The sequence below is a fragment of the Lonchura striata genome, chromosome 23 (assembly GCF_050655825.1).
Source record: "Lonchura striata isolate lonStrDom1 chromosome 23, ASM5065582v1, whole genome shotgun sequence".
NCBI classification, from domain to species: domain Eukaryota; kingdom Metazoa; phylum Chordata; class Aves; order Passeriformes; family Estrildidae; genus Lonchura; species Lonchura striata.
This window is the reverse complement of record NC_140725.1, coordinates 5,536,104-5,606,309: the sequence shown is the minus strand read 5'-3', so window position 1 is coordinate 5,606,309 and position 70,206 is coordinate 5,536,104. Positions and strand designations below refer to the sequence as shown.

The following is a 70,206-nucleotide window of genomic DNA, read 5'->3' as shown; positions in this document are numbered from 1 at the left end:
CTCACTGGGTACCTCATCCTTCATTCTGGTACCTCATCCTGCATCCTGCCCTCACTGGGTACCTCATCCTGCATCCTGTACTCATTTGGTACCTCATCCTGCATGCTGGTGCTCACTGGCTGCATCATCCTGCATCGTGGAGCTTTACTGGTACATGCTCCCGTGTCCTGGTACTCCCCTGCTACATCATCCTGGTGCTCCACATGGATGTTCAGCATCACCTGAGGCTGGGCAGGAGAGTGCTGGGACAATGTCTGAAGGACAGCACGTCCCAGGAGCCAGCACAGCCTCATCCTCCCTGGCTCTTCCCTCCCTCTGCCTTCTGCAAGGCCCAGCTTGTGCCTAGACATGTCCAAAAGCACAGTGACACCATCTCCTCATTTCTCTGCATCCCCTGGCATAGAACATCTGTCCCTCTGCCTCCCCAAAGCCAGCAGAGGAAGGGGTGATCCCTGCTTCCCTCACCCCAGAGGCAGACGGGGCCGGGCTGTGCTGCACCCCGTGCCCGGTTCCCTGCCAGGCTGCAGGACGGGCACCGAGCTCAGCTCAGCTGCATGGGCTCTGCAACACTGCAGACTAGTGGCACAGGAGGAGAGAGAGCAGCTGGGGCTGGGCAAACCTGAGGCAAACACCTGATCCGTTCCCTCTGAAGAAACGCCATTAGAGGTTATGGTCAGCCGTTCTCCAGCAGGTGAATGGAATTCTTTATTGTGCCTATTTGATTAGATCTTGGAGAGCAATAAGGATTAGCCTCGGATTTTTGTGTCTCGCTCGGAGCCCCCAGCACGTGTTTATAATTTTCTTCTTCCTTTCAGGCAATGCCAGCAATCTCCTGAAGTTCTTAAACTGAACCTGTGAAATTTAATGGTTGGACAGTGTATCTGACATATTCCTCTAAAATTCAAATGTTCTTCTCACACTGATTTATGATCTTTTTTCTCCAGCTGTATTTTATCTCTAGTATTTCTCATGTGATTCTGTGTCACGAAGGAAGGTCAGGCACAACACTGCTCTGAATTTCCAAGGAGCAGCAGTAGGTGGCTGGCTTGGATTTCTTTAGTCTGGTTTGTGCTTGTTTGTGCAGCAAAGCCTTCTTCATGGCAGGGACAGTCGGAGCCCTGGGCTGGGCAGGTCCTGCCCTTGGCCCTGGTGCTGCAGACACAGCAGGGGCAGGGAGGGGTCTGGGGCAGAGCTGCTGGCACTGCCCAGGCCCTGCTCCCCTGCTTTGGTGCTGCCCAGGCACTGCTGCAGTGTCCCAGCTCAGCCATCCTGCTCCACTCTTGGCTGCTTTTCCATTATAAGCCAGGAGTTTAAAACTTGAAATAACCACAGATAATTGCTCAAATTGAGGGGGATGATGTTGCTTCTCTTCCTGAGCCAAAAGAAAGACAATTTATCATAGCAATTCCATAGGTTTTTCTACACTCACACACACACACTCTGCTCCTGTGGAGCTGGCTGGGTGATTTGGGGCACTCAGGTGTCCCCATCCCAGACTTTGGTGAACCTTTTGTGTCATGCTGTCTCCCTGGGGTGCACCTAAGGCTGGTGAGGGCAGCCAGCTCGGCTCTGGGGCTGCAGAAGGGTTGGTTACAGATGGGATGATGAGCTCCATGAATCTGTAATTGCAAATGTGGAGTTGTGGTACTGAGGGAATTCAGTGAATCCACAGATTTCATATCTCCACTGATCTTCTATGGCCCATAAATGGTCTAAATACTGGTTCCTCTTGCCTGTGGCCAAGAGCTAGCTCTTGGGTTTTTGAACAAGAACTGGCATGATTTGGCAGTGGATTTGAGGCCATATGGAGTCATCAGCTCTGTTTCTCAAAAGCTTTTTTCAAAAGTAATTTCTTTCCCTGAGCCTTTAAGTGCTGCCCTGGTCCCAGCCCTTCCCTGCTCTTGTTGCATCCGCAGTCATCACGTCCGTGCCTGCTGTGGGGCTGCTCCTCTGCCTCTCAGCAGTGATGCTTTAAGGCAAAGGGGCTCTGCTTCCCCACCCAGACACTGTGCACAGGTCCCAGCTCTCCTCCCTGGGGAACTGGGAAGGGCAGGAGGAGGTGGGAACGCCAAGACAAGGAGCTGCCCCAGGAGGCTGCACAAGCAGAGGCTTTGCAAGGGGGATGCAGCGGCAGCACCATCACCAGCGTGTGCTGGGAGGAGGCTGGCAGAGAAACTTCTTTTCTTTTCAAGTGGTCGTCCCACCCCAGTCCCTGCCGTGGCCAAGTGCTTGCAGCTTTCAGAAGGAAAGGCACCAGGAATTGGAGCTTTCAGAAGGAAAGGCACAAGGCATGGCAGCTTTCAGAAGGAAAGGCACAAGGCAATCTGCTGCTGTCCCCTCCACCGTGCCCTGGGGTGAGCTGTGGTGGCACCAGCACTGCCACTATCCCTGCTCCTGCCACGCCACTTCTGCCCTGCTCATCCCCGTGCCCTCTCCTCCCTCCCAGTGCCCCTGGCAGAGGGTGGCTGCTGCCTGCTGCAGTGCTCACTGCCCAGTGGCCCTGGCACGGCCTCGGTGACCATCGAGCCCAGGACCCACATCCAGGGACAGCCAGGCTCTTTTCCAGCCCAGCAGAAATCCATGGTTTGGCTCTCTGCTTCCTCCCATTCTGCCCAAGTTTATTTTCCTTGTTTTCTGTTTATGAGCTAGGGGAGTATTGAATTTCCCAAAGTCACTGCCATCCATTGCCACAGGTCTCGCACACAAAGACTCCCTCGATGCCAGGATCCAAGTTTTGCAATTGGACCGGTTCCCTTTCCCTTCAACCATTGTGGAAACAGCCTTTGTTTTGCTTCTGGATCTTGTTCCTCAGGCCCAAATCAAGGGCCACTGTCCAAGCCTGGCTTTTTTGAAATCCGATTTCACTGCTTTAATGAAAACAGCACATTTCAGGGGATGGGGCTGAGGTCCTTGAACAGTAGGGTTTTTTTCTGCAGGACTTGTATATCTGCAAATGCTGCGCTGTCCAGCCCTGCCAGTTCCCTGCAAACAGCAGGAACTGGAGGGACAGGGCAAAAATGCTCCTCAGGGACTTGTTAGAAGAGAAAGTTGGCTCAGAATCTCCACTCCAGCTGCAGACTGACAGCCAAGGTTGACCATCCTGTGCCCTCGAAGGGGCTGGGGAGCTCGGCAGGTGTGGGAGTCTCCCCAGTGTGTGTGGGGAGCAGGCTGTGGCTCTGGCTGTGGTCAGTGGAAGCCACTGTCATGCTCTGGCTCCTCCAGGCCCTCTCTGGCCCCCAGGAATGTGGCTCCTTTCACTGGAATCACACGTTGCCTCCAGTGGGAGATGCCTCAGCACCATGTCCTGGCAAAGGGCAGCCGTGCTCCTCTGTTCCATGCATGGAAGTCGCACCAACCTCAGCCTCTCCTGATGAAAACTCCATTTATTCTGGGCCTGTAGGAGAGGAATCCCCTCTAACTGCGTGCTCAGGCATGTGCTGAAACTGCCCTTGTGTGTGTCAGAGCCAGGGAACGGCTCTGTAATCGCCCATTTTTATTTAATTGTAATGCCTCTGTCCCACGAACTGTTCCAGATGCTCTTATGGTTCCTAGCTCTGGGCTCTAAACATGCTGTTCTCCTCACCCTGGTCCCCACCCTTCAAGCACAAACAATGGTTTTGCTGGTTTTTGAGCCTTTTTTGTGCCAACGGGATGTGGGGAGAGAGAGAATCCCCTTCATGCCAAATTCAGTTGATAATACAAAACAGGAAGGGAGCTGGATGCCAGCTTCAGAGGAGCTGGGCAGCCCGGGCTGGGCGGGTGCCACCGTCACCCAGCAGCGTCCCCGGGGTGGGTGCAGGTGAGGGGAGCCCATGGGGCAGAGGGGTTTCAGGGAGGGATGGAAGGGGAGCCCTGCAGCAATGCTCCCAAAGCCCAGCTGCAGCACCCAGTGGGTGCTTCTGGTGAGCACCCGGGATGTGCAGGGGCAAGGGATCCTCCAGGTGCCACGGCAGCGTGGGCAGGGCTCTGTTCTGGGCACAGCCAGTGCTGCCATCGTGCCCCAGGGAGGGGACTGAGGGCTGTGAGGATGCTGCTGGCAGTGCCAGGAGCGCCCTGTGCCACGGCAGTGCCACCTCCTGTATGTCCCAGCCTGCCCAGCCAGCGCCTGTGCCCACGCTGGTGGCACCGCTGCCCTTCCCAGGGCTGTGGCAGGTGGGCCAGAGGGACCCCTGGGCGGCTGCTCCATCCTTCCCTCTGCACAGCCCACAGCCCACAGCCCACAGCCCACTGCCACCTTTGCTGCTCTTTGGGGGATCACTTGTCCTTGTCCCTGAGGGCAGAGGTGGGGAGGTGCAGCTCGAGATGGAGCTGGGAAATTGGTGCCATCAGTGCTGGAGCCAGCGGCCACAGGAAGGGGACCCTTTGCTCCCAGGACAGATTGTTGCTCTGGTCTCTGCAGGTTCCCCCATCTCCTCTTTTATCCCTTCTTTATATATATTTCAGAATGATATAAATTCTCCGCTATGGACCCTGCTGGGTGAGCACAAAAGAGAACTTGCAGGCAGGCCCAAGAGAAAGGGAGGATGAAAAAAACCACAGGAGAAAATTAATAAAGCATTTGAGAAAGGGAGAGGATGCCTCGCTGGGAAAGTGTGTAGCACACAGGGCTCCCCAGAGCACATCAAAGCCTGACTCTGAAATTAGCCCAACTGATGGGAATGTAAAGCAGGGGATTCTCCCACTGAGCTGTGGATTGAGAGTCCCCCCACAGGCTGCGAGGCACTGACATTTGTATTTATCCAGGCTCGAAGCTCCATCGGGGAGCTTTTCAAAGGGCACTGCTGGGACCCAGCAGGCCTCCTCCCCAGCATGGCAAACATGGCACTTTTAATTACTGCTCTGTGCCGGCACATGTGCCCGACCCCCACGCTAATTCTTGTTGCAATTACAGCGATCTAATTGAGTTTATTCACTCTCCGAAGCTTTTGTGTCTTTCTTCCTCGCACTCCCTGCCGGTGAGAGCCGGGGCCCCATTGATGGGGTAGGTAGGGACAGAGGCAGTGCCTGGTGCTGGCCCTGGGGCTTCTTTGTGTCCCCTGAGCTGCTGGGAAATGCCAAATCCCCCCCAGGCAACGCCCCGCTGACCCCGGCGCCGCTTGGAGAAGCACTTTGACATTTTTACAGGAAAATTACGTCCAATTGGCACGAAAACCATGGCACCAATGTGACAAATGGGCACTCCGTGCACAGGGGAGGGATGAGCGTTCAACCTGAGGAAGGTCCAGATGGAGACTCTGGAGAGCTTCTGTCCTCTGTGCCAGCCTCACCCGTTGCTCGAGGCAGGTCTGAGACTTGCCAGCTCTCATTTCCCATGAAAATGCACCCACCCACCAGGGAGGAGACGCTTTTGGAAGGGGGCTCCTGGCTGAGAGGGGTCTGTGCCCAGCGAGCACCAGCCATGCCATCAGCAGGTGCCCAGCAAGTGGCATCAGGGTCTAAACAATGCCCTGTCACAGCCTTGCACCCGTGGCAGGAATTGCAGTGGAGCCAGGACCTGGCAGTGTCAGGGAGTCCCAGGTGAGTCATTGGGAAGAGCCCCTGGGTGCAATCCTTCCAGCTTTTTGATACAAAGGCAAATATTGATGTCTACTGAAAATAAACAAACCCATTCGCAAGTTTATCTTGGCAACAATTTGCCCAGAAAACAAACTAAAATCCACTTAATTTTTTTTTTAATCCCCTTAGCTTTTACATCTCTTGGGAGTGATTTTTGCCTCCTCTTTTCCAGCACTCACCTGGTTTTTTTCCCCCTTGCCATCTTTCTGGGTGGTACCATGGTGGGACGTGACATTCCAGCTCCAGGGGCTGCTGCCACTGTTCATCCCACTGACCTCTTGTTTTTCAAATTTATTTGATTAACAATAAAGAATATAAAACTTTTTGGTGCTTGAAATCAACATTTCCTCATGCAGTATCAGCTGCAGAAATGCTGGACCTTCTACAGGGGAATGAACAAGGCTCCCACCTGAGCCAGAGCCAGGCTGAGCTGGGGCCCTGTGGGAATGCAGGGCTTCCCTCTGGCTGCCCTGGCAGGTCTGGGACCCTGACAGGGCTCAGGAACCCCCCTGGACAGAGCCCCCAGAGACACTGGCTGTGATCTCTGCCCATGGAAAAGAGTTTTCAATCTTACAGGATCAATTACCAGCTCTGAGTGTTTGATATAAGTGATAATTAAGTGTGGCACAGGTGCAAAAGTAAAATTTTAGGATTGTAGATGAGGGGTCCAAAGGGGACAAGATGGAGGAAATTGGGTGTGCCTTGTCCTTTTTCTCCTTCTTCATGCCCTCCATGTCTCACTGTGGTGTTGGTATTTTTCTGTTGGTTCAGGCTGGGGACACACTGTCCAACGGAGGTGACAGATATTGGCACGTTCTTGTAAATGCAGCCCAGGGAGTTTCTGGTATTGAATGTTTGTAACATCCCACTGAGGGCAGAGCCCCACACGCTGCCCTGCAGGACAGAGCTGGGCAGGGCAGCAGAACATGGTAGAGATAAACAGAATAAACAACCTGGAAACCAGCACAGACCAATTATGGCTTCTGCTTTGGCAGCGGGGCAGAAAGACAGAGACTTTCTACAATCCAGGGATCATCAATACCTCAGATTTCCACAAGGCTCCAGGGGCACCTCCATTCCTGGAGGAGAAGCTCTCCTTGGAGAGCCTGATGGGAACATCTGCCGGGGCTTCTGTGGATGCTCTTGAAGAGGCAGAGAAGCAGACACATGGTGACTGGCACCCGGCCCAATGAGGGAGGAGGGGGAGGAATTAACTCTCATTTAAGTCCACTTTTGTTGTAAATAAACTATAATCACTTCAAACCTTTTGCTTAATCAGAAAAAGCTGTTGAACATTAAGTAAACCATCGGCAGACTTGTCTTACTGCTGGATTAGAGATATTAAATGCCAGCAATGCTTGATTTTTTTAATCTGTCCTGCAGCTGCATTATTAAAACAAACACACTTGCAGACCTGCAAAAATCCAGAAATGAAAACAAAAGATGAGATTGAAGCTTTCCCAGAGGCAAGATCAGAAATCTGGATAATTTAAAAATCTACGTTTAGTCTTCATCTTTTGAACCAAATAATGGAGGGAAATGACACATAATAAAATTACCACTGGAATTAGCAGCACATTCCCTAACAAAGCCAGGTTAAAACTTAGGAATCCCTCTGTGCAGAGGCAACAGCTCTGGAGCCCTCTCAGTGCCCTGCTGCCACAGAGGACTCCTCTGCAGCCCCAGGTTTCTGCTGAAGAGAGCAAACACCTCTGGCTGTAAAAATTATGCTGGTTTTTTTCAGGAATTGGTGGGTTTTCTGAAAGCTTCAACTTCTAGACTCCAGAGGCTCTTGCAGTTCATTAAATCTCACCTGTATTTGAAAAAATGACAGTTTCTGATTGCCTTGATAGCAGAGAAAAGCTTGGAAGGGTGATGCCCAGGAGCCCAGCTGGAGCCTGAGAGCAGCCTATACTCATCATTTACTCAAGGCTTGAGCCCTCAGCTGGCCAGGGAGCAGCTGATGGTGCCAGGAGGCCACAGGGAGAGTGACTCAGTGTCTGCTGAGCCACCAAACCCCACTGCTCCAGAAGTGCCCCCCAGACAGGTCCTGGGGCTCCTGAGGATGAGGATGACCAGGAGCAGAGCGAGGAGTGCTGCCCTCGGCCAGGGTGTGTCAGGGGCAGGCCCCTCCTTGCCTCGCCACTGCCACCCTGCCCACAGCTCTGGCATCCTTTTGTTCCTCCCTCCAGCCCTGGGGACAATAAAACCCGATTTTAAGGGAAGCAGAGGAAGATGCCAGCTTGGCAGGGCTGGGCACGCTGGGATGTGCTGCTGTGTCAGGACTGCAGAGTTACAGAGAGTGTCTGTCGCTGGCAGGGATGCCAGCCAACAATTTATTTTCCACATTAGTTTTGATTATGAGTTCTTATATGGTTGCAGAGTCCAATTTTCAAAAGGGAAGTTTCCACCCCCTACACACAGGACAAAAAAATCAGATTGACCTAAAGTTGTTCTTTCCTAAATTTCTTGTGGAATCTTGGCTGGATACAAGTTGTCTCAAATGCAATTACACTGTCATAAATAATTTTCCACCTCTTTTTTCCGTCTCAACCATCCCGCTCCCCTGCGGTCAGTGGAAATTTCCCCCTTTTATTAGGTTAGACTCATTGGCACTGAGAAAAAAACCCTGCTTATGGCATCATTGTGTGCTGCGAGCCAAATCCTCGGAGATTTCCCTCCCACTGACACAAAAGCTGGGGCCAGGGCTGGATAAGGGAGCCGGGAGCCGCCCTTCCACGAGGCTGGGGTGTCCTTGTCGCGATTTAGGAAACACCCGGGGGATGTCACCGCCCGGAGCCCGGCGGGCTCGGGAGCAGCAGCATCTCCCCGCGGCTCGGAGCCGGCGGTGCCTGCAGAAAACACAAAAATTGTTTCTAGAAACACTCGGCCGCAGCGAGGTGCTGGCGAGGGGTCATCGGAGGCGCGGCTCTCCCGGTTTTCGGGGGGTTGGTGCCCGCCCGGCTCCCGGCGCTCTCCTGCATCCTGCATCCTGCATCCTGCATCCTGCAGACACATCTGGCATCCTGCGGGCATCTCCCCCCGCCCCGCTCGCGTTTCCCGAGCTTTTCTTGCGAGCCCCAAACCACTTCACACAGCGAATAATTGCCATCATGGGTGCGGGGAGGAAAAGCTCTTTATGGGGGATCGTGCTCCCTGCCCAGGGACACGTCCCTCTCCGGGCTCTGGCACACCCAGGCCACGGCTGGGCAGATCCCCTTCAAGGGCTGGTAAACAATTTTTAAGGGTCATTAGAAGCATTATTTTATGGATCATGGGATTTAATTTTTTAAAATTATGGTTCCTGGGATGACCAGTGGGAGCACAGAGTGGGATGGCTGTGGGGGACAGAGGAGGCTGTGATGCTCCAGGTTCCTCCCTGACCATTTTCTCAACCCCTCCCTGCTCCAACACCGCCTCTCCTGCCAGGTGAAGTGAGCAGGACAGGGGATCCTGGCCCTCTCTGCTTGGCCCCTAGACCTGCTGGCACTCTGAGGGCATCTCAGGCCACAGAGCCCATTTTGCAATGCTGCAGCAAGCCTCAAACACTTGGATGTATCTGCTGCTGCAAGAAGTTTGTTTCTTGACACTTCAGTGCCTTCCCAGCACCGAGGCCGCCTCGCTGCAGCCTGACAGGGCTCTGCTTTCTGTCTGGATGAGGAGTGCTCATCCTTCTCCTGCTCCTGTGGCTGCGTGTTTTGAATTAAATCGTATGGGAGACATTCAGGAAAGTGTGAAGTGATTTTTATGTAGCGGATGAAAAAGTTTCGGGGGAAATAGAATTTGATGAAATTGCACTGTCCAATATTAGTAACTGGTTCACAGGAAAGCAGAGAGGAGTCTGCAACCCCGAGCCCTGCGAATGCTGCCAGGACTGCGAGCCACATTACTCACTAAGTGGAAAGTCCAGGTAAAGCCCAAGCCCAGGCTCCACATGTGGTAGTGATTTGGGCAGATCCTCTGTCAGAGCAGCTGACATCATGACGAGAGGTATTTACAGCCGACAAGGAGAGCTCTGCGCAGACCTTGCTCCCCCCTCCCCTTTTTTTTTTGTTTTATTCTGAGCTGTTATTATAAAGTATTATTTATGAAGTGGTGAGAGCATGAGCAGCGCAACCCTGCCAAACTTAAAGCACTTTTCATTTAACAGAATGAAAATTATTTTAACATGAGTATCTGAAGGAAAGATCCACAGATTCTGGACAGCTTTATGGAGGCAGGCTATAAATTCTGAGCTCACAAAACTATTTTTCTCACCAATAGACTTCTCTTTACCTCTGAAAGTTTACTTTCAATAAACACAAGCTGACTCCTCGGCAGTCTGCAGAGGGGGATGTTCACAGCTATCACTGTGTGCAGTCCCTGGGATGTGGGGATCATTCCAGGGAGGCACTTGGGGACACGTTTCCACGAGTGCCAGCCCTGCTCCTGCATCAGCCCTGAGCCTGGGGCTCAGCTTTAGACCTGAGCCAAGGCCACCCCAGCCAGCAGGGCTCACCCTGCTGACATCCCTGCACTGTCCATCAGCTGGAACAGACAAATCTCTCTCTGGGTCACCCACTTAACTCTCGTAGCCGAGGTCAAGTTCCAAGCCTTGGGAACTGCCAGAGCAGGGGTGAGCAGAGCCCATGCCCAGCTCAGCAGCACTGGCTGTGCTGGCCAGAGAGACACAAACCTGCCCAAAGAGGGGAGGGACAGGCACCCCTGCCCCTCCGCTGTGTCCCATCGCTGCCGTGTGCTCTGCCAGCAGTGGTGGGCTCTCACCCTGATTCTTAAGATTTTCTAAAACCTTCTGAGTTTACATTCTGTTAGAAAACTTTCTCACACAACTTTCTGTAAACAACCTATTGTTTTACATTCCTTCATAGATGTAGAAAAACTTAATGTACTAATAGTTTATCCAACGTCTTTAGAAAGGTAGCACATTCACTCTCCAATCCACTGTCACTTTTGGAAAACTATAAATGCTGGAGTCAGAAAATACACTCTCTCTCTTTCACCTTGCAATATCAGTGGCTCGTGTCGTGCTTTCACGTGTCCTGTGGTGATCCTGGGCTGCTTGCCCAGGCTGTGGGAGCACCCACACATCCCCCCAGATATGGGGGTGACCTGCCAGGGGCTCTGCTCTGCTGCTCACCTGGCCACACACAGCCAGAGGGGGGTTGTGGTTCTTTCTCACATAGCCCAGAACGCCACTTACCATCATATTCTTTTTATTTGTGATCTCCTGTCAGCTCAGAATGCTACTGTGTCCTCCCCTCAGACGAGGGCTGTAGGGAAACCACAAGCTTTTTGAAATGCAAAACTGGTAAGCAACAAAATTATGAAACCACAGGAAACGAAATGAGCGATTCCTGCAGTTCGTGCTTTTCCCCGAAGCTCCTCCATTGCTCTTAGAAAAATGTGCATTAAATGGGGGGTTAGCAAAGGCTTCCTGTCCTCCAGCAGGATTCCAGCTTCCTGAGTGCTGAGAAGGATGGAGGGGTGAGTTGCAGAGGGTAATGCTGACCCACTGTAACAAACAGAATTAAAAAAACCCATCAGGGCAGAGGCTGACAAGGACCCCACATGACAACAGGCAGGGACATCTGGGACCTGCCAGCACCCTCTGATGGCAGCCTGGCAGCACAGAGCCGTGGCTGCCTTTCTGCTCTGCTCCACGGTTATGGGGTGGTTCTCTGTCTCCCTGTTGGCACCCCAGCAGTGGGACAGCTGCACAGCCCCTGCTCTCTGCTCACACCGGGTGCAGGGCAGCTCCGTGCCACCTTCTCTCTGCCTGCTGCCAGCCTGGCACTGGCCAAGGGGCTTCTTCTCCTGCTCAGAGGGTGCTGATCCTTCCCAGCCTCGTGGGGAGAGAGCTGCACATTTTGGGAACATTAGCAGTGTGGAGTGGTGGAACAGGTAGAGCATGGCCCACAGCACATCCCCCTGCCCAGTGAGCCTTGTGCCAGGCTGCGGAGCCCCAGAGCCCTCCGTCCTCCCTACAATCCTCACTGCAAGTGCAAGTACAGAGGAAGTACAAACAAGTCACTGTGGCCGACTTCAGTGTCGTGTGGTTTGTGTCTCACTGATGACAGGTTTATGGGGTGCCACGCCAGGGCGATGACCCCTGAAGGGAAATGAGAGGCATCAGTGTTCTCCCCTTTTGCAGAGCATGCCTTTGCATGAATGGCCAAAAGCTGGAGGTGGCTGGGCTGTCAAACCCAGTCTTCACGATGCTCAGAGGCATGATCCACACCAAAAATATCATAATAATCATAATATCAGTGACCAGAGCAGCTTCAACCCTTCCATCCCCTCAGCAGGTGCAGCCCTGCTGGCTCTGGAGTAGCAGGCCCACAGCTCACATTCATCACATTCATCAGTCAGAGGGTGATGGTGCTCTGCAGATCCCTCTGAATCCTTCCTCGAGCAGCCCAGCGAGGGCAGCTGCCCTGGGGAAGGCTTTGTACCCTTGGAGGGACTGGCATGGTCCATGGAGAGTGAAGCAGCAGCTCCCAAGCCCTGCAGCAGGGCAGGAGAGCACTGCCTGCACACCACGCTGCTGGCTCCACTGGGGTGTCCTGGTGCCTCCAGTGAGCGACGAGCCTCCAGGATTTCCCCAAGAAATGTCAAGGGACAGTGCACAAAATGATGCTTTTCAATAACAAGGAAATATTCCATGAATGAAACCAGATCTGTTTATTTTGAGTTCACTCTTGCAAATCATTGCACAGAGAGCCCTGTCCTACAGAATAGGTCCAACATGGATGTGAACCACATGAGGTGCAGGTTTGATCCAGCACAGAAACTTTTTGAATTTGCTTTCTTTAAATCTAATTTCTTATTGAAACAATGTGGTTTGCATTAAGGTTTTGATGTTTTGTTTTAAAACCACACATCTAATTTTAAATGTTTAAGACTTATAAATAATACAGTAATTTTGATGCAGCCAAAGAAGATCTCATGCGAGAAACAGATAAATCAGTAAATCAGTACCTCATTTACATGTTTAACATGTGCCACATTTCATTCCCCATCCTCCTTGGATGAGACTCAAAGGGACTTTCCAAAGAATTTGCCCCCACATCCCTGCTTCATCCTGAGATAGAAACAAATTCCCGTTTGGAAAAAAACAGCTTTTATCGCAGATGTCAGCAATTAAATTGTCCATTAAATAAAACATTCACTCACCTTACTTTTCCCTTTTCTCATTTGCTAAGATGAGAAATATTTCCCTCTGTAGCCGCAATCCTCTGGGAAGGTTTTCCAGCACATCCGTGGGGCAGCTCCCTAGGAAATGAGCTCTCCTGAGGGAGCCAGAGCTGCTCCATGGGGCCAGGGCTGCAGAGTGCATCCCCCTGCCACGGGATCTGCCTGGGGTGCCAGCAGCAGTGCCAGGATGAGAAGTGTCCTATGAGTGGTGTTGGGACACCCTGAGGGACAACACTTCCTCCAGAGCCACCTTTGCCCACCCAGATGCTCCCTGGACATCAGGCACGGCACACACAAAGCCTTCAGTGAAATCAAGAATGAGCTGAGGATGCTCAGAGTGCCCCACACCCCTCTGCTCTCTGTGCCAGGGCCACCCACACCCCGTCTGTTATCACCTAGGCTTGCACCTGGCCTCAGTCAGATGATCATCACACCAAACCAGCTCATTTCCTCTGCTTCCCCTCACCAGAGAGCTTCTGCCTCCTGCAGAAGGATTAATTCCAGTAATTAATTCAGCCGCTCTAGCCATGAAGAGAAAATGCCCCCATTACTGTCTCTCCTCCTGCGGTGTCACAGTGAAATCTCATTAACACTTGCGTACAGCCAGAGCTGCACTGACGGGGTGTGAGATGTGTTAATGGAAAACACTTTCCTTCATCCTTTGGCAAACCCAGCTGTTTCCACCAAACCAGTGTGGAATTTGATCTGGCAGAGTCTGCAGGGCCTGGCTTTGGGGTGCTGAAGCATTGGGGGGAGCAGAGCTCTGTCAGTGCCCTGTCTGCCCCAGCACCGCTGCGCTTCTCACCTCGCATTTGTCCAGTGCAAGGACCCAAACCTTGAGCCATTCTATCGGCTGGTGTGCATCAGCCTGTGGCTCTCAGGCTGACAATGTCAAGGCTGGCCTCTTGAGGCCTTTCGGGTCTAATTTTTACATTTGCAAGGACAAAAGTCACAGACGAAAGGCGTTCTTCTCCTCGGGAATAAAATCCTGTTTATTCAGGAGCCATCTCGGATCCAGGTGACACCTCAGGGGTAACAGAGGCTGAGGGGTCTGGTGGTGTCCAGAAGAGAAAAAAGAGCCCAGAGGTGTCATCCAGGGGGGTTTTGAGCCCAGGGAAAAGGGAGGGGGGGCAGAGCCAAGAGGTCACATCCATTGGGACACAGGTGAGGAGAGGGAGAGGGGAGGAGCAGACTGGGGTGAGACCACCACACCTGAGGCTTAGTGGGGAGAGATACCAAACACCCAGTGCAAAACAACAACTAAATAAACTATTTAGTGCAATACATCAGCTGAACAGCACACTGCGTGCTGAAAGGGCTGGCTGCAGGAGCTCCAGGGGCCGTGGGACAGGCTCCCAGTCAGTGCCAGTGCCTGTCTGGGGGTGCCACAGTGGTGGAGAGCCCAAGCAGGGTACTCCTGCCCATCCTGCTTCTGAGCATGCCTCCACCAGGCCTGCTGCAAAGGTTAAAAGCATTCTTGATCCGATCCCAGTGCAGGTCTGAATTAGAAATAAATGAAAAAGGAAAGAAGACAAAACTATCATTTGACTTTTATTAAAAGTTTCAGGAGGGACACAGGCCAATAATTCCTTTTTATCGATAAAGGCACCATTAAACAATGCATTCCCCCATCCCTTTCCACTTTTGGCTGTAAGGTGTTGGCACTGAGAAGCAGAGGAATGTGCTGTCCCTCTGGGAGCAGGGACATTGTGGCCCAGGGTGTCCCACACCTGCCAGGAGCTGCTGAGCACGGCTGTGGGGTTGTGGGGAGAGCGGGGAATCACACTGTCCCTTGCCACGGCTTCCACAGGGATGCTGCAGCCCTGACCAAGAAGATCCCGTTTGTTTGCTTTGGCAGGGAAAAGCGCTTCCCCTGCGCTGTTTCTTGACACATGAATCAGCGCTGGCACGGCAGCGAGGCCTCGGCAGTTGTGCAGAGCACGAGAGCGCAGTGAAAGCTGCACTAATGAGCCCATTCATCCTGTCACTCCCAGGCAGGGACAGCCCCAGTCCCCGGTGCGTGGGACACTCGCCCGGCCGGGGAGCCGGGCACGCTGCCACCGCCGCTGCTTCCAGACACCCAGCTGGGAGCTGATCCCCATCCCTGCCTGCCACGGCCCCGGGGTCCCAACACACCCCCCAGCCCGGCCTGGCAGCTGCCTCAGCCCCCCGTGTGCTCCTCTGACCTTCCCCGAGGTGCCCCTGACCTCCCTGGTGGAGCTGGCAGGATCCTGGTGCTCCTCCTGGCCCTCCATGCCCAGCTCCACCTCGCCCAGCCCCCTTGGGTCCACATCCCTGTGGTCCACTGCACAGCTCTGCCCACGCCAGTGACCCTTTCTGCTTCCACACGTGCTCCTTGCCTCTGCCTCCACCCCTGCTCTGCCTCTTCAGAGCTAGCAGGACAGCTAGTAAAAAAACCCAGCAATTTTTATTCAGGATTAATAGACACTTTTGGTCATTATTTTTCACGACTTGAGAGGATTTATTTTGTTTGATCCTGGGATATAAAGCCTTCCCCTTCAGGGAAATTTCCACTGAAAGTACTAACCTAAATAAGAAGTTTTCTTGTAAAATCTCAGAAGGAGCTTTCTTTTGAAAATGATGACACTTAAGAGAGAGTTTGCAATGAGTTTTACTTTGAGTGCATCACAGCTGGACCTCAATTATGGAGCTGTCCCTGCTGCTTCGTTAAACAGATAAATAACAATAAGAAGCAGATTTGCTTAATGTCACTGCAGTGTCTGTGGGCCAAGTTCAGAACGTTAAGTGCTACACCAGTGTCTGTGCTGACACTTCAAGCAGGATAAATAACAACAGACATGACATGTGGGGGACGTGGTGCTGGTGGAGCATCCTTCCTTCCTCCAGGAGGTCCCCAGGAGCTGCTGCTGGTGGCTGTGCCTCAAGAAGTGGATACAGGTTTTGCTGCATTTCCACAAGCTGGTCTGAAAACCAAACCAGGCCACGTGCAGCACAGGAAAGCTGAGCTCCCTGTGGCACAGGGAAATCTCTTTTTGTGTGCCTGCCCTGTGCCAGCAGCAGGACTGACCTCTCCTCTGGGCTGCAGCAATATTGGTGTCAATAAACTACTGGAGGAGGCTGGTGCAATCAGGAAAGCACCAGATGGGGAGCACTGCACTGGGTCACCCATCAGCAGCCTCCTGGCACACGGAGCAGCCAGCACAGAGTGTTTCATTTTGGAAGCAGAGCCTAGGCACAGTGCTCACCACGTGCCCGGGGTGGGTGCAGCGAGGTCCTGCTCTGCTCCAGGACAGAGCTGTGCCAAGGGCTGGGGCTCAGGGCTCACCTCACACAGCACCTGGCTCGTCCTGCTGCACCTGCTGGGGCTCCTGGAGCTCCTCTGCCTGCCTGGCTGCAGAGCTGTGCCCAGGGCAGGGAGGATGAGCAGCACAGGGTTGGCACCTGCAGCGCTGCAGCTCCCCAGCACCTGCCCTCCCACCCCCAGAGCCAGAGCCAAGAGACAAAGGTTTGTGTTGTAGATATTCTCATTAGAACAATGAAGCTGATTAATGCAAACCAGAAATTCAATTCAGAGAGAGGAGGGGGAGGATAAAACTGCCCATTACCTCGAGCCTGCAGGGATTCCGGGGAGCTGGCTGCAATAACCTGCTCCTGCTGGGCACTCCAGCCCCGAGTGCCAGGTGTGTCATGCCACGAGGGCAGTGCTGGTGCTGGGGAAGCTTGAACACAGACCACGCACAGCATTGTGTGTTTGGTTTTACTGCAGCATGTGCTTCCGTGAGGTCTGGGCTCTGAGGGAGTGCAGAATACATCTCTGAGGGAGATGCAGCCAACAGCATAAAGTGAAGGAGACGTGAGACAGAGAAAACCACCCGTTCCTGATCTCACTCTCTTGGACTCAGTGCAAAATCTCCCCAGTCTTAGCATGCGAATCAACTGGTAAATTAAACATGAATTTTAAGCTGATGACATGCCTTTAAATAAACAACAACATTGGTATCTTGCTTGCAATCAGCTCCTGATCAATTATCTGTGTTTTCACCAATGTGCTGTTGCATAGTGTCTGCATTTCCTTCCTGCACTGCAGCATCCTGAATCAAAGAAACCTTTCACACGAACATCATGGGCTGAAAACAATGGAACTGAACACCACTTCTTCAACTCAAATTGCTAACAGACAACAAAATTAAATAGATTTTTTTTTTTCCATCAAAGAACTCTGGGCAGCAGAGTCAATCATGGGGGACCCAGTAACATCTCTGAGTGAGTGCTCAGGAGGTGGATGTTCTCATGGAGCTCAGGCATTGGGGAGTGGCAGAAACAAACCCCAGAGCTGCTGTGTGCCCAGTGCCCTGACATCTGGGTCAGATGGATGGATGGACAGAGGCTGTGGGAGGGTGGTGGGCTGAGATGAAGTGTGGGACAGGCTGGGAGGTGACATCACCAGAAGTCCCAGGGGACTGTGATGAGCTGGCCCAGCACCCGGGTGTGGCTGGATCCCGAGGACTGGGAGGCCTTTCTGTTAATCTTTGGTCCTAAATCTCAAAATAAAAAAGAAGCTGAGTTAAAATTTATCCTTCCCCTCTGAATTATGTTCTTGGCAGAAGTATGATCTGTGTGACAGCTGCTGCTTCAGACACTAAAAATGCTCATTCATCACAGAAAATAAACCCCTCATTGCTGTTCAGCCGAGAGCCCATGTAATCACCATGTAACTGAATTAGAAATGGGTGACTTTGCTCAGCTTCAGTTTCACACAATCCAGACAAGACCTGCTCGGTTGACTCCTCTGGGAACTGCACTTTATTACAGCTTCAAAACTTCAATAATGTTCAGAAAAAAAAGCTAACTTTTATGACCTCAGCCAGTGCCCACCATGCCTTGTGCCACATAACATTTATATTCTGCTTTTCCAACAGCAGCGTGAGGCTCTTTGAACTCAGCTTTGCTGCTTTTCTCATTGCTGGGATTGACTTTCTGCTGCTCAACTGGAGGTGCAATGTTCAGGATCTGGGGTGCAGCATCCAACACGGGGGATTCATCACCCAATTTTCAGGTGTGCAATCCTAAGAGCTGTGAGAGCTGTGTCCAGGAGCTGGGGGGACAAGCTCCAGGAGGGGTGCAATGTCCAAGATTTAGGGTGCAACATCCAACATGGGGAGTGCATCACCCAATTGTTGGGCGTACAATGCCTAAGAGCTGTTAGAGCTGTGTCCAGGAGCTGTGGAGACAAGCCCCAGGATCCAGGAGTTCTCTGGCTGGGATCTGGGGTGCAACATTCAACATGGGGAATGCATCACCCAATTCTTGGGTGTACAGTGCCTAAGAGCTGTTAGAGCTGAGCCCAGGAGCTGGGGGGACAAGCTCCAGGATCCAGGGGTGCAATGACCAAGATTTAGGGTGCAACGTCCAGGACGGGGGGTGCATCACCCAATTGTTGGGTGTGCAGTGCCTAAGAGCTCTGAGGGTGGCTCTCAGGAGGGACAAGCTCCAGGATCCAGGGGTGCTCTGGCCAGGATCTGGGGTGCAACATTCAACATGGGGAATGCATCACCCAATTCTTGGGTGTGCAGTGCCTAAGAGCTGTGAGAGTGGTTCCCAGGAGCTGGGGGGACAAGCTCCAGGATCCAGGGGTGCAATGACCAAGATTTAGGGTGCAACATTCAGGACGGGGGGGTACATCACCCAGTTCTTGGGTGTGCAGTGCCTAAGAGCTGTTAGAGCCGTTCTCAGGAGCTGGAGGGGCAAGCTCCAGGATCCAGGGGTGCTCTGGCCAGGATCTGGGGTGCAACATCCAGGACAGGGAGTGCATCACCCAATTGTTGGGCATACAATGCCTAAGAGCTGTTAGAGCTGTTCCCAGGAGCTGTGGGGACAAGCCCCAGGATCCAGGGGTGCTGTGGCCAGGATCTGGGGTGCACAGCAGCAGCCAGGGGGGCTGCAGTGCCGGGGCTGGGGGGCTGGAGCCATTGCCAGCAGCGGCTCCAGCCCCAGCCCCGCGTGCCCGCGGTGGCTCCGCGCCCCGCAGGGAGCTTTGCGCAAGGCGAGCTGCTGTCAGGATTTGCACATAAGTCACAGGGTTTAACCGAAATCCAATTTGCCGGAGAGAAGTGTTGGTTTAGATTATGGAAGAACAATTCACTTGTGGGTGTGCTGGGAGGGGAGCGGGGAGGGCAGGGATTGGGGGGGCCCTTCCCTTCCCTGCCATCGCCAGGTTTGGTGGAGACTCACTGAGCCTGAATGAAAACAAATGTAAAACTGATAGGTACATTTGTAACCCATTACCAGGCTGACTTTATGAAACTCTAAACTTGCTGGCAAGTGGAGGGAGGTGGCGGCTTCCAAAATATTTTTTCTTAAATGAGAAAGTTGCTTCGGCTTGTGCTGGTTCTCCTACGGGAGCCTGGCCCAGGCCGAGCCCCCACACCTGGACCCCGGCTGTGCCTCACTCTGATCACCTGAGCAGCACTTCCAAGGCCCTGGTGCACGTGTGGGTGTCACGTCCATGTCCCCCAGCCCCTGATCCCTCCAGAAGGAGAAGCTGATCCATTGCCATGGGCGGGAATTAGCCAACAGGCCCCAGGGAAGTTTGAGGCAGGCGAGCTGGAGGCTGTGGATCCTGCCCACGCCTCCTTCATGGGAAGGACATCATGACCTCGTGGTGTGGCAGAAGCACCAGAATCACCTTAGGGACTTCTGTGACAGCCCCAGCACTCCCCAGGGCCCAGCACGCCACCAGCTCAGAGGTGCTGGGCAGTGCAGACATCAAAGGTGTCTCCTTTATTTCTGAGTCATGTCCTGGTGACTCACTGTGCTCAGAGCACTTGTGGGCAATGCTGTAGTGGCTCCTGTAAAGTATTTGTGCAAAACCAGAGCCCAGGTGTTCCATAGCACAGCTCCCTGCTCTCCCAGGGGTGGGGATGGTGTCACTGCAAGGGCACCACAGCCCAGTGCTCTCTCCATGCTGTTAGCAGGGGGTCAGTGTGTGCCAGGGAGTGTCCAATAAATCCCCATAGGATCATTTCCAGCTTTCCCCATCAGCGTGATGACATGATGGTGGCAGCTGGGGCTCAGGGCTCCATCCCCATCCCCATTCACTGGCAGCTCCATCCAGACCAGGGGATGGAGTGTGGGTTCCTGACCACAGCTGTGGTCTCACAGTTCTGTTTCTATGTTTACAGCTCTCAGTGATGATTCCGAAATCCCCTGCACCTGTCTTTTCCTTGGTGAGGGCCCAGTCAGGAGGGGAGCAGGAGGGAATTTTCCCCTGGAGCACCAGGCCTCCTGCAAGGTTGCATCTCCCTGCACTTGGCAGCACCAGTGCAGGGTCATGTACAAAAGAAGTTACAGGCACAGGGGGAGCTTTGGTGGATGTGCTCACACTTGAAAATCTGACCCTCAAATCCTGTGCAACCCGTATGAATTTTGAAAGGAGAAATACCAGGCTTTATTTCTTAAAGGAAAAATAAATGATTTCAGAATAAATCAATAGAATACAGCTTTGCTCAGTGGAATAAACCAAGTGGAGACACAGAAAAATAAACGTTTTCTGACGACTCCTGCTGAAAGATCCTCATCTCTCTAGGTCATGGGATCAGCACTGGAATGGCAGCACTTGAACCCTGGCAGGCAGCCCGCGAGCTCTGGCAGATGTTCCTGGCACTGAGGCACGAGGATGCTGTGCTGATTGCTCCTGGGCAGCCACAGAGCCCCCACAGAGCCACGCTGGGGGTCAGCCTGGGCCTCCCCCTGCATCCCACCCTGGCCTGGAGCTGCTGGGCTGCGGCAGCACTGGTGGCCCAGGGGGCAAGGCAGGTGTCAGGGGCAATGGCTGAAGAGCTGGGGACCCACCAGCAGCATCTGGAGATGCTGAAGCATCAGGAAAGGCTCCAGAGGCACCAGGGATGCATCTGCCTCTGTCTGTCCTGCTCATGGATGTGGGTCCTGTGAGATGGCAGCTGCCCACCCCTGTGCAGCAGCACCTGGGTCCTGCTCACGCAGCCAGGGCAGAGCTTGGGTGCCCTTTGGGTCCCCACTCCCTCTGGGGTGCTGCTCCATCCCCCTGCACTTATGGGAGGTGACACTAGGAGACCAATGAAGAGCAGTTTGAGAAGGCTGGCAGGATAGAGCCTCACCGCCAGCTCAGGAGGTGATACCTGGAGTCCCAGCAAAGTCACTAAAATGGGGAGAAATTCTCATTTAATTTGGTTCATTTGTTATAATGATTCTTCACCACGGTCCATATTAAACACTTCAGTGATTTTTGCCTCTAAAACCCTCTTGCAGGGATCGTGATGAAAGGTATATTTATTGTACTTCAGCTTGGAAAGTTGTTTCAGATGTTTCCAATTCATCAACCAGTTCAGACATCTGTTCCTGGTTGGGGCAGAAAAGCTTAACTCACACACACACACACACACACACACACACACACACAAAAACTGCTCATTTTGGAGGGTTTTATGATGAGCTTTCTAATCCTGACAAGTTGTCAAATAGTGCTAATGGCCACATCAGCCCTGGCCCCACCGCCCCCAGCCCCAGAGAGGAGCCTGTGGTGACCTCTGGGCTCGGGGGGCTCGGAGATGTCCCAGCCCAGGCTGCCCCTGGTGAGACCCCCTGGTCCTGCCCTAATTCCAGCAGGACGTGCTCAGGACTGCACAGCCAGACTGGGGCTCTACTCAGGATTGCAAAATCTGGCTCTAAGTTGGAACAAAATGATAATATTTAGAAATACTCTGGTACAGCAAATCAAACCTCAAAGAAGGTTTAGGGGAGGAGGTTGAGATGTTTCAGTGAGGCAAAAATCAATGACTTTGTTTGGTTACAACTTGTCAATAAACACAATCCCTTTCTGTACCAAAAAAGGCAGCGAGGTCATTCCAAACAAAAAAAATCAAAGTGATTCATTCAGAAAATGTCAAAACAGGATGTTTTGATACTGCCGGAGTCTATTTCCAGATTTCTTTCGAAAGATATTTTGGTTCAATGGACCAGGTTGCAGGAAGTGCTGGGATTTTGGAAGATGAACCACATGCTCTGACAGGACAGGGCAGACACATCGCCCTTCCTGTCGCTGCTCCAAAATTTCCTTCCAGCCTGCACTGATCCAGGCAGGCTGTGCTGGCCACAGCCCCACAGTGCTGGCCAGGCCTCAGGCCAAGGGGATGGCACAAAAATGAACCCCTCGAGTCAGACAAGATGTGCACACCTGGGTACATGTGCACACACGTGTGTGCTCACGTGTGCACCCGCATGGACACCACAGATACACACAGGTACACAGAGATACACAGAGATACACACGGGTACACAGAGATACACACGGGTACACAGAGATACACAGAGATACACACAGTTACACAGAGATACACACAGATACACACAGATACACACAGATACAAACACCACAGATACACAGAGATACACAGAGATACACAGAGATACACACAGGTACACAGAGATACACACAGTTACATTGAGATACACACAGTTACACAGAGATACACACAGTTGCACAGAGATACACACAGTTGCACAGAGATACACACGAGTACACAGAGATACACAGAGATACACACAGGTACACACAGATACATACAGTTACACACAGATACACAGAGATACACACACCACAGATACACACAGATACACACAGGTACGCAGAGATACACACAGATACACACATCACAGTTACACACAGGTACACACGCACACACACACACACAGACACACACACCACAGATACACAGAGATACATGGAGATACACAGAGATACACACATCATAGTTACACACAGATACACACAGGTACACACACCACAGATACACAGAGATGCACAGAGATACACACACCACAGATACACACACAGACATGGATACAGATGCACACACACAGACAGATACACAAATAGACACAGATAAACAGATACATACACCACAGATACACACACACAGACACACAGACACAAACAGATACACCACAGATACACACACACACACACATACAGATACATACACATAGATACACACCTCAGATATACACGCCACAGATACACACACAGACGTGGATACAGGTACACACACACAGACACAGATATACACGCCACAGATACACACAGATATGCACAGTTACACACGCCACAGATACACAAACAGACATGGATACAGGTATACACACACAGACACAGATATACACGCCACAGATACACACAGATATGCACAGTTACACACGCCACAGATACACAAACAGACATGGATACAGGTACACACACATAGACACATATATAGAAATAGACACCGAAAACCACAGATACACCACAGATACACACACAGACACAGATACACACAAAGACACAGACATACAGAGATACACACAGACACAGGTACACACAGACACACACAGACACACAAACACAGATACACACCACAGATACACCACAGATACACACAGGCACACATACACAGACACAGATACACACAGATACACACACATACACACAGATACACACACAGACACAGACACAAACACACACACATGTGGTTTCTCCAGCCATGACAAGGGGTTTTCTGGTGGATGTGACTTTCCAGTGCAGCAACAGAGCGTGAGGAGTGAGATATCTGTCACCCGCTGCTCCCCCCAGGGCAGGCAGGGGAGGCTGTAGACACTCCGAGTACCTTTCTGGCTGCACTGGCAGCTCTGGAAACCAGTGGCTTCCAGCGCCAGGATGCTTTCCCAGGAGAGTGAGCTTCTGGGAATGTCAGCTCCTTAATTAACCCTCAGCCTTGTCGGCTTCCTGGGGTGTGAACCCCCGGACACGCTCTGCATCTGGCCCAAAGGGAGAGTGAGAAAAGTTAATGAGCTACGTTCTTCAGATTCACACAGAAGTCCCCCTGTTTCCTTGTGCCAAGCAGCCTGAGAGATTCCCACAGCCTAATCTCTGGAGGGAGACAGACTGTCTCGTGACTCGGCGAGTGCCACAGATCCCGGACGGTGAATCTGCCCTCCGGTGCCACGCAGAGATTCTTTCATTGAAGCCAAGGTTGCCATGGTGGGTTCCACAGAGTTCCTGACAGATTCAGGCTGGGGAACAACAGCCAGCACACAATCTCATTAGCACCTGCAGCTCCAGCTGGTTATTGGATTGGGCTGCTTTAAATTTCATTGTGTGGCCTCCTGGCTCAGCCCTCAGCAGCACAAGGGGCAGGTTTGGGGCACGTTGCAATCAGCCCTGCTCTGCCTGGCAGAGGCATGTCCTAATGTGACAGGACCCTCTCTGTGGGTGTTGGAGGAGCAGCAGCTTCTGCTCAGGCTGTGGGACTAAGGCAGGTTCTGGTGAGCTTGTGTCAGGCATGGACATCTGTTATCACAGCTCTGAGGGGGGAGGAAGGAGCAGATTCTGCCCTCAGCCCAGGGGAGAGCTGCTGACAGACAGCAGAGCATCCTGCACTCGCCTCTGGAATGGGAGAGGACAGTTCTCTCACAGCTCCTGGTGCTGCTGCCCACACGCCCAGGCAGTGGCTGTCCCCAAGGTGACCATCCCACGTGGCACCAGTCCCACCTGGGGAGTGGGAGCAGTCACACTGGGGGCACAGAGAGGCTGCAGATCAGGGCATGCTGTAAGCAAAGTGACAGGATGGAAGGTGCCACCCATCCCATCCCATCCCAGGATGGTCATGTGTGGCAAGCACATTTCTCTCCCTCTCAGGATTTTCATAGAGGTGCACAGAAAGAAATGAAAGAGAAAACTATTTCTATTTCTGCTCCTTGTTTTTCCCATGTGGAATGTGTTTGGAGAATTGTTTACCTGGGGGTGAGTGCTTGATTGGATTCTGGTGAGGATTGTTTGAGCCTGGTGGCCAAACCAACCCACCTGGGGCTGGGCTCTCAGAGAGGGTGAGGAGTTGTGTTAGAGTCAGAGAAAGTAGTATGTAGCTTTAGTATCCTCCTTTTATATAGTATATTAATGTATTTTAGCATAGTTATAATAAAGAAATAATTCAGCCTTCTGAATTGAGTCAGACATCATCATTTCTTCCCTTGGGTTCACCTGCATTTACAATAGCCATGCTGGGGCTTTCCCTGTCCACCAGCACACAGCCCATCTGCTGAAGCTCCGATGAGGTGTCTGGGTCTGTTCCTTTACCAAATTCCTGGCAGACAGAATTCACCTTTCTGCAGCAATTCCCATATTTTCCAGCTTTCTGAACAGCAATAAAAAAAATCAGAATGATCCAACCTCAAAGCCAAGCCAGGATGCCAGGAGCACTGGGGCACCAGCCTGAACTTCAGTGCTCACCGAAGGGCAGAGATTTGCTGCCCCACATCCTGCACCCCACCCTGCCATGCCCTCCCACTCCCGGGCTGTCTCCATGGCCAGTACAATTTCCAAACTGGTTGTGCTGGAGCCTCAGAGGCACCCTGGGCCCTGAGGAGCCGGGCAGCACTTGCTGTGGCTGCTGTTGTGCTTCCAATTAGCTCACATCTGCTCCCGCTCTCCGAACGCCCACCCCACCTCGAGCGCCTGCAAGTGATTTGATGCAGCAATAACAGAAATCACGAAACCTGAAATGAATCTAAACAAAAGGAATCTTTCCAATCACCCTTAACCCATTGAAGGCCAGGCCCTGTGTGCAACTAAAGGCTGGGGTTTTGATGTGCTCCATGACACAGAAGCAGCTTCTTCACCCAGTGCTGGGTGATCCACAGGAGCCCCCAGTGGCACAGCTGGCCCAGGTTCCCCAGCGTGGTGGGTTATTTATGTTGGGTGTGTCTGACACAGGTGTGTAGGGCAGTCCCCCACGGCATCCAGCCTCTGCTCAGCAAACTGGGAGTCCCACAGTGACACTTGATTGCAGGTTCTAGAGTTTTCCATCTAGGAAAAGGAAGGAAGGAGCAGATAGAAGGAAGGAAGAGATGGATTTGCTGCTGTGGCGTCCTGCTCTGCCCTTCCATCCATGTTATGTGAGGCAGGATTTAATGCCTCCTTAGCTTATATATGCTGCTCTAGGCCCCGCCTTTCAGGCCAGGCTCCTCCTGAGATGCTGAGATGGTTTTCACACTGGATTCTTTGGTCCCCAGAGGATCATCTGGATGCACACAACTGCTGTGATTGAGCAGCAGAGAGCAGCAACCATGACCTCAGCCCATTAAAGGAGCTGTCCTACTCCACAGCCATTCTGGGGTTCCTGCCCTGGAAGCTCCAGATGTCCACAGCAGTTTTATTACTCTACTCCAGAATTCTCAAAGGCCCAAATACATAAATAATAAAGCTGCCTCCTTTTTTTTTTTTTTTTTTTAATTATTTCAGGAACGCACCAGCTTCTTTCAATATAGCCCAATTCTGAGGCATTTCTGTGGGTTGTTGCAAATGACCTCCAAGCAGGAGGTTAATGCTGGTGGTTGTGGTTAGCAGTCACCCACGAGCTGGAGGCTCCTGACACTGCTAACAAGGCACATGTGTGGGAGCGGAGGATGCGGCGTGTGGCAGCACCAGGATTTCCTGTGTTTGGGGATGGCTGAAGCTCGCTGGCAGCACCAGATGCCAGGGCTCAGGTTTCCCTGACCTGCTGCAGCAGGCTCCAGGCATGTGGCACTGGGCTGGCAGCAGGATGGTGCTGCCACAGCAGCCCAGTGCCAGCTCAAGGACTGGGGCAGTGCTGGAGCGGAGGAGCCTCCTGCAGCCAAGAACTGCTCATGGGTGGGCAGCCCTTTCTGGCCCACCAGTTGGTCAGCACATGTATTCTCCTTTTCTGATGGTCTCCAAGCGTCAGAGGGCTCAGATTTAGGCTGAAGATCCACCTTCAGTTAGGGTTGGTTGTGGTCTAACATTGGTTCTTTCATTACAGAAGCCCATGTCCTGCCTGGGTGGCAGTGAGCAGCTCCCAGCCCTGCCCTTGCAGCCTTTCTGTTCCAGCAGCAGAGAGGACACAGTGACCCACCCTCTCCTTTCCCTGCTCTGCTCATTCCAAGGCTCCCAAATTCCCAAATAAGCTCAACCCCAACCTGTGTGGCCAACTGGGGACACAACTGCAGAGCAGAGAGCCAAGCATGGATTCCTTGCTGCTGGCATGGGGACCACAGCTAGCAGGGACTCATAATTCTGTATCCCCGCTATGAGTGTGGGTGCCATAACATAATTTGAGGGGTAAAAAGGAGCATTAGAGATTATTTTTGCAATAAATTAATGCCCACCTTTCCAGAGTGGTGTCAGATGAGGAAAGGCTGGGGAAGGATGAAGGGTAGGAAGAAGGTGAGTTCCCCTACACAAAGGTGTCTTGTCACCACAGATCTGCATATTTATGAAGCCCATTCTCATCTGTCTCAGTCAAATCAATCACTCCAAGCCCAGAATTTTCAAGAATTGTCCTTACAAGCCTGGCAGTGCTTTGACAAACTGCACTGCCAAAGCAGTGCCATTTTTACAGCAGCAGTGTCATTTTGCTATCACGCTGTAACAGCTACTTTTGCAGAGGGGAATCTACACTCCTTTTCCTCTGCAGTCACAGTAAATGTGTTTTTCACTTTCTTACCATGCTTAAAAATAGCATTAAGTTTTTGCTGATCACATGGTTCAAAAAAAAAAAAAAACCAAAAAAAAAACCTGAATGATGCAGGGAGTAAAACCATGTGGCACAGTAAAAACAAATTACACTCACATATGTTTTGTGTAACCCTCAAGACTTGTCTGTATTAGATATCGGTAATGAAAAGAATATTAAACTCTAACAGCACAGAATGCCATATGCTGAGGAATTCAAAGAGGAACAATGCATTTGCACAGGATGCTCCTGAATGGAAAATGCCCACAAATGAATATTTTTTTTTTCCTTAGCTGTGGAAAAAAAACACCCTATCATCTTCTACTTTTCCATAGCTTTTTAGCAAGTTTTTAGGCACTGCTGTCACGTCACTGGAGGGTCTCTGTGCAGTCATCCTGTGATGCAGGGAGGCTGGGACACAGGTTGGGAATGGCCACATGCACAGCGGTGGGAGCAGCGTGGACACGGGGCTCCCCTCTGGCCCCCAGCTCAGTGATGGCCACAGGAAACAGCCTTGGGTTTGCCCTGCTTACCAGGGAGAGAATGGGCCCCATTCCCATCACTGTCCCCATCCCTGTGTCTCCATCCCCATCCTCATTCCTATCCCCATCCCCATTCCCATCACTATCCCTATCCTGATCCTGATCCCGATCCCAATCCCAATCCCAATCCCAATCCCAATCCCCATGTATCCATGCCCATTCCCATCCTCATTCCCATACTCATTCTCATCCTCACGCCTATCCTCATTCCCATCCTTATTCCCATCCCCATTCCCATCCCTATCCCAATCCCAATCCCAATCCCAGTCCCAATCCCGATCCCCATGTCTCCATGGCCATTCTATCCCCATCCCTATCCCTATCCCTATCCCTATCCCTATCCCTATCCCTATCCCTATCCCTATCCCCATCCCTATCCCTATCCCTATCCCTATCCCTATCCCTATCCCTATCCCTATCCCTATCCCTATCCCTATCCCTATCCCATCTCATCTCATCCCATCTCATCATCATCTCATCTCATCTCATCTCATCATCTCATCTCATCTCATCTCATCTCATCTCATCTCATCTCATCTCATCTCATCTCATCTCATCTCATCATCTCTATCCCATTCCCATCCCCATGTCTCCATCCCCATCCCCGTCCCCATTCCCATCCCCTCCCCATTCCCATCCCCTCCCGTCCCGTCCCGTCCCATCCCATCCCATCCCATCCCATCCCATCCCATCCCATCCCATCCCATCCCATCCCATCCCATCCCATCCCATCCCATCCCATCCCATCCCACCCCCTGGCACAGCCCCGGGCAGGAGCTGCTGTTTCTCCCCCGTTTCCGAGCTGCTCGTGGGGATCCTCGCCGTGACTCAGCGCCCGCAGCCACAGCTCAACCACAGCTGTGACTCTCCAGTTCGCCTCAGAAACAGCGGGGAGGGCAGCGTGGAGGGGGAAGAGCTGGAAAATGTTAGGAAAAGGCAGCAAAGTTTCTAAAGAGACCAGAGGCAGCTGAGAAAAACAACAAATGGCCTTAGTAGGATACTAACATTTTAACGAGAATTCCTTTAATTTAATCACAATAAGATTCACCAAGAGGAGGAAGAAGCAGAAAGCTTCATCTGAGCATTTAATGAAAAAATCTCCACAGTACGGGCCAGTGCTGCTGCAATTAATTGCCCTTGGTGGAGTTTCCATGTGCACCTCCGGAGTCGGAGCTTTCACGCCTTGGCATTCGCAGAGCGGCCAAAGACTTGGCAGAGTTTAATTTGCTTTAATCTTCTGTGTGTCCCTGTGATGTTTGTGGCATCACAGCCATCACCTCAGCCACTCTCTGGGATGTCCCAGGCAGAAACACGGGATGCAGCAGGAGGTTCTCTTGGGGAGGGCAGCATCCATGAGGGCTCTGTGTCCCTGTCCCCTCGGTGACCCCAGGGTGCTCACAAGGAACTCGCAGTGCCACGTCCGCAGTGGGCACGGGGGTGTCGCAGCTGCTGAGAGCTGCCCTTGCCCTGCAAATAAAATAAACTCATTTGGGTTGGACATGCAGAGCAGTTTTTACTGCCCCTGTGCTCAGCCGTGGTGCAGAGCGGCCCGAGTCAGACAATGCAAACGACACGTCCTAAACGGCGTTTTTAAAGGCTCGCAGCAAGCTTGTAAAGATTTTATTTGTGTGTGAGGCTGCAATGAATAAAGGAGCTGGCACTGCCGCCTCCGCCACCCTCCAGGAGCCCTGTCTGCCTTCCTGAGGGGAGCAGCGGCCGTGACGCCAGAGCTGTGGTGGCTGGGCAGCCCTGGCACGGGGCACAGGGGACAGGGGACAGGGCAGGAGACAGGGGACAGGGCACAGGGGACAGGGAACAGGGGACAGGGGACAGGGGACAGGGCACAGGGGACAGGGGACAGGGCACAGGGGACAGGGCAGGAGACAGGGGACAGGGCACAGGGGACAGGGGACAGGGAACAGGGGACAGGGAACAGGGGACAGGGCACAGGGGACAGGGGACAGGGAACAGGGGACAGGGGACAGGGAACAGGGCACAGGGGACAGGGGACAGGGCACAGGGGACAGGGCAGGAGACAGGGGACAGGGCACAGGGGACAGGAGACAGGGGACAGGGGACAGGGGACAGGGAACAGGGGACAGGGGACAGGGGACAGGGCAGGAGACAGGGGACAGGGCACAGGGGACAGGGGACAGGGAACAGGGGACAGGGCATGGAGCACAGGGCACAGGAGATGGGTATGGGCTCAGGGCACAGGGTATGGGGCTCAGGGGACAGGGGACAGGGCAGGGCATGGGGTATGGTACTCAAGGGACAGGGCACAGGGACAGGGCATGGGACATGGGGCACAGGGCACAGAGAATAGGGCACAGGGCTCAGGGCACAGGACACAGGGCACAGGACACAGGGCTCAGGGATCAGGGCTCAGTGCACAGGGCACAGGGCACAGGGATCAGGGCACAGGACACAGGGCTCAGGGATCAGGGCTCAGTGCACAGGGCACAGGGCACAGGGCACAGGACACAGGGCACAGGGAACAGGGCACAGGACACAGGGCTCAGGGCACAGGCAGATATTCTGATGAGGTCTCTTGCTCCCCCTGCTCAGGGAGCAGGGCACCTCTCCCCATCACACTGCAGGTGACAAGTTGCTCTGTTTTCAGGCTTGCTGCTCTGGGAATATCTTAACAGAAACCTGCTTGGCATTTAAGTGTTTTCCTTGAGAAAAAAAGCAGGACACAGGGATGTGAGGAGCCAGGGAGGGCTGTCCTGAAGCTCTTGTCCAGGACAAGCTGGAGCAGCTGCACATTGCCCTGCTCTGAGCCTGGCTGCGCCCCCGTCATGCCACACCCGGCTCCCTGGGCAGCTCCTGACCCCCCCGACCTCCCCAGCACAAAACCCAGTGCTGCCCTTTCCCAGACGCCCTTCCCAGGCTGCGCAGGGTGATTTCACCAGCTAATCCCGGGCAACTGCTGAACCATTGTCTGCCCAGCGCTGAGCTAGGATATTATGGCTGGGAAAACTTCCTTCCGATCTGCAAGCTGTGTGAACAGAACTTGTTTAAAATAGCTGCTTTGACAAACAAACAGAGCCAGCTCCATTTTCATCAGCATCTCCCCTCCTCAAACATCAACATTTGCGTTTCGGTAACAGGAGATGGCCTTTGGAGCAGCCACAGCCGAGGCCCTGCAGATCCTCGCCAGCATTGCTGGCAAAAGGCAGGGCTGAGGGAGATGCTGAATGGCCAATTTGGGCAGTGACAGAACCCCCAGTGTCCCAGCAAGGCCCTGCCAGCAGCCACTCTCCCTGCCCGGATCGTGGCCCCTCAGTGTGCCTGAGTGGCGAGAGGCACCTCAGGAAGGGGCTGGTGCTCCTGGGTGCATTCCCTGGGATGGGAAGGAGAATTGCTGTCAGAAACAAGAGCCTGTGAACCACAGAGCACCCCGAGGACAGACTTTGAAGCCCACGTTGTTTTCATTTGGATGTCATTATTAAAAAAGTCACTTGCATGTTTTCTGCTAAAACAGTTTGCTGCAGTATTTCCTCTTCTCCTCCTGCTCTGAGGAGAACCTGATGGGAGCACCCATGGGGCCTGACCGTGGGGTGGGATGGGATGGGATGGGATGGGATGGGATGGGATGGGATGGGATGGGATGGGATGGGATGGGATGGGATGGGATGGAGGTGGCTGTCTCATCACAAGCCAAGTGACCAGGATGGAGATGGGGACACCACCCTGGGCACCATGATCTTCTCAGGCCTAGCTGATGCTGGGTGCCCAACCTGCCATCTCCCACAGCTGGGGCTGAAGCTGGAAATGGGCAGGAACTCTCTGGGTTTCCAGCATGGTGCAGCCTTGCTGCAGGCAATGCAGAAGCAAAAGGAAGAAGTTCTGTGGAAGAAGGAGAGGCAGCCACTATTGGTCTGCAGCCACTGCCACTGCTCAGAGCCACCCAGCTGTCAGCACAGCCTGCACAGCGAGCACTGCTGTCCCCGTGGAGAGCCGTGTGCCATGGTGCTGCAGAGAACCAGGCTGTGTCTAGAGGTGTGTGATAAAGCCAGACAGGCTGGTCCCAAACAAAGCAGCACAGCACTGGGGCAGGCCAGAACCTAGGAGTGCTGCTGCTGCCTCTCCAAGCCAGCTCTTGTGAGCAAAGGGTGTCCTGTGCTTTGGAAATCACTTTCGCTGACTTTTAAACCCAGAGGATCCCTGCTTAGCTGGAAACTACCCTTCCAACAGAGAAAATTAATTATGTCCCAAAGACAGTGCGAGAAGCAGCGAGGAGGCCAGCTGGAAGCAGCCTGAGTCCTCTCGCACCCAGGGCCAAGTTCCATTCCACATGACATCAGTGGGTGCTTTGACGGCGGTGCCAAAGTAACCAAGGTCTGTCCCGGGTGCAGACAGCTGCCTCAGAGAGAGGAGAAAGCCCAGGCCTCTGGATGGTGCTCCCAGTGCAAAAATTCCCTCCCTGCTGCTCGTTTGTAGGGGTTTGGAGCGTACTGCCCCGAGCCACAGTGCAGCCTGCTCTGTCCCCACGCTGCCATGGGGACAGTGGCACCCAGCAGGGCTGTGCAGCCCCAGAGAGCCCCAGCAAAAAGGGCAATGCCCAGTTTGGGACTGGGCATCCCCCTGCCTCTTCTGCTGCTGGCCACAGGCGGCAGCCCCAAGGGGCTGGGTAAACAAGGGGGCCTGCCTTGGGGGTGGTGGGTGACAAAGTCCCCTTGCCCCTGGGGCAGGGCGAGTGTGGCCATGGGAGATGATTTCAGACTGGGCATGGACTGGCAGAGAGCTGTCCCCAGGGCGTCTCAGCCACCCAGAGCAGTGACAGGACAGGACCTGGCTGAGGGAGATCATTTGTCTGTAGTGACAGCCCTTGGGGCTAGCTCCTGCTGGGGTCAGTGCCCCGTGGGTGACACGGTGTGCGCAGCCCGTGTGGCACTCAGCAGCCCAGCATGGACGTGTGCAGCCTGAGGCAGACTCTGTGAAAAAGGTGAAGAGTGAAGAGAAGCCTGGGGACAGCATGGGAACAACCAGCCTCAGCTGCAGTTGTGTGCCATGGATGGTCCCTGCCCAGCTTGGGCATCTCATCTCCCTGCACCCCTCTCCTGTGTCAGAATCTGAGGTATTGATGATGCCAAGATTGTAGAAAGTCTGTCTTTCTGCCCTGCTGCCAAAGCAGAAGCCATAGTTGGTCTGTGCTGGTTTCCAGGTTGTTTATTCTGTTTATCTCTCACATGTTCTGCTGCCCTGCCCAGCTCTGTCCTGCAGGGCAGCGTGTGGGGCTCTGCCCTCAGTGGGATGTGACAAACATTAAATACCAGAAACTCCCTGGGCTGGATTTACAAGAACGTGCCAATATCTGTCACCTACGTTGGACAGTGTGTCCCCAGCCTGAACCAACAGAAAAATGCCAACACCACAGTGAGACATGGAGGGCATGAAGAAGGAGGAAAAGGACAAGGCACACCCAATTTCCTCCATCTTGTCCCCTTTGGACCCCTTATCTAGAATCCTAAAATTTCACTTTTGCACCTGTGCCACACTTAATTATGACTTCTATCAAACACTCAGAGCTGGTAATTCATCCTGTAAGATTGAAAACTCTTTTCCATGGACAGAGATCACAGCCAGTGTCTCTGGGGGCTCTGTCCAGGGGGGTTCCTGACCCCTGCCAGGGTCCCAGACCTGCCAGGGCAGCCAGAGGGAAGCCCTGCATTCCCACACTCCTGCAGCCCCAGTCCTTCACCAGCTCACCATGAGGGCCATTCCCCCTAGGACTGAGCAGGGCAGAAGAGATCAGGAGCACAGGTTCAGCTCAGTGCTCAGTCCCTCCCTGCATGGCTCCCAGGCTCCAGCACAGCCAGGCAGCCTTGCCACCAGCTGGGGAGGCCTCGCACCATGTGCCGCTTCCCCGGCCAGCAGCACTCAGGTTACACTTGACATAGTGAAGTGGCAGCAAAATGAATTTAATTTATTTACTTTTTAAATGCAATGGTGGAAAACAAAACATGTTGCAAAAGTTGTTTGTTTCGGAGCAGCTCTGCACAGACCCGCTGCAGAAGGAGTGGCTCCTGGCAGCTCAGCTCTTCGGAGAGCGGCGATGGCTGGGCAGACACGCCGTGCCAAGGAGCAGACGCCTGGTGGAGACACCCTCCTTCCCTCCCTGGGGGCACGGACCAGCCCAGCTCCCTGGCCAGGGTGCCCACATGGGCTCACAGGACCACTGGGCTGCAGAGCTGGTGCCAGGCAGAGCACGAGCAAATGCTGAGGCAGAGGTGCAGTCAGGGATGCTGAGAGGTGCAGTCAGAGGTGCAGTCAGGGGTGCTGGCAGAGGTACAGCCAGGGATGCTGAGATGTGCAGCCAGGGATGCTGGCAGAGGTGCAGTCAGGGGTGCAGTCAGGGATGCTGGGAGAGCTGCAGTCAGGGGTGCTGGCAGAGGTACAGTCAGAGTTGCTGGCAGAGGTGCAGTCAGGGATGCTGGCAGAGGTGCAGCCATGGGTGCTGGCAGAGATGCAGTCAGGCATGCTGGCAATGGTGCAGTCAGGGGTGCTGAGAGGTGCAGTCAGAACTGCAGTCAGGGATGCTGGCAGAGGTGCAGCCAGGGGTGCAGGCAGAAGTGCAGTCAGGGATGCTGGCAGAGGTACAGTCAGGGATGCTGAGATGTGCAGCCAGGGATGCTGGCAGAGGTGCAGTCAGGGGTGCAAGCAGAGCTGCAGTCAGGGATGCTGGCAGAGGTACAGCCAGGGTGGGGCGAGCTCCTGCCCAGCACCCAGCCGTGCCCTGAGCCATTCTGCCCCGTGCCTGCTGCCTCCAGAGCGGGCAGGGTCGACAGGGAGGGCGCCTGTCCCGTACCTCTGGGGACAAGGGGCACCCAGCGATGCAGCTGGCACTCCTGGGTGGGACAGGGCACGGGGACGAGGTGGGAGCCATTGGCAGGGCTCACCCACCCCAGCAGCAGCGGGGATGGCTGCTCTGGCAGGGGCTGGGGCTGGTGTGTCCGGAGAGCCCTGCCCCGTGATCCACCACCCCCCATGGCCCAAACTTTCCCATGGCACCGTCAGCGCTCCGAATTTATGAGGGACCACCAAGCCTGGGCATTGTCAGGCACCTAATTGAAAACACTGTAAGGGCAACACGGCAGCACGGCCTGGGAGCCGACGCCGATGGCCACCCAGGTGCCTCGTGGCACCGGGGCCCCAGCAGGGCACAGCTGGCATGCAGTGGCACTGCCAGGCCAGGATTCCTCTTGGCTCCAGGTCCATCCCGGTTGGGCATCTGTGGAAAGGGGAGAGGCCCCAGGGAAACCTCCCACAGATGTGCTGCCTCCCACGCAGGAGGGTGCTCTTTCCCAGAGCTTTGGTGAGGAGATACTCATGAGTTAATTAATCCTTGAGTTTTTAAGCAGAGACATATTTATGAGCCCTGTAAGAGGCTGGGGCCCAGAGAGATGTTTCTTTATTCTTCCTCCAGCTCAGCTGAAGGAAACCATAAGGGGAAAGAGAGACTGAGCCACGAAATCAAGGAAGATGGACTTCAGGCTGGTGATGGGGAAACAAGCCCCAACTTGCCAGGGTGGGAACAGTGGCCAAATGACTGCTCCCTTCCCTCTCCTTTGTCTCCTCATCCTTTGGCCACATTTGGTCAATGGGTGCTGGGCTATGTCCAGTTTGAAGTGCAGATGTGAAGCCCACGTGGGGTTTGAGCAGCCACCATGAACCTCCCCAGCTCCTTCAGCTGGAAGGAAGATGTCCTGGTCTCATTTGTGCCTTCCCTGACACCTGTGGGGAGCACTGCCCCCGAAGCTCCAGCTCCCCATGCCAAGGGAGGCAGGGAGGTGCCAGGAGGTGTAGGACATGTCAGCACGTGGGAGCTGCCATTGGTGCCAGCGGCCCAGAGCAGGGTGCAGCAGTGCTGAGAGCATCACCAATGCAAAACCCAGAGTGGAGGACACATCCACTGTGCTTTTGTTGGGCTCTGCTGCATCCCAAGCAGCTGAGAAAACATGTGATGGGGACAACAAGATGCCTTCCTGGGCAGGGCACGTTTTTCCAGGCTGAAAGCTTGGAACAGAGGTTCTTTGGCTTTACCCTCAGAGTGAGCTGCTCATGGCATCCCCTGTCTCTCTGCAATCACCAGTTTATCTATCCACCTCAGATGATGCTTCCTCAGCTTTACTGTGCATCTTGGCCAATAGCAGTAGAGAAATGTGGCCACCACATGTTGGCAGCAATTGAATCCTGGGCACATTTTTTCTCTGCGCAGCCTTTAAGCTGTGGGAACCATTTCAAAGGAAACCATTCCCCCTATAACATGCTTGTGATCTGAAGATGTCTATTTAGATGGCAGCCCGGCATTAATTTAGCAATTCACTACAGAGTTTGGCGTGATGTTTAAAGCACTAAAATAAATTGTGGTGAAGTCGTTTCCCTCAAACCAGATTGTGTGGTTTACATTATTTGTCAACCTTAAGTACAACTGGCATGTTTGTATCACTCATGCAAAGCCCCATTGTGCCTCTCTAGAAGGGGGAAGAATCCGCACAGAAACGCATCCAAGTTCCTGCCCCGGCAGTTTCGTGTCCCTGGGAGATCTGCCCCGGAGGCACGCAGCCCAAGCGGCTGGAAGAGAGCCTGGGCTTTCCTCACGATGATGGGTGTTAAGTGCAGGCTCATATAGGTTCTATTACAAAGGGCCGATTTAATCAGAGGCAGATTTGCGCTCTCCGCCCGCAGTGCCGGAGCGATGGCCTCGACACGCCCACGAGAGCGCACACACACACGCACGGTGCCATGAGAACGGGCACGGGGAGCCCACCGAGGGGGTGCCAGGGCCAGCAGCGGGCACAGCCCACCCTGCTGCCCCTCCGCTCGCGGCCTCCTGCCCTGCCCCGTGTGCCCAGGGCGGCCGCGGCCAGGAATGGGAGAGGGAGGGGACAGGTGAGGGAGGGAGGGGACAGGTGAGGGAGGGAAGGAACAGGTGAGGGAGGGAGGGGACAGGTGAGGGAGGGAAGGGACAGGTCAGGGAGGGAAGGAACAGGAGAGGGAGGGAGGGGACAGGTGAGGGAGGGAAGAAACAGGTGAGGGAGGAAAGGAACAGGAGAGGGAAGGAAGGGACAGGTCAGGGAGGGAAGGAACAGGAGAGGAAGGGAAGGGACAGGTGAGGGAAGGAAGGAACAGGAGAGGGAGGGAAGGGACAAGTGAGAGAGGGAAGGAACAATTCTCAGGAGCCCCACGGGGGTCTGGGCCAGCCTCTGGCAGCTCCCCTCTCTCCGAGGCGCTGTTTTGGTGACATCCCAGGCGTGCAGACAGCCAAGGGAGCGGGGATGGGCTGCGGGCTGCCGGCCTCACACAGGGACACCTGGAGCGGTGCTCGCCTCTGTCGGGGCTCAGAGGTTGCCCCAGGCTGGCTGGAGAAGCAGGCAGCACTGCGGGGTCACTGTGTGTGTGCTGGCCATGCCCGGCTGGCCCGGGTGGCCCGGCTGGCCCGGGTGTCCCAGCTGGCCCTGGTGTCCCGGGTGTCCCGGCTGGCCCGGGTGGCCCGGCTGGCCTGTCTGTCCCGGGTGTCCCGGTTGGTCCGGTTGTCCCAGCTGGCCCGGGTGTCTCAGCCGGCTCGGGTGTCCAGCTGGCCCGGGTGTCCCGGTTGTCCCGGCTGTCCCGGCTGTCCTGGCCAGCCTGTCTGTCCCGGGTGTCCCACCCGGCCTGTCTGTCCCAGCTGTCCCGGGTGGCCCGGGTGGCCCGGGTGGCCCGGGTGGCCCGGCTGTCCCGGGTGTCCCAGCTGTCCTGGCTGTCCCGGCTGGCCCGGCTGTCCAGGCTGTCCCGGGTGTCCCGGGTGTCCTGGGTGTCCAGCTGTCCCGGCTGGCCCGGCTGGCCCGGCTGGCCCGGCTGGCCCAGCTGTCCCGGCTGTCCCAGTTGTCCCAGGTGTCCCAGCTGTCCCGGCTGTCCCAGCTGTCCTGGGTGTCCCGGCCGGCCCGGGTGTCCCGGCTGTCCCAGCTGTCCCGGGTGTCCAGCTGTCCCGGGTGTCCCGGCTGTCCCGGATGTCCAGCTGTCCCGGGTGTCCCGGCTGTCCCGGGTGTCCAGCTGTCCCAGGTGTCCCGGCTGTCCCAGCTGTCCCGGGTGTCCAGCTGTCCCGGGTGTCCTGGGTGTCCCGGCTGTCCCGGCTGTCCCAGCTGTCCCGGGTGTCCAGCTGTCCCGGGTGTCCAGCTGTCCCAGCTGTCCAGGCTGTCCCGGGTGGCCCGGGTGTCCAGCTGTCCCGGGTGTCCCGGCTGTCCCGGTTGTCCCAGCTGTCCCGGCTGTCCCAGCTGTCCCGGGTGTCCAGCTGTCCCGGGTGTCCAGCTGTCCCAGCTGTCCCGGGTGTCCCGGCTGGCCCGGCTGTCCCGGCCGGCCCGGCTGCCGGTGACCCGCGCTCCGGGGTCAGGCGGGGACAGCACGGCGACACTTCGGCCGGCGCCGCCGGGAGCAGGTTGGCGGGGCGTGCTGCGGCGCTGCGCCTGCCCCTGGGCGAGCAGGCGGGATCTCGTCTGTGATCTCAGCGCTTTATCCCTTCCTTCCCTCGCCTCAGTCGCTCTGCAGGCAGAGACACCGCGGATGGCTGTCCCGGCTCCCGGCACACAAGCTGGGCGTTTCATTCCTCCACCTCCAGCGGCTCCCCGGTGCCAGAAGGAGCGTCCCGTGGAAGCGGCCGGGGCTCCGCACTGACACGATTGCACTCGCAAAATTCAGCTTGACATTAACTTCGAAGCTAAACAAAACCCCCAAGTGAGCCTTGCAGCTGCTCGCACATCTCTCCCAGCCCCCGGCAGCTGTCGCAGGCTCCCAGCCCGGGGCTCTCCCTACCCCACCGAGCCCACACCCCTGGGCCATGGGGCAGGTCCGCTCTGCAGGACAGCGGCTGCCTCCGCTCCTCCTGGATGCTGTCATCACACACCCTCGGGATCACTGTCCAGTGACCAAGGTTCTGCTGTTCCCTTCTTCCCAGCCCCTCGAAACCCCCTCCCTGCCTCCACCTGCCCCTCCTCTGCCCTGCTTGCAGCCTGTTCCCCAGCGTGCCCCCGGGGCAGCTTGGCACGCGTGTGCCCTCCACGTTCTCCTCGCAGCCGCTCCCCGGCTGCGTTTCTTCTGCAGCATTTCTGAATTGTAAGAGACACCCGATTTTCTGGAAATTAACTTGAGACAACAAAAAGCTCTGTTACTCCCCAGAGCCGCCTGCGCTCTGGCCGTGGATTTGTTTGTGCTTTCACAGGGTGATGGCAGAAACTCCTTCGCTCGAATGGGAATTCCAAGGCACGAGCAGAAGCCGGGCCGGGCTGGGCAGATGTGGCAGCACCGGCTGCAGCCCCCTCTTGTCGCAGGTAGCGGGCAGCGCCTGCCCTCGGCAGCGCCTGTCCATGAGACACTGCCCAGAAGGGCTGCACAAAAGCTCCCAGCCGCGGCATTAAGTAATTGTCACATTTTTCTTCTGTAAGGATTAACGTTCCTGCTAACCTTGCAAACCTTCATTGAGCCATTGTCACCCCCCGAAACGCGGCACAATCGCCAAGGGATTAGGGTGTCTGCGGAGCAGCCTGTCCCCGCTATTGTGCGCTCCCGGCGGGGGGAGGAAATCCTGCGACATCAGCCGATGTCCCCGCGGCGGGGACGCCAAATTCACCTCCGGCCGGGCACACGGCAGCCTGCGGTGGCACCTGGCAGCTGTCCCTGGCTGGTGGCACCGGGGAGCCAGGCAGCCCCCAGCCCTGTCCCCTCCGGGCAGCAGGTCTTCCCGCTCGGCTTGGCCAGTGACCGAGCTCTTGGGTGCTGAGGAAATCCCATCAAAATTGAACAGGAAATACAGGGCCATAAAGGGAATTTCCTGGCGTTTTTGTCAGCTGTCGGCAGTGCCCGCTGCGTGTGCTGTGCTCAGGCACCTGGCAGCCGCAGCAGGACTGCGGCCAGGCCAAGCTGCATTAGCAGCTCATTCCCAAGGCCTTCCCTTTGGAGCAAGAGCAGATGAGCATGGCAGCAGCACAGAGCAACGTTCTGGAGAACAGGACTCCAAATCCTGCAAAAAAGCTCAGGCTTGCAGACAGGCAGGACAGGCAGAAGCTGTGTTGCAAGGATGCAAGAGGAAAAAGGAATGCTAAAGCAAACCCAAGATTTATGTACGTGGGTCCCAGGAGGGTCCTACAGAGCTTATAAATGACAATACGTATTGTCGTTCAACCCCCATGCTCAGTAGCAAAGAGAAAGGAGTGGGAAGCGTCTCCAGCTCTGGGGCCATTGCACAACAACAAAGAATGGAAAACAAACTCATCTGCTTCTCCCCAGCATCAGCATCCACTCCCATGGCTCTTTCCCAAGAGACAGAACCATCCCTTCCAGAGAGCCACGGGGAGGATGGGGACGGGAGAGTCCCGAGTGCGGTGCCCAGGGAGCAGAGCCTGGCATCCTTCTGTTGTGCCTAGTTTGGACTGCTCATCCAGAAAAACCAAGCTGCAGCCCTCTGCTCCAGGCAAATAAGGACCCATCCAACCAAGACAGAGTGAAGTCTCCATCATGGATGTCTCTGAGTCCTACAGGTGCTCATTTCTGGAGAAGAGTTGGCTTCTGGGGAGGCTGGGCTGGGGCTGGTGTCCTGCAGACCTGCTCCGAGAGGATCCGTCGTGGCACATGTGGCATCTGGATGCTCTGCCCAGCAGGATCTGGATTTGCCAGCCCTTTGGCAGGGCACTCAGTGTTTAGAAGCCAGGATTGTTACTGCTGTGCAGTGGGATTTCATGGCAGCTTTTCATGAGCTTTGCACGTGTTTGATAGTACAAGTAGGAAGTGAATCTCCCCACAAGTGACAGCAGCTTGGCTGCCTGGGGCCCGCTGGGGCTTGAGAAGAAAGATGCCCATTCACATTCAGAAACTCTCTATATTCACTGGGCACATGGGACAATTTGGCTTCTCTTCTCTGGCATCACGGCAGGGGAAGGACTTCCCACTCTGCCTTGAGGATGTACAGGTGGTTGTGCACAGAAAAAGAGCACGCCTAAAACCAGACAGCAACCTGGAGCTCCTCTGCTAAATCCTGCAGTGGGAGCTTTCCCTGGACACATCTGCTGGAGGCAATAAATGGGTTTTGCATTTTGATCTCTTTTGCTTCATCTGGAATAACTTTGAGAAACAAGTCCTGCAGTCAGGCTAGCTCTCCTTGGTCTCATCTCCTGAGGCTGAAATGAGCCCCCACGGACAAGGAAGGACTATTGAGGGCACTCAGAGTCTCCCTGTGCCTCTGTGGGGCTTCTTCTCATTGAACCCTCCTCAGACCACACCTTCTGTTCCAGCAGGGTGTCCATTTCCAAAAAGCAGGCGGTGATTCTGGGGACTAGGATCCATCCCGAGACATCTGGAGGGAGGCTGATATTCAGAAAGCAGCAGCAGATGGGCTCAGTGCCTGTTGAAAATCAGGTTCTGACTCTATATATGTCCTTAAAACACAAGCAGCTGCAAGATCCTTGGTCTTCCAAAGGTGGGAGGTGGCGATGCCTCCACTTTGCTGCCCTGGCTCGTTCTGATTGCGGCCACGCACGCGCAGCGGCTGCAGTGAAACCGGGAAAGTTTCAATGAATTAATTTTTCACCAGCAAAGGTCACGAGGTTCGGGATGGGTGTCCCACCCCGGGAGCAAAATTCGGCTGATGATGGCAGCACAGCCACCACCACGGCGGTCTGAGCCACTGCAGCCCCTGCTTCCCTGGCTCAGCGTGACCCATGGCTATTGGCTATTCCGGAGATGGTTTCCATGAGGACTTGTTGGTTTTTTTTAATTTTTTTTTTTTAATTTTTTTAAAAAAATGTTGAACAATTCTGGTTTCGTCCCCATGTGGAGCGGGAAAAATTTTGAAATCTTGAACATTTTTGAGGGCTTAAAAACAATTTCCCACCCAGTTATAGCCACCAGTCTCATCAGGATGTGTTTGAAAACCCTCCAGCAGGAGCTGAGCAGAGCTGGTCTCAGCTGGATACCACTCTCAACGAGAAATGCCGTGGCAAAGGGTCATGTTTCTTCAGAAAAAAAAGTATCTTCAATAGCTCAGGAAGTTATTAGTGTCTGCTAACAATAAGAGCTTTGGATAGATTCAATAGATGCTCATTTTAATTGTAAAATGCCAGTAATGAGAAATGTGCCATCCAATGACTCATTTTTCCCCTTGTAAAAATTATTGGACATTTTTATTAGTTTTACAAATGACAGGACCTCGTATTTCTGAGAACACTTTATACAAGCCTTGCACAAGCCCACTCTCATAAAAGCGTGTCTGTGGTGACATCCAGAGCCACAAGAAGGGGAGCGGTAGAAAGGCCCAAAGTGGTGAGGACAGCCCACAAGTGGAACTGGCAGGACCGAACCCCAAGAGGGTGGGAAGGGGTGGATACAGCACCGGAGACATGAGCCCCGGCGCTCCTTCCCAGCAGAGCCTTTCTGGAGAGGCACGGGGCACGCAGGGGGATGGGTGCCAGCCGGCGCCCGCAGGTCTGCCCGCCGCCGAGCCCCGGCGCGGGGCAGCCGCCGCGGCGCTGAGCCTGGGCGGGCGATGTGCGGGGCGCAGGGAGGGCAGGAGCCAGCCAGCCCCGGCCGAGCAGAGCTGAGACAGGTAAGCGCCGTGCCACGGCACCACCGGGACCCACGGAAAAGTCCCACGGAGCTCCCACGGAGCCGCCGCGATGCGCGCCCCGATGCGCAACGCCGGCGTTATCTGCGCTCGCAGCGCCGGGCCCCGTGCGCCCGGGGCAAGGAGCTGCCCTGCCCTTGTTTGGGAGGAACGAGATAAGGGGTCAAGAGCGGCCGGGGAGACGGGGTAGGGACGCCGGGACATCCCGGGGCAAGGATGCCGGGACATCCCGGGACAGGGATGCCGGAACACCCCGGGGCAGAGATACAGGGACATCCCGGGGCAGGGATGCCGGGACATCCTGGGGCAAGGATGCCAGAACATGCCGGGGCAGGGATGCCGGAACACCCCGGGGCAGAGATACAGGGACATCCCGGGGCAGGGATGCCGGGACATGCCGGGACAGGGATACAGGGACATCCCGGCGTAGGGATGCCGGGACAACCCGGGGTAGGGATGCCGGGACAACCCGGGGCAGGGATGCCGGGACATCCCGGGGCAGGGACGCCAGAACATCCCGGGGCAAGGATGCCGGGACAACCCGGGGCAGGGATGCCGGGACATCCCGGGACAGGGATGCCGGGACATCCCGCAGTAGGGATGCCGGGACATCCCGGGGCAGGGATGCCGGGACATCCCGCAGTAGGGATGCCGGGACATCCCGGGGCAGGGATGCCGGGACATCCCGGGACAGGGACGCCAGAACATCCCGGGGCAAGGATGCCAGGACATCCCGCAGTAGGGATGCCGGGACATCCCGGGGCAGGGATGCCGGGACATCCCGGGACAGGGATGCCGGGACATCCCGGGGCAGGGATGCCGGGACATCCCGGGGCAGGGATGCCGGGACATCCCGGGACAGGGATGCCGGGACATCCCGGGGCAGGGATGCCGGGACATCCCGGGACAGCCCGGCTGCGCTGCTGGACTGCAGCTGGACGGGCTGGAGGGGAGTGCCGGCGTCACGTTCCTCCTGCTCCAGCGGAGCTGCTTTGGCCAGACTGCTCTTTTAAAAAATCCAAGCGATTTCCCATGGAGAATTAATTTGCACAAGGGGGGCAAAATGTAGTTTTAGAGAATTTGTCATTTCAGCGGTTCATTTCTCCTCCCTCACTGACATTATTTGTATTTTTGTTTACATCTCCTCGTGAGAAGTCATCTGTGACTCTGCATACTGTACTGTGAACTGGCATGATATGACATAATGCAAGAGCTGAGATAGTCCCAACAGCTCTATTTTAGCTTGGAGGGTATTTTAAACTTTATGTTATCCAGGAAATTTCTGAAATATTTGTCTTCATTCCAAGCCAGAATGAAAACTATTTTGGAAATGTCGGAAGTTCCCGTGAAACAAGTAGCGAGAGCTTCCAGCTCTGCCACCGTGCGTGGCAGGGCAGCTGGAGGGGAGGCCCCAGCCTTTTGCAGGAGAGTGGCAGTGGGCACTGCAGAGCAGGGAACTGGTTTCTGTGCTCCAGGAGGGACCTGGGGTGACTTTACAAACCCTCTGTAGTTTGGGGGGCTCCAGTCTAGAGAGGGAGCGGCTCGGCGGGGCTGCAGGCAGGAGCCAGCAGCCCCAGAGCTGCGCTTGCCAAGGCTGAGCTGCTGTGGGGTGGGCAGGGCTCTGTGGGGCCTGGGTGGAGAGCGCTATCAGGTTCCCAAAGTCTTTGCCTTTGCCTCTGTGCCGAGACACTCAATCCTCAGAGCTTTGCTTTGTGTACTCTGGGAACTGACAATTTGTAAAGACACGCTGCTGGGCTAATCCTCCATCAGCTCCTGGAGCGGAGAGCAGCTGGATCTGGCAGCTCTCTCCCTTCTCCCACTCCAGCCCTCTGTAGCAGCGAGTGTCTGCAGCCAGTAGCTCGTAGGTTTTGACTTATACGCAAAGCAGAGCAGCGGCTTTCGAGCCGGCAGCGGGACCACACAGGCTCCTCGGCCCCGGCGGCCGTGCCAGCGAGCCACGCGTGCCACGCGGGTCCTGAGCGGTGCCAGCCCGGTGCTGAGCTCACCTGGGCTCCCTGTGTCCCCGGGATGCTCCCAGGGAAGGAGCTCTCCCCGCAGCACGGCTTGCTGTCGCTGCGCTGATGCGTCGGGGAAGCGGTAAAATTAAGGCTCTGAAAAAGCCATTTTCCTCTTGGCGTGAAGGAAAACCTCACAAAGAGGAAAAAGGCCGGGGGTCCCCTGACTGTTGCTCCACGCCCACGGCCCAGTGGGGTCTTCTGTGTTTGGGGGCCCTGGGAAACTGGGAGCTGGGTGTCCATCCCGGGAAAATGGGATCACCCTACAGCCCTCGCTGGGAAGGCACCAGTGCCCTTGCTTGGCGTGTGCAAGGCCTCAGATCTCAGGAAACTAATTTTTAAGCTACCTGGGGTCTGTCAGAGCAAAGGAGTTGCAGTTTCAGCAGCCACTTGCTCCTGGTTTAACCCTGGGAAAGCAACTGTGCTACAAATATTTACCTGATGAGGTAAAGCATCAATATCCTTGAAACTTACATTAAAAAATACTGGATGAGAGCATCTTGTGGGTTTTGATTTTTTCCCCTGCTGATTTGTTTCACAATATGCCAGAAGCATGGCTTGAGTTAGGGCTTTGGCAGGGGCTTTTATCATGATTGATATAGTGGAGGATAGAAAAGAAACTTGGTTATCAGAGGATGCCAGAACCCAACTTCCTAGCACATACATTCAATAATGCAAAAATTCTCCTTTAAAGGTCTCCTTAGAACAAATCCCAGTCATCACAAAACCCACGGCGATAAATTAAATTACATTTTAATAGTACAGGATTCATTCCTGGGCCAGGCGCAGCAGTGAAAGTATGTTCTCTCTTAGGCAAAAGTAGCCTCATCTCCCATCAAAATTCTGAATGTTACCATATGAAAAACATAATTGGAAATGAAACCCCAAAGCTCCCAGGGCAGAGGCAACGTGAGACTGCCCCACCTTCTTCTGCCCTGTCCTAGAGATGCTCTGGCCGTGTTCTTGCCTGCCTGCCCTGTGCTGGGACTGGTGTTCCTCCTGAAAAAGGCCTGTCTCTCCCTCATGCTGGTGTCCTGCAGATATTTAAAGCCCGTGCAAATGCAGGCATGTGTCTGAAGTGTGTGGTGTGTGCCCGTGGTGTGGGGTGTGGGGTTTTTGGGGTGGTGCAGGGGCACGGGGATGATGGGCACTAACAAGGCTTGGTGGCACGGGGTGATGTGGGGTGACCCGAGGTGATTCAGGGTGCTGCTGTGGGGGAAAGGGATTTGCAGGAAGTTCTTAGGGTCAGACAGAAGGCCCCACAGTTCACATCTGTGTGCAAACTTCGAGATAAGGAAAGGGTGTTGTCCAACACTGCTGTGGGGTGCAGGCTGGGCCAGCCTCACCTCGAGGTCCCACATAATTAATTCATCTAAAAACCAGAAGGGGCAAAAAGCAGAAAGAGAAAGGGCAGAGCTGCCATGGTTGTGCTGCCATTTCCCATTGAGGGAGCCTTTCCCTCCTCATCCTCCCCATCCCGGCCTCCCCTTGCCCCAGCTCTGGAGCCTGAGCCTTGCTCCCTGCCCGCCTTCTCCACCCAGCTCACCCCGCAGTGCCAGGCTGGGCCTCTCCCTTCTCCATGGCTGGACAATGACCAAAACCCCCGGGCACAATTAGCTCCTTGCTCAGCGCTGCATCCAATTAATGACATCGTTGAAGACACAATATGCAGGCATTCCCCATCCACACCAGCAAAGCCCTGGGCTCTGCTGGGAAGTTCTGCAGGACTGCTGCATGGCAGAAGGTGGCTGGGCACGGCAGACATGTACCCTTGGCATGGGCATGGCAGAGTCCCAAGCTGTAATTAATTACATGTAATTAATATGTTCTGCAAGTGGCTCGGGATACAGCAGAGCGAGCGCACCACGAATGATTTTGCAGTCAGGAGCTGCACAAGGTTCCCCTCCACGTGTTTGCTGCTGATCTGCTCAGCTGCTTTCAGTGCAGTGATGTCCCTGGGCCAGCCTGGAGGGGTCCCTGCCCGGGGGACATACGGCCACTGCTGGTGAGGACACACGGACAGGCACTTCACCCATTGCTGCTTGTGGATGCACCAGCATCTATTCTGTGGGGAAGCAGGAACCTCAGCTCATGCCTGGGGCATTCCCAAACTACCTGTTAGAATCATCAGATTCTGAGATTGTAGAAAGTCTCTGTCTTTCAGCCCCCTGCCAAAGCAGAAGCCATAATTGGTCTGTGCTGGTTTCCAGGTTGTTTATTCTGTTGATCTCTCACATGTTCTGCTGCCCTGCCCAGCTCTGTCCTGCAGGGCAGCGTGTGGGGCTCTGCCCTCAGTGGGATGTTACAAACATTAAATACCAGAAACTCCCTGGGCTGGATTTACAAGAACGTGCCAACATCTGTCACCTACGTTGGACAGTGTGTCCCCAGCCTGAACCAACAGAAAAATGCCAACACCACAGTGAGACATGGAGGGCATGAAGAAGGAGAAAAAGGACAAGGCACACCCAATTTCCTCCATCTTGTCCCCTTTGGACCCCTCATCTAAAATCCTAAAATTTGATTTTGCACCTGTGCCACACTTAATTATTACTGATATCAAACACTCAGAGCTGGTAATTCATCCTGTAAGATTGAAAACTCTTTTCCATGGACAGAGATCACAGCCAGTGTCTCTGGGGGCTCTGTCCAGGGGGGTTCCTGACCCCTGCCAGGGTCCCAGACCTGCCAGAGCAGCTAGAAGGAAGACTTGGATTCCCACACTACCCCAGCATCCCAAAATCACTCCATGGTCCCAAATCCACTGCAGGTCCCTTCTGCTGCAGCCTGCTCTCTGTGTCTCAGGGCTCTGCTCTGGCTGTGGCAGGTGGCCCACGGGACCCCAGCCTGTCCCTGCCCGGTGCTGGGAGCCCACCACAATTCCAGGTTTCCTGCATGTCCTGCCTGTGGGCTTTTGTCACACATGCTGTCCCACATCTGGGACTCGCCAGTTGGAGATGGCAGTGCTATTTCCATGTTGAACTGTAACTTTTTTACCCCCAGCCGTTCCAGGGCTTACAACTATTGTGTGGGGTTTTTAATGTTGCAAGAATTTATATTGGGAAAAAAGTGTTTTGCTTTTTTATTTTTTTTTTCTCTATGCCTTGGGAAATGTCATCCAGCAGGAATGTTCCCAAGAGCTGATCATGGCTGAGAGAAGGATGGGCTTGAGCAGGGGCTGCATGCCCAGCTCCCATCCCTCTCCCAGTCTCCCAGGACTGGCTCACAGGGCTGTGGCTCCCTTGGGTGCTCCACCCGTGCTCCTCACACTGCCCCGTGGTCCTCAGGGACATCTGCAGCAGCAGCAGAGGCAGGAGGGAGGGAGCAGATGCCTGGAGAGGGACAAGCTGCTCACAAAGCCACTCCTGCTGCAGCAGCTCTTGGTTTCATGTCCTCCTGGCTGTGCCAGTGGCCTCTTCCACTTCCAGCTCTGGATGGAGTTTACAAGAAATGCTGGAAGACCCAGCCCTGCGATGTGTCATCATTCAAACTTCTCTTTAATAGTATCCCAAAGTGATTTATTTTTCCCAAACATCAAAGCCCCCTGAGCAATACTGGGAGAGGCAAGGCTTCCCCCCAAACCCTGGTGGCTCCTGCACCCTCTGCCCTTCTCGGGGGGCTGGGCACCCTCCTTGGCTGTGCCAGGGACAGGGATGGTTTCAGGTGGGGCCGTGGGGCCAGGGGAGGCAGAGCTGTGGCCAGATGAGGAGGAAGATCTTCCCCCTGAAAATACAAGTGAGGTGGATACGGATTGCCCTGCTGTGAGGGTGCAGAGCCTTTTCCAGGCTCAGCATCACATCACAGACCACTTTGGGGAGAAGGAACCAAGGGGAAAAGAATAATAATGAGAAAGAAATAGCGAGGAAATGGGAGTCTGCATCTCCCTCTCTTCTGCTGGGATTCAGAGCCACCCTCCACCCCCTGGCACGCCAGGGGCACTGAGGATGCAGGCACAGCATCTCCTCACACCTCTGTGCTCAGGGGATCCCCCTGTTCCCACTGCTGCTGTCCTCTCCAGCTGCATGAGTTTTGCAGAGGGAATTTAACAGAAAAATTGCAGCAGCTCCTGCCTGTACAAACACAGCGTGCTGCTGTCCCTGCCAGCACTCCATGCTGGTTTGCCTCAAGGAATCTGTGACATCCGTCCTGCTGTGATCTGTAACAATATTGGGATTAAATTAGCTTCCCTGAGCTGCAGAGAGGTCAGTGTGCAAGGCCCCTGGTTAATCCAGCAGGCCAGAGAGAACAGAAGCCTCCCTGCATTGGGAAAGGAAAACAACGGGGTCTGTTTGCAATCCGTGCAGCTAATTCAAACAGCATTCCTCAAACAACAGGGGAAAGGGCCTTCGGAGCAAATGGGAAAAGAGCATTTCCCAACATGCACAGAACGCTGCTCCTTGGGGACAGGGGAAGCATCCAGGCCAGGAGACATGGCAGGCCCTGGAGAGGGCTCTGAACAGCAAGGCAGAGCTGCTGGGGGGCACAGGGCTGCCCCTGCCCTGGGCATGGCAAGCCCAGAGCAGCTCGGTGCTGCTGGAGCCCTCCCGAGCAGCCACGGGGCAGGGGTGCAGGCAGGCACCACTGCTGCCAGCCCCACATCTGGGCAGGGATGGGCACCACTGCTGCCAGCCCCACATCTGGGCAGGGGTGGGCACCACTGCTGCCAGCCCCACATCTGGGCAGGGGTGGGCACCACTGCTGCCAGCCCCACATCTGGGCAGGGACGGGCACCACTGCTGCCAGCCCCACATCTGGGCAGGGACGGGCACCACTGCTGCTGCCAGCCCCACATCTGGGCAGGGATGGGCACCACTGCTGCCAGCCCCACACCTGGGCAGGGATGGGCATCTCCCCCAGCCCAGCCCAGCCCAGCCCAGCCCAGCCCCGGGGCTCAGGGCCCTGCTGTCCTGCCACCTACAGAGGTTTCACACCACGGAGCTGGCACGGCTCTGCAGCTGAGGCTCTCAGCAGGCTGGGCTGAGGAGCTGGGGACAGTCCCAGCTGGAGAGGCTCCCAGCAGGGGCCAGGCCGGCAGCGCGGGCTGGGTGGGAGCCCGGGGAGCAGGGGCATGGCCGGTGATGCCAGCAGGAGTTCAGCTCCACATCCCCTGGCTCGCACACCTCCAGGGCAGCGTGATCCCCGTGCCCGAGCCAGGCTGGGTGGGAGTGCCGGGGCTGCCTCGCAGCCAGAGCAGCACGGCAGGACTGCTGCTGGCACTCGGGATGCTGATGCTCAGGTGTTGTTACAGGCAATTGCTGAGCTATCAGTCACCCTGCAGCAGAGACCCTGAGAGCAGCAGCCAGAAAACACCTCATGTCCAGTCTGTAACACACTTCAGGACATACTCGCTTTCTCTGTCGGTGTCTTTCCTGCTTTTTGCTTATTATCAAAGGCTGATGAGGCACCAGGGATGAGTAATGCACCTTTTGTGCCAGCTGGGAATTTGTAGGCGCTGGTAGGGTCAATGTGGGTCTGAGAGAAACTGTGATGCTCAGTGTGGATCTGCCTGGTGCACACCTGGGCACATCCACAGCCCCCTGTCCTCAGCTGCACCAGGAGAGGGACATGGCTCCTGGGTGTCCCTGCAGTACCTGGGCAGGGTCAGCCTTCCATGGAGACACCTCCAGGAGAGGCAGAGGGTTTTGCAAAGCAGAACTGTGAAGGGATGAAACTGTACCAAAATATTGCAGGTTTGATGTAGAGGAAAAGCACGTACTTTAAGAGTGGGCCAGGGGATGGGGGAACTGGCACTTTCTGTGCAGAAGCAGAGTGGGGCTGTCCCCTCAGCTTTGTGCAGAGCCACTGTGCCCATGTCCCAGCCAGAGGAGCCCGGGGAACCCACTGTGGGTGCCATGGAACTCTCTGCTTTCCATCGGGCAGCTTAGCATCTTATCCTGCTGAAACAGCAAATTTCATGTCCTTTTGTACAGGAGAGAAACAACCTGTTGAGGATTAATATAGGATCAGCCTCAAGAGCTATTAGCTAAAGAAAACCAAGCCTGTAAATGAGTTTCTGTCAGAGGGGAAGCAGTGCAGGGCTTGTGCTGGGTTGGTTGTGCAGGGTGTTAAGGCAGGTTTTAGTGTGATTTTCCATCCTCTGCAGTGACACCTCTGGCCCCATGTGAGCACATCCCTTTGCCTTCAGCCTGACCTGCTGCTCTGTTGGCTGGTTACTGCTGTGCTGGTGGCCCTGCTGCTGCATCTGGGCCTGGCAGCATTGCCAGTACAGAGCTCTGACTTTGGGGTTTATTGCTCAGTTGGAAACTTGATCTACAGCTGTCAGCAGAGGCTGCACCATGCCGGTATCAGAAAGGAGGTTTGGCTGTTCAATGTGCATGAAATACACATCTTGGGTTCACCAGATTTTTTAGTCATACAATCAATGGAGTAGCGCTGTCCCTGACATCGTTTGATGGCACTTGAGAATTTCCTAGAATAGAAAGTAAAAGAAAGCTCTAAATATAAATAGAAAAATGTCTTAGATACGGAGACTTGCAGCAGTGACTGCTCAGCATCTGCCAACAAGCAGCACACATCCAACACACTCCCGTGAGATAGCAGAGATCTCAGTGACATCACTTACAAATAGACAACGAGGGACATTTAACCAGGAAAGTTCAGGATGAATAAAACTTCCTTGGGCATGAGCACTAACACACCCAGCACAAAGGAAAAGCTGCAGGAAGGGTGAGTTTTCCCTCTTGCCTGTGTTTGGGTTATTTTGCACCTCTGTGTTCACAGCTGCCCCCACACAAGTGCTGTGTGAGGAATTCATGAGGCTCTCTGGATCTCTGTGTCTGGGGGCTGCTTGGTGCCATGTTCTGTGTTGTCCTAGTTTAGGGCAAATTTGGGGAAAACCCTCTGGAAGGAGCCCCCAGAAAACAAACCCCCACGGCCCCTCCCCACCCAACTGGTTCAAGAAAAAAATTTCTTGGAGAGAGGTGGAAAAGAACCTGTTTATTTAACAAGCAAAGCACTCCCCAGCACCAAAAAAATTAACAACACCAGATGACAACAAAACCCTTTTACCACTCTGAAGAGATGAACAAATCAAGAAAGTCTCTCCTGGGAGTGGGTGCTGGGGATTGCTCTGGACACTGGGGTGGCTGCTGCAGATCACAGAGCGCAGGCTCTGGGTGTTCCTCGGTGTTTCCCAGGTCCCAGTCTGGAGCAGGATGGAATAATATTCAGGAAAGGGAAAGGAAAGAGTCCAGGGAAAGAATTGGACTGCTTAGCTAAACTAACTAGGAAGCAAAGGCAAAAGCAGAAACAAGCAAAGCAAGCAAGCAAGCAAGCACCAGCCTTTTCTAGACAACAGACCATGGGGGAGGTGAGCCAGCTGATAACAAGGCACAACAAACCTTCACTTTCAGAGTCAGGTCTGAAAGCACAGAACAGAATATCAAACATAAACAGAACACACGATTTGAGATACAAACCCCATAACGTCACCCCAGGACAGGTGTCCATACCCTCGCCCTGCTCTTCCTCAGGGCTGTGGGGTCCATCCTGAGTCCCAGTGAGCATCCAGGGCTGATGCCAGCAGCTGCCAGGGGCACTCAGGGACCTCCCTTCAGTGGGGGCTCGTGGCCAGCAGAGTTGAAGGGGAACTGCCCTGGCCCCAGCAGGGGACCCAGGAGGGATTCAGGAGCCACCACAGCCTCGTCACATTGTCTGAGCCTCTGGCTTCCAGCTCAGAGCCCTGCCAGCCTGGGGAGTCTCCCAGGAGCCTGCCAGGGTCATGCCAAGGGGCTGCCTGGCAGCTTGTCACATGCCCCAGGGACAACTCTGCAGGGCACCAGGGCTCTGAGCATCACATCAGCCCTGCAAGAACCAGGGACGAGGGTCACTCGTGGCTGCTGGTGGCCACCAACTCCTCTGTTTGGCTTGTGGAGGAGCATGGCCAGGGTCCAGCAGGCTCCTGGGAACACCTGGCAGTGCCTGAGCCCTGGTGCAGGATCTGCTCGCCCCACCAGGCATGGTGGGGCTCAGGGAAGGTGTTTGGGCACTGATGTCCCCCGTTCCCCTGCTCTGCCACGTGTCCAGCCTGGAGTGCAGGGGGAGGAGGGACAGGGAGCTGACAGCCCAGGGGAGAGCTCCCGGGCTGCTCAGGTGTGCTGGAGGGCAGGATGCCAGGCCGTGCCCCCACAGCCATGCTGCTCTCCTGAGCAGGAGTGTTTCCTCCTGCTGCACAGCCAGCAGTGGAAAAAACAACCAGGCTCTGAGCTCTTTGCCTTCATGCCTTCCCCCTCTAGAGGATAATGAGCTGCTTTTAATATCTGACATGTTTATTAACAGATGCAGTTGTGACAGCTGATGACTTCATATGCCACTTACCACTAAAATGTTAGTAATAACTCAGAATGAACTGTCATAAATAAAAAAAAGACTACAAAGCCAGCTCGATGGTGTGTCACTCTGCAGTAATTTACTGAGACCCTGTTGGCTCTGGATGCGAGGCTGGAAGGTCCTTTGTGGAGCTCCAGTCCGGGTTTTGCAACAGTCACAATATTTTGGCTGGATATTGTCTTAGGAGGTGGTACTAGTGGGGTGGAATTCCCTCATGCAGGAGTTTGCACTGGATGCCTTTACAAAGCTGGATACTCTGGTAATAATAATAATAAAAAGCCCCTACCCGGTGGATGGGGACGGAGCCTACGGATTGAGACCAGGATTTATGAATGTGCAAATTGCTCTGATATGATCACATACTTTCTGCTTTGCATGCGCAGGGAGCAGCATGGGCTGATGGAGTAGGAGCTAGCCCCAGCGATCTTTACGAGCTGAGATCCTGCACATCGCAGAAGGGTTCGTTTCTCTGTGCAAAGCCTGGGACCCCGTTAGAAACCTGCTTTAAAAAAAAAAAAAACAGTGACCAAAAAATCCAAACGCACCAGACTTCTCCATGAACTCGCCATGAATATATTTTTCATTTTTTTTTTTTTTGACAGAAACGTGTGTGTAACTTTTCTCTGGAGCATCTGAGGAATTTTGTAGTTGTTCTTATAGTATTTTAAATCTGAGAAAACCCAGTAGAGTCTTTCCCGCAGTGATGAGGGAGTGACAAGTCGAAGGTAAGGGCTTCAGCATGCATGTTTGTGTGGATGGAGCTTTTGCAAGGCGGGCTGCTGAGGAAGAACGCGAGCCGTGGCAGCATCTGACTGCGGGTCTGCCTTGTGCGACGTGGAGAATGAGCTCAGACAATGCGAGAACCACGGCGCGGTCCCTGGGATCCCCTTCCTCCCTCCCCTCCCCCGAGGTCCTGGGGCTCGCAGGGGAGCGGGGCTGCTCTCTGCATCCCCTGGCACCGCGTTGCCATCCCGGGCTGGGGAAGGGGGCAGAGGGAGCTGGTGGGGATATTGATCAGCTGGTCCGGGATCAGCCAGGAGCTGCCCTCTGCCCTCCTCTGGTGCCAGGCACGGGGGCACGGGGAGCAGGGGCAGGGAATCTGCTGCTGTCTCAGCCCTGCTGCACCTAAGGCAAAGCTCCTGCCACGCACCCATGGGGGGGTAAGTAGGGATGTGGATGGGGGATCCGTGGGGAAATGGTTCACGGGGATTATGGCAGTAATTTGTGGAGATGATGGCAGTAATTGATGGAGATTACGGCAGTGTGAGCAGCTGGTGCTGATGGGCAGGCAGCTGGACCCACGGAGGGGTCAGCGAGGGCTCCCATGGCCAGGCTGGGACACAGCTCTGTGCCTCGAGGTGGCTTCAGCCCGGTGCTGGTGGACGTGGCTGGAGGTGACTGGGGCTTGGTCACCCCTGGGCTACTGGCATGTGTGTTCCCTTGAGCGGCCCTGGGTACCGGAGAGGGGCTCTCAGGTGATCTGATTTGGGTTTAAATTGGCATCTTACAGTGAAGGGCATTAAAATAAGCTAATACTGGCAGGAGAAAATGCCAAGGCACGCGTGGAGCCTCCACTCTGCTGCACAGGGGTCAGCAGGGACCCGCACAAACAAATCCCTGGAGGTCTGTGAATTTGGGGAGTGCTTGCGGTGCTGCTGGGGGTGGCCAGGTCTGTGCTGAGGTCTCACTTGCAGTGAAACCTCTGCCTGGAGGCTCCTCCGCTCGGAGCGACTCTGTCTGAGCTCTGCTGGTGTCCCGGAGCGGGTGAACCCCGACTCCATCACTCACCCCATTGGGGCCAGGGCCGTGCAGGCTGCCCGGGAGGATGGCAGCAGCCCCGCGGGCCTGGCAATGCCAGCGCTGCAGCACGCCTGGAAAGCACCCGGCAAAAAAAGCTCCTTTCAGGCGGACCAGCTGCCCGGCCCCTGCGCGCCGCTGCGAGAGCAGCAGCACCACCCGGAGGGACGCGGCGGGGAGCGGCGGGGCGCAGGCACCCCTCGGGAATGCGGGCAGCGATGCCCTGGGCACAGACAAAAGCTGTGTAAAGGCAGGGCAGTGATGCCCTGGGCACAGAAAACTGAGCACAGATAAAAGCACTGGAGGTGCAGGGCAGCGATGCCCTGGGCACAGAAAACTGAGCACAGATAAAAGCACTGGAGGTGCAGGGCAGCGATGCCCTGGGCACAGATAAAGCACTGGAAATGCGGGACAGCGATGCCCTGGGAACAGAAAAAGCACTGGAGGTGCAGGGCAGTGATGCCCTGGGCACAGACAAAAACTCTGTAAATGCAGGGCAGCGATGCCCTGGGCACAGATAAAGCACTGGAAATGCAGGACAGAGATGCCCTGGGCACAGACAAAGCACTGGAAATGCGGGGCAGCGATGCCCTGGGCACAGAAAAAAGCTCTATAAATGCAGGGCAGTGATGCCCTGGGCATAAATAAAAGCCCTGGAGGTGCAGGGCAGCGATGCCCTGGGCACAGATAAAAACTCTGTAAATGCAGGGCAGTGATGCCCTGGGCACAGATAAAAACTCTGTAAATGCAGGGCAGCGATGTCCTGAGCACAGATAAAGCACTGGAAATGCGGGACAGCGATGCCCTGGGCACAGAAGAAAGCTCTGGAGGTGCAGGGCAGTGATGCCCTGGGCACAGACAAAGCTCTGCAGGTGCAGGGCAGCGATGCCCTGGGCACAGACAAAGATCTATAAATGCAGGGCAGAGATGCCCTGGGCACAGATAAACGCTCTGGAGGTGCAGGGCAGTGATGCCCTGGGCACAGACAAAGCCAGCTGGCTGTGCCACCGTGTGCAGGCAGCAGCTGAGCTGAGCAAAACCCCAGGTTTCCATCAGCCGAGCCAGATGTGAGCTGGCACAGCTCTCCCTGGAATATGAGGCTGGGGCTGTGGTGAGCAACAGAGCCAAGGGCCAGATCAACCCTCCTGGCCTGTGGGGACAGCCCTGGAGGGGGACAGAGGTGACCATGGAGCTGAGAGAGGTGGCACTGCAGCAGAGACCTTTCCCCGTGGGTGTGAGGGTGACCTGCCATCCTGCCAAGGATGGAAGTCCTGCCTAATTTGCCTGGAAATATCGACAGGTTTCCTGTCATCCCTGCCACCAAGCTCCTCCAGGAAGATCCTCTGGGGCTGCAGCTTTCAGGGGCAGTGGGGCAGCGTGGGCTGGCTGCAGGATGCAAACCTTCATTGCAAACCACCCTGAGCACTGCCAGGCCTGCAGAGCTCAGAACCTGCTCCCCTTGTCCTAGTGCTGCAGGGGGCTGTCATCCCACAAAAAGGCAGTTTGGGATGGGCTCAGTCCAGGCTGGCAGCAGCAGCTGGTCTGGAGGACACCCTGGCTGCCTTCTCACCCCTCCTGCTCCGTCCTGCCACATGCTCAGAGCTGAGGCTGTGGGTTATTTTTCCCCAGTTTGTTTTCCTCTTCTGCTGGAGCTGGTGCTACTCCTGGCTCTGCAGGGCTCAGGTTTCCCAGGCAGTGATGTCTGGGAGAGCCAGAGCACTGGAATCCCTTCAGGAAGCTCCTCTTGGCAGATGGTTCCTGTGCACATGGCCATCAGAAAGCCCCAGGTGTTGCTCAGGGCTCTGCCCTGGACTTCAGGCTTTGGCAGCTCAGCACAGCAGCTCATAGCTCATTGGGCCCCTGTGAGCCTGGAAATTTGTGTTTGCAAAGCTGGCAGGTGGGGTCTGTGGTGGAAGGAGCTGTGAGTCCTTGTTTGTATGCATTTCCAGAGAAATAAGAGGGGAGTTGGGTATTGAGCTGAATGTGTGCACTTGTTGTAGGCTCAGCACCCCTGACTGTGCTTGTGGGTGTGTGTCAGACCCCCCTGCTCCCACCCCAGGGCTATACCTGGCACGGTGTGTGTCCATCCCCACCTCCTGAGCATGTCCCTGCTCAGCAAGGGGCCTTTGGGGAGCCCTTTTGGGGAAGAACCAGATTTTCAGTGCCCTGCTCTGCGCTACCCCAAACTGGGCTGCTCTGTTTCCTGGTCTGAAATTTGCTTGTGCTGTTCTGGTGAGTTACTGATCTGTAGGAGGCTGAAAGCCACCTGAGTTGTACCCAACAGCCACAGGTTTGCTGCTCCCACAGTCAATGCCCAGGCACAGAGCTGTGCCTGCCAGGATGATCCCGGTGCAGCTCCAGATGCTGCTCTGGTTCTGTGCCTGCCTCAGGGCTCTGCCTCCTCCTCCTTCTCCAGAGCATCGTGCTGCCTCTGCTGGCATGAGGGAATCCCCCTGTAAAACATTTCCTGATGTTTTACAGCTGGGAGGGAGCCCTGTGGCACTGTGCAGCACAGCGTTTCTTGCAGCAGCTGCTGTGGGGGCACTGAGCTGGGGCTGAGGAGCTGCTGAGCCCAGGGCAGCTCCCCGTGCCAGGGCCAGGAGCAGCAGCCTCTCCTCTCTGTGCTCCCCACCAGCACGGGGAACGCAGTGGAAGTTCTTCTAGAGGAAGAACTCAGACCTCAACAATGCTGTGGATAGCTCTGCTGCCAGATTTGGGCTTTTATTATTTTATTTTTTCAGCGACGTTTATGGGTTGGGGATTTTGCAGAACTTGGCGCTGGGATCTAATATCAAATGAAGACCTTCTGGTTCGGAAATTTGACTTAATGCAGCCGTCTTTTATTGCTTCAAGGATTAAGCAGAACGAAGTGGCTCTGCCTGTGCATGTGCAGAGATGTTTGCCAGAGGCACGTGAGACACCCTGTGGCAGCTGTGATGGCCGAGCCAAGCCTGGTGGGACCTTCCACTGCCGAGGGTTTTGCAGCTGCTCCTGGAGCCCAGGACAGGCAAGCAGCCCTCAGGAACACAGCAGCAGAGAGGGACTTTCCCAAAGAGAATGAGGGCCCAGGGCTGGTGGAGCAGGCAGGGAGCTCTGCCATGGGGTCACCAGCACAGGGAAAAGGGCACAGGCAGAGCAGGCAGCGGGCTCAGGGAGCACCAGCAGCATGGGCACATCCCTGTGTGCCTGTGCAACAGGGACAAGGGGTAACCAGGTGCTTTGAGGGGCCTTTGAGAGCCCCACAAAGGCTGGGGAATGAACCAGCAGCATGGAGCTGCTGCTGCCACCCACAACCTTCCAGAGCTGGATGCTGCCCTGGGGCTGGGAAACCTCAGGGTGATGTGCCCTGGGCACTGGGAAATCTCAGGGAGGTGTGCCCTGGGCACTGGGAAACCTCAGGGAGGTGTGTCCTGGGCACTGGGAAACCTCGGGGTGATGTGTGTGTGTGCCCTGGGCACTGGGAAACCTCGGGGTGATGTGTGTGTGTGCCCTGGGCACTGGGAAACCTCGGGGTGATGTGTGTGTGTGCCCTGGGCACTGGGAAACCTCGGGGTGATGTGTGTGTGTGTCCTGGGCACTGGGAAACCTCGGGGTGATGTGTGTGTGTGCCCTGGGCACTGGGAAACCTCGGGGTGATGTGTGTGTGTGCCCTGGGCACTGGGAAACCTCGGGGTGATGTGTGTGTGTGCCCTGGGCACTGGGAAACCTCGGGGTGATGTGTGTGTGTGTCCTGGGCACTGGGAAACCTCGGGGTGATGTGTGTGTGTGCCCTGGGCACTGGGAAACCTCGGGGTGATGTGTGTCCTGCTTGCTGTCCCCTGCTGAGGGGCTGGGAGACCTGGCACCAGACAAACCCTGCAAAACTCCTTCTGCAGGAAGCCACTTTGTGCATGCTCACACAGAGGAAATTCAAATTCTCTATCCAGCTCCAGGACCTGGAAACCCAAATTGCCCACCTCACAGCTGGGCTGTTGGCAGCAGCCTGGCAGTTCCCAGGGGTTCACTCCTACTGCTGTTGTAACCAGGTCTGTCCAGCCTCCAGCATCTGGTCCTTCTCTCCAAGGCTCAGTAAACCTTTGGAGAGCCTGTTTACATTTGGGATCCCTGGTACGTTCAGCAAGAGGCAATATATCAGCAATTTAGTTATTGTGGATTAGGTCTCAAATATCCTGGGGATATAATGTTGGTCTTTCTCACCTTGTATGTAGGAGGACTAATGGCAAATTATCTGGATGGTTTACATTTTCTGGTTTGTATTGGAGCTCCCAAGGACCAATTTATCCTGATTGAATTGCAAACAAGGCTTAGTGCCATCTCAGATTCAGGGGCCAGGTCCCTCCATAAATGAATTCAGAACAATTCAGGTTACCCCAAATTCTTCCTGTAGATTGGATAATGGCATAAATCCTGCGAATGTTTAGACTGGAAATTGTTTGTAGCAACCTGAGCTTGACCGATGGCTGCGGTAACAGAAAGAATTATAACTCGTGTCCTGCAGTGAGGGTGGGAAGAGCTGTCAGCCCAGCCAGACGGCTCACCACAGACCCCCAGGTGCTCGTGGGGGGATTTGGGGATCGTGTGTGACCTGCCAAAACACTGACTCTGCAGCACCTACACCGGTGGCCTTTCTGCGCTGAGGCAGCAGCTGTGGCCAAACCCAGGCTGCGTTTGGGCTAGAAAGCGAGGAAACAAGGAGGGGGAAGTGTGTGCTCGCTTGGTTTGTGCTGCGGTCTCCAGGTTTCCCATGGCACTGCCCTGCCCAGCCCGGAGATGGGTCCGCGGCGCTGCCCTTGGCACCCCGGGGCTGCCTTTGCTCCCTGCGGGCATCCCTCCCTGCTGCTGCCCCCACGCCGGGGGACTGTGCCCAGACCTGAGTGTTGTGTAAACACGGCGTGTGCTTCCTGCGAGCACCGCAAAGCCGCCGTAATTAAAAAGCGTAATTAAACAGCGGGGGCGGCCGGAGCGGGCGGCGCTCGGCGCTCGCTCGGGAGGGTTTGGGCAGCGCTGCGCTGCCCGCATGCCCGCTGCCCGCATGCCCAGGCTGCTGTGGGCACGGCCGGACTGTCCCGCATCCCCTGTCCGCAGGGACCTGCCCCGCTGCCCCCCAGCTCCCCGCACAAGGGCGGAGGGGCTGCGGGGATCCCCCTGCGCACAGCTCCGTAAAAATACTCCCAACAGCCCGGCTTAAGCACTTGACAGTGTTTATAAAGCAGCTTGCAGCAAACAGGCTTGGAAGTGCGGAACAAGTTGGTGTTTACACAAGTGACTAATTATTTATTTGAAAATCCTGCGGACGAGCCGTGGGCTGTAACGACAAGCACATGCGGAGCGCTGGGCTCCTGCCCCGGCAGCCGCAGCGGGGACACGGTGAAAAGTTCAGAGCCACCAGGGCGGGGGGACAGTGGCGATGTCCCCGCAGCGCCCGGTGGCCATCAGGTGAGCCGGTGCTTGTGCCACGGGCTGCCACAAGTGCCCGGGTCACAGCGGCCCTCGCCTGCTGCTGGGACAGCCCCGTCCTCCAGGTGCTGTGCTGCGGGGCCGTGGTCCCCTTAGGTGGGCTGTTGGGCAGGGGTTCAGCAGGTCCCCGCCCAGGGTGGGCCAGGGAGGGGACCGGTCCCCTGGGCACCGGCTCCATCCCAGGCTGAGGCCGGGCTCGCTTCCAGCGCTGTCGCCACCAGTTGTTTGGGGCATCGGTGATTGCGCAGTTATTATAAAGGGATTAAAACAATTTTCTGTTCCATTTGACTTCACAGAGCAAATGTTGTCGCCTCTATTCCAGCACAATGTCTGCCGTTGGCAGGGCTTCGCTCTGCCAGCTGCAGAGAGGAGCAGGGCCCGGTTCGGCACTGCCGGATCTCTTGGTGCAGCGTGGAACTTGCCCTTCCTTCACACCGGGCACAGTGTGAAAACTGCAGGGAAAATGCCCTGTCAGGAGCCAGCTGGAGCGAGGGTTTGGGCACTCTCAGGCAAGGATGGCACATGTGGAGTCCTGGCTGCTGGCTGGCAGCTGGGCTCCCCTTCTCTCTGCCGAGGTTCCTGCAGAGCCATTGGTTTGCTGCCCAGCCTGTCCTGCTGCTGTTGCCATCTCATCGCTCTGTCCTGCCATGCACAGTGGGCCACTCTGTTCTGTGGTTTGGTGAGGGCAGCGTGGCACTCGCAGCCGGGCTCTATGCCCCATGTTGGGTTCTCTGCTCCATGCCAGGCTCTCTCTGCCCCTTGCCAGGCTCTCTGCCCCATGCCAGGCTTGCTGCCCCATGCTGGGCTCTCTGCCCCATGGTGGGCTTGCTGCCCCATGCCAGGCTTGCTGCCCCTCACCAGGCTGTCTCTGCCCCACACCAGGCTCTCTGCCCCATGTTAGATTCTCTGCTCCATGCCAGGCTCACTGCTCCTCACCAGGCTCTCTCTGCCCCACACCAGGCTGTTTCTGCCCTGTGCCAGGCTCTCTGCCCCTCACCACACTTGCTGCCCCACACCAGGCTGTCTCTGCTCCATGCTGGTCTCTCTGCCCCTCACCAGGCTCTCTCTGCCCCATGCCAGGCTCTCTCTACCCCATGCCAGGTTCTCTGCCCCTCCCCAGGCTCTCTCTGCCCCATGCTGGGCTCTGTGCCCTATGCCAGGCTCTCTCTGCCCCATGCCAGGCTCTGTGCCCCATGCCAGGCTCTCTCTCCCGGTGAGCCTGGGACAGAGCAGCTCCTGCACTCAGCCCAGCGCAGGCAGAGCTGACCCTGCCCTGTGCTTCGGGGAATGGGAGATGGGAGGTTTGGAAATTCCCTCAGAGCAGAAACGCGGCATTTTGGGCAGCTGGCAGAGGATCCCACCCCGTCCCCAGACAGCCCCAGCCCCGGCTGGGGACTGCAGGCTCGCTCTCTGCTGGCCTTGACTACCAGCCCCAGAGGTGCCCATTGATGGGAAACATCTTGTGTGCCTGGCACCCGCAGCAGCCATCTGCTGCTTGGGGAGGGCAGCCCAGGGGTCTGGCTCTATTTTAAACAAGTTCCAGCTCTAACTACTGTTTGCAGCACTGGCAGATGGTGAAGATGTGCTGAGCATTCTGGAGGGTGCTGATTATTAGCACCAGGGACTTATGGATGAGGCTGGAGCACACTTCTCCCCACACCATTCCGGGTGCCAGCACCCCCAGTGCACCCCACAATGTGGCAGGCACATTCTTCTCTCTCTCAGGATTTTTTATAAAGGAGCACAGAGGAAAGAAAGAGAAAACAATTTCTATTTCTGATCCTTGTTTTTCTCATGTGGAATGTGTTTAAACAATTGTTTACCTGGGGGTGATTGCTTGGTTGGATTCTGGTGAGGATTGTGTGAGCTTGATGGCAAATCCAACCCACCTGGGGCTGGATTCTCACGAGAGGGCCAGGAGCTGTGAGTTAGGTATGGTAGTTAGAAAAAGTAGGTTTGCAATTTTAGTATCTCATTTCAATAGGATATTGATGTATTATAACATAGTTATAATAAAGAAATAATTTGGTCTCCTGAACTGGAGTCAGACATCATCATTTCTTCCCACTGGGTTCACGTGCATTTACAATCCAACAACGCCCGTGCTTGCCCCCAGCCATTGTGGGAGTGATGCTGTCTGTCTGTCCAGTTAACCTGCTCTCCTCTTCTTCTGCAGGTCCTGCCAGCATCCCTGGGAGCTGCGAGCAGCTAACGCCCACCGCCGAGCCCCCGATGGGACTGGGGCCGAGCTCCTGCACTCCTGACAGGGATGAAGGTAGAGCCATGTTACCTGCTACCTAAGCTGCCTGCTGCTGCTGTAGCTCGTGGATATGGTCCCAGCCCTGGCTCCGTGCACAGACTCTCAGCTCTGACCCCACCCCAGAGGATTTAGTGGCAGCAGAGACCCCAGCTGTGGAGCACGCTCCCCCAGGCACCCCAGGACGGAGGGGCTGCAGCGCTGGAGAGTTACTATGCAGCTTGGACTGCTTGTGGCGGTGGTTTTTCTAAGCTCCATGGATCTAACAGGCAGCAGCAAAGTGGTGAAGGGCAAGAGGCAAAGACGAAGTATGTATGAAATGCTTTTCTTCTCTACTTCCTCCCATCACGCCATGAAGGTCATGCTGGTGTCAACGTGTTTACAGCTCAGGGAGCTGGGCAGGGCGTGCGGTGCCCCAAAATCCCCCAGTCCCACTCCCCATGTCCCCCGACCTGCCACAGCCCCGAGCTGGGGTGTCCCCTGAGGTCACGGGGGTCAGTTATGCCTCCAGCCCAGAGGGTCCCTGGTGGGGCTCGTGCAGCGCAGCCAGGCAGAATTGGCACAAGAGCAGCCAGAGGCATTTGCCCTCCTTTATGTAAGCTCATGCTGGAACTGTTTTACATTAAAACTGTTTTAAATTAAATTATATAAAATTGATTTTATATTAAAACTGGGACTGCTGAGCCCTGGGAGAACAAGGAAAACCTGACGTCATGGCTAATGCTATAAAGGGCAATTTCCAGCGAGAGCCCAGTTTATACCCCTGCCATGGATGCAGAGCTTGGCACCAGAGCCCAGCGCTGTGGGAGGGATGGGGCTGGATCCCTGGGGGTCTCTGTGTAGAGGGACCAGGACCCACAGTGCCAGGGGGTCCCAATCCAGACCAGGCAACCCTCCTGGCAGCTGGGGGCTGAGGGTCCCATGGCTTTGGTGTCTCTTCCTAAGGCTGAAGCAGCCCCCACAGGCCTGGCAATGGGGCTGGGGCAGGCAGTGGGGGCTGCCAGGCTCTTGGGTCATGGTGTGGGGACTGGGCAGCTCTCTCACCTCCGGTCCTGACACTTGAACACTGTGCTTGCTTTTGAAGTGTAGTAAACATGGTATTTTAAAGAATACATCTTTTAAATACACAGATTTTCTATAAACAAGGACATGGCTTGCATAATAAGCTAATAAAAATAACCTGCATTCTAGTCTGCAAAGAATGCGATTGGTTTCAAAACAAGCAGCATTTTCTATGGTAATTAAAAGCAGAGAACTCTCAAGACAAGGGATTGAGTATTTTTCTTGGACTGAAAGTAGGAGCTGAGAACACATCTCTATTTTGGGGGCAGTGACACCTCCCGACTGCCAGAGAGAATTTAACATAGGCAGGGTCAGAGCGAGACCCAGCCTGGGATGCAGCATGGACAGAATTAATGGAGCAGTTTTGCTCCAGGGCCATGGCCTGGTCCCTGCTGCTCCTCGGCACGGAGGCACCGCAGGGGAGGCAGCAGGAGGTGCTGGAGCCCTGGGCTCATGCCCATGGGCAGTTCTGCCCCACACGGGCTGGGCTGGGCAGTGCTGGGCACAGCTGGTGGCTCTTTTGGGGTCCTGCTCCAGCTGTTGTGACTCTCGTGGCCGTGCTTGGCACAGCTGTGGCCCCTGGGGACGAGGCCAGAGCAGTGCTGTGAGCGTGCCAGTGCTGCAGGAGCCTTGCTGTGCCCCAGGAGCTGCCCTTGCTGCCAGGGTTTGGGGTCACAGCTGGTGCCCGCAGAGCCTGGCACTAACCACTGCCTCTCTCCTGCTCTTCCAGTCAGCACCGAGCTGAGCCAGGGCTGTGCCAGAGGTTGTGACCTGTGCTCTGAGTTCAACGGGTGCCTGAGGTGCTCCCCCAAACTCTTCATCCTTCTGGAGCGTAACGACATCCGACAAATTGGGATTTGCCTGCCCTCTTGTCCACTGGGATACTTCGGCCTTCGCAATACAGACATGAACAAGTGCATCAGTGAGTGTGGGGCTGGGAGGGGAGGGGAGTGGGCAGGAGGGTGCAGGAGGTGCTGTGGCTGTGGGCAGGAGGCAGTGCTCTGCAGGGCAGGAGGGTGCAGGAGGTGCTGTGGCTGTGGGCAGGAGGCAGTGCTCTGCAGGGCAGAGCCTCTGCTGGGGTGCAGGAGCTGCTGTGGCTGTGGGTGAGGCAGGGCTGAGCCTGAGGAGAGCCCTGCTCAGCACTGCACGGGCATGCTGTGGGTGTGGGATCTTGCAGGACCTCTGGGCACTTTTGTTATATGGCTTGCCAGACTTTGGGAAGAGGGAAATCCTTCCAGGCACTGAGTGCCTCTGTTCCTGCTCTACGGCTCACCAGACTCAGTCGGCTCTGAGTGAAATCTCTGACTTGCATCTTGTAGCCAGAGCACCAGGGAACGTGTGGTCACTCCCCTGGCAGATCCTTGCACAGCACCCTCACAGCCAGCTTTCCATCTAGCTCCCTTTCCATGCAGCCTGTCCTGGGGCTGCAGCTGGAGCTGGGACTGTGTCCTTTGCACCGTCCCCTTTGGCTGACTGATGCTCAGCTGAACACCAGCCCAAAACCTTCCCACCCTGCCTGATTCTGTCCTGGCAGTGGCTGCTGCTGGCTGGCTCTGAGAGCTGCGGCACAGGGCTGTCCTGCACAGGAAATGGTGCAAAGAAAACTCACTTCTGAGGGGCACAGCCAGGCCTGGCAGGATGCTCAGAGACCTCTGGGTTGGCAGCGTGGAGCCTCTTGAATCTTCTGTTCATGCTGGACTACATGATGGCTTTGGTGATATTTTTGGTTTTGGTGGTTTTTTTTTCCCCTCCAGAATGCAAAATTGAGAACTGTGAGTCCTGTTTCAGTCGAAACTTTTGCACAAAATGTAAGGAAGGTTTGTATTTGCACAAAGGGAGATGTTACGTCACGTGCCCCGAAGGCTACGCTGCTGCCAACGGCACCATGGAGTGCAGCAGCCCTGGTAAGCAGCCCTGCACTCGGCGTTCTGCTCGTGGGTTCTGCTGCAGGGGGGTTTAGATGATGAACTGAACCCCTCTTGGTGCCTGTGCCAAGCCCATCGTGGGGCAGAGCCCTCTGGGAACCAGCCTGGATGGGGAGCAGCACAGTGTTTGTGAGCTGGGACCCAGAGCTGGCGTGGTGTGGCAAGGGAGGGGTGCTCAGGGACTGAGGAACCTGCTGGGGAAACACAAACTCCCCTGCAGCCTGAGGTGGGGGAGAGATGCAGTGCTGGGCTCTGGGGTGGGCTGGGCTGGCACGCCAGGAGTTACAGCTGGGCTCTCTCGTTACCTGGCAGCACAATGTGAAATGAGTGAGTGGGGGCCCTGGGGGCCCTGCTCCAAGAAGAGGAAGCTCTGTGGCTTCAAGAAGGGCAATGAAGACCGAACACGGAGGATTCTGCAGGCTCCCTCTGGGGACGTGTCTCTGTGTCCTGCAACTACGGAGGTGCGGCGCTGCACGGTGCAGAAGAACCAGTGCCCCGAAGGTGAGCAGATCCCTCCCCACCATCCCTCCCACACCCTGCAGAGCTCAGGCACAGGTAGTCAGCCAATTGTCCAATGTCACAAATGTGCTGTGCAGCTCCTGACCCCTCTGAAGTGCCGGGGATATGGATGTGAGGGCACCTGGAAGAGCTGCAAGTGGAAGGGGCAGAGCTCCCAGGGGGGTGATCTTTGGCACAGCTTGCCATGTGTGCCACAGGTATTTCAGCTATTTCACAGAATTCACAGAATGGCAAGGTTGGAAGAGACCTTCAAGATCATGAAGTCCACCCAGGGGGGTGATCCTTGGCACAACTTGCCATGTGTGCCACAGGTTTCAGCTGTTTCACAGAATTCACAGGAGGCAAGGCTGGAAGAGACCTTCGAGATTGTTGAGTCCAACCCATGCCAGAAAAAAACCCCATTTTAGTTTCTTCCCTGGCCAGAGAGCAGCCAGGGATGCATGCCTGTGTGCTGCCATGATGGGAGCTCTGGGCCAGAATAGGTCTGTTTTTCCCAGGAATTAGAGTGTCTTCAGGATAGAATGGTGGTTTGGTGATCTTTTTAGAGTGTTCAAGGATTGCAGCTGGGAAAGGGTTCTGAGCAGTGACTAAATGCACAGGAATTAACCAGGGGGGCAGGGTGATGAGGACAGGGCTGATCCGTTCCCCCATGCCTCGCTCCACCTCACGCTGCCCCTTTGCCTTACTGCAGGGAAAAGGAAGAAAAAGGAAGAGCAAGGAAAGCAAGATAATGGGAATAGAAATCGGAAAGACACCAAAGACACTAAGTCTGGCACCAAGAAGAGAAAGAACAAACAGAGAGGGGCCACGGTGCCCGCGACGCCCGCTAGCCCTGCCCAGTAGCCGGCCGGTGCGTCACCGATGGCAAGACTCCATTGCTGCTATGTATATGAAAGCTTTATTGAACAGAGCACTGCTACACCATGTACACGTGTCCAGAGACAGACATATACTCCAGACTGACCCACGGACTGACAGAGGCCACACACACACACCCAGGACTGTGCAAGAACGCTGCTGAGGAGTGGGAGCGCACACAGAGGCAAAGCCCACAGCCCAGGGCTCTGTGGGGACACTGCAGGGAGGAGAGAGGTGGAGCATAAGCCAGTGAAGGACCCAGACATGGGATTGATTTCATGATCCAAGGCCTCAAATGGAGCCCAAGCACATAGCCCCAGCACGGCCCCACTCAGCCAGGGCATGAGACTGAACCCAAATGGCCACTCTCCCTGACCTGGGACCCAGACACACACAGCAGTGGCCTCTTTCTCTTCCCTCTCCCCTTATTTTGTGTTTTAAGCTGTATGACTTTATCATTGCGAATACATGTTTGTGGTAAGAGGTCAGTGGTATCTGCCCTGAATCTGCTTCAAAGAATTATTTCAAATTAAAAAAAAAATACCAAAACCCAAAATCAAAATGACAACCAGCTTCCTGAGCGTGTGGTTCATACCTTGGCCCCTATGGAGGCTGGTGTCCCACAGGACAGAGACTCACTTGTGGAAGGGAAACTCACCAAAGCTTGAAGAAAATCCCAGGAAATGCTGCCAGCTGCACTGCAGCCACAAATCAGCCATCCTGAGAGAGGGACCCCAGCTGCACCCGCTGAGCCCCGAGGAATTCCCGACTGGAGGATCCACTTCACACACAGCAGATTGAGAAAATGGGAGGTTACAGCAAACCACAGGCTGCTGGAACGTTGTGACTCCGCTCGGACAGCCCCAGCTGTGGGACAATCCCGGGCTGGGGACAGCTGGTGCCTGCCACCACCCTGGCACGTGGTGGGAGGCGGAAGGCACAGCTCAGGTCCTGCAGAAGAGAAACAAATTTTTGGATTGGGTAGAAACTAGCAGTCTGCATCCCACCGGCTGGAATTCCCTGGATTCTCCTGCTCTGCGAGAGCTGACACCTGAACAGAGGAAGTGGGACAAGGACTGTGCAAGACAGACCTGGCGAGCCCTGAGTGGGTTTGCTGCCTGCTCTGCTCAGGGCAGTGTCCCAGCGTGGCTCCCACCCACTGCCCTGGGGTTTAAAAATGTGATTTCTCTGTATAAATACGTAGAGACACATTCCATGTCTCGAGAGCTCAGCAGAAGCCCTCTGGTCCCGAGGGATGGTCCTGTGGTTCACAGGGTGGATCAGGGACGTGCTGCTGGAGCTCCAACTCCCCTGCAGGGCAAAGGGCAGGGGAAACCTCACCCCAGACTAACCCTGCTGAATCCAATCTTCGCTGTATTTGCTTCCACACCACCCTCTGCTCTGTGGTTTTGGAGGGCAGAGCGAGCCAAGAGGTGTGCAGGAGAGAGCTCCCTGTCCCTCCCAGGGTCACCTGCCCACATCCACAGCCCTGATTCTCTCCAAGGACTCAGCTCTGGCATGGGACACCCCAGCTCCCTTCACCCAGCTGCCCCAGGGCTGGCTGGGCTCGGGGCAGGATGTGGAGGCTGCACAACTGTTTGGGCTCCAGAGCTGCACCAAGCTCTCCGTGACTGCTCTGCTGGCAGCAAAACCTTTCAGCCTATCGTCCACTTTGCGTTTAAGTAAACAAGCTGTTACATCTTTGAAAGGGGATTCCATTTCAGCACAATGATAAACGACCAGCATACCAAGCAGGGGGAGAAAGAGGTTCTTAAAAGTCATCCTTGAAGTTGTTTACGGATCATGTTCATATGATTCCTGAAAGCTTCCCAGCTGAACGATCCAACCTCGCTCTATTTTCTAGCCTGTGAGAGAAGGATTTTGTTTATTATTACGGCGTTGCTGGTAAGCAGAACCATTTTCCCTTCCAGCTGTACCAGTCACCCGTTGGTGAAGCTCAGCTGCCTCGCTCCTGTGCCTCCCTCCCGGTGCCACATCCCCACCGAGCTCTCAGCGAGGATTAAGGAAAAGAGAATGCATTAGGAAAGTTTTCTACACGAGGCTTTGGTAATGACTTGATTCCCTGCAGTAACTCCTGGCACTATTAGCACAACTATTTCAAAACTAAACTGCATGTAATAAATCAACAGAACCTATTTTAGAGAACTCTAGGGATTATTAGAAAATCTGACCAACTTCTTTCTGTTGTAGCCTTTCCCCTACTTTCTTCCTTTTTTCAGAGCAAAATGGGAAGAAAAAGGGACAAAGGCAACAGGAAGTTTAAGATGCATATTAAGAATATCCGAATTTTCAGTAGGGGTGATTTTGAAATTAAATTGTTTTAGAACAATTAGGAGAAAAAATATTAAAAATAAATTTATTTTCTTTTTTTTTGAGTCAGCTCAAGAATTGTGCTTATTCCCACTCCCAGAGAGCTGGTTCAGTTATGAATTTAGGGACATTTTGCCTTTTTCCCAACATGAACTGCACACTGAGCTCCCCAGTCCAAGCTGAGATGTCCTTAGCTGGGTGATGTCACCTCAACTCACACACATGTGAATGCTCTCTTTCCATGCACTAAATGACCCTGTTGTGGTGTTGTCTCCATGGCATCACTGTAAAATACATGTCTTTAAACAAATAAATCAATAAATGGGTTTGCTGAAGCCGCTTCATTTGTTTATTCACCAAAACTGGAGTCAAACCCAACTGATTCAAAATGTCCACAGGCACAGCGAGCATCTCCTGAGAGCTTTCTGAGAGCCAGAGAACCACATGGATCATGGATGGGAACATCACTGCTCCGAATCCTGCACGTATTCCCACCCTGGCCTTTGATCAGCTTGATGCTCAACTGGAGAAGCAACTGCTGGATGCACAGAGATGTTTTGTCAGGAACTCCACTGCACAGGAAACAGCTTCATTTTCCCTGCTGAACATCCTGGTGTTATTTGCTGGACAGAATTCCATCAGCTCAGAATCTGCAGGATGGTTTCTAGCCTGTTTCCTCAGATTTTGAGCAATACATCCCATGCCATGGGGGGAACAAAGGGCCAGGAATAATGGACAGCTTGCAGTCGTGGGTTTGGAATTGTTTCATTTCTCTCTTATTTGCTGAGATTTGGAACCTAAAGAAGATGAATGTCACCAAACACACGTTGGTTCTACCACATTCTTAATCCTCTCTGGGTAATATAAATCTGTATTTTTCATCATCTACAGTCAATGAACTGTGTGCACACACACTACTCACACAGTAATTCACTGACTTTCCACCCCCAGAGAGGTGGAGGTAATGTATATACTCCTTAGCCCATGTTTATGTTTGAATGATTTCTCACTCAGGAGAAATCTTAGCTTTGATTAAAGGAAACAAAGAAGGATAGTGAAAGAGGTTATCTCCAAAACTATTGTTTGGATTACATTGTCTGAGAACACTAACAGGAATAATTCAAATATATATTTACATATTTTATGAAGTCAATATACTTCACAGATAGAAATGACAGGCATCACATTTACAAAACCTACATTAAAAGTACAGAAATACCAATTTCATT

General features: G+C 54.9%; 1 protein-coding gene across 5 annotated transcripts; it reads left to right on the top strand.

Moving 5' to 3' along the window:
• The first annotated feature begins 42,272 nt into the window (after positions 1 to 42,272).
• Positions 42,273 to 69,303, top strand: RSPO1 (R-spondin 1). 5 transcript variants are annotated; one of them, XM_085560001.1, is made up of 8 exons: positions 52,727 to 53,030; positions 53,155 to 53,230; positions 53,374 to 53,496; positions 62,202 to 62,590; positions 64,075 to 64,266; positions 65,099 to 65,248; positions 65,582 to 65,770; positions 66,480 to 69,303. In XM_085560001.1, exons 4-8 carry the CDS (start codon positions 62,497 to 62,499, stop codon positions 66,629 to 66,631), a joined length of 777 nt encoding a protein of 258 aa, XP_085416127.1. In that variant the 5' UTR covers positions 52,727 to 53,030; positions 53,155 to 53,230; positions 53,374 to 53,496; positions 62,202 to 62,496; the 3' UTR covers positions 66,632 to 69,303. The 5 variants fall into 5 exon arrangements, with proteins under 5 accessions (XP_085416129.1, XP_085416128.1, XP_085416131.1 ...); XM_085560002.1 differs by lacking the exons at positions 52,727 to 53,030; positions 53,155 to 53,230 and adding an exon at positions 42,371 to 42,389; XM_085560005.1 differs by lacking the exon at positions 53,155 to 53,230 and having other exon boundaries at positions 52,685 to 53,030.
• The last annotated feature ends 903 nt before the right edge of the window (positions 69,304 to 70,206 follow it).

Excerpts from the sequence above, each read along its gene's own strand:
- RSPO1 (XM_085560003.1), top strand. The coding sequence starts at position 62,497 with ATGCAGCTTGGACTGCTTGTGGCGGTGGTTTTTCTAAGCTCCATGGAT. Across the intron at positions 64,267-65,098 it reads AGACATGAACAAGTGCATCA|AATGCAAAATTGAGAACTGT; the intron begins GTGAGTGTGGGG and ends TTTCCCCTCCAG. Across the intron at positions 65,249-65,581 it reads CATGGAGTGCAGCAGCCCTG|CACAATGTGAAATGAGTGAG; the intron begins GTAAGCAGCCCT and ends GTTACCTGGCAG.